This window comes from Schistocerca gregaria, chromosome 3 (assembly GCF_023897955.1).
Source record: "Schistocerca gregaria isolate iqSchGreg1 chromosome 3, iqSchGreg1.2, whole genome shotgun sequence".
In the NCBI taxonomy this organism is placed as follows: domain Eukaryota; kingdom Metazoa; phylum Arthropoda; class Insecta; order Orthoptera; family Acrididae; genus Schistocerca; species Schistocerca gregaria.
Window position 1 is genome coordinate 917,347,411 of NC_064922.1, and position 67,121 is coordinate 917,414,531.

A 67,121-nucleotide genomic window follows, 5' to 3' on the forward strand; every position below is an offset into this window, starting at 1 on the left:
TAGCACAATTCCGACATTTCTTCAAAATCGTTTTGCATTTTTTTTCTTTTGACGACTTTATTAGTCGATAATCGACAGCGTTATCTGCGAACAACAGGAGACGCCTGCTCAGATTTTCTCCCAAATCGTTTATATAGATAATAAACAGAAAAGGGCCTATAACGCTACGTTGGGGAACGCCAGGAATCATATTCGTTTTACTCGATGACTATCCGTCAATTACTACGAGCCGTGACCTCTCTGAGAGGAAATCACAAATCCAGTCATATAACTGAGACGATAGTCCATAAGCAAGCAATTTCACTACGAACCCAGCGACCAAACCCAGTTCCCCCTGAGCAGCCATAGCGTACGGATCTCCGTGCTGGCGCGTTCACAGGAGCTCAGTCCGTCAGTTCACCTGATGATGGCGAAATGTTTGATCGCCGAAATATTGTGCCCGTTGGACACTATAGACCGGCAATACACCAGTGGATATTTTGATTAGAAACTGAAGTATTTACATAAATTCTGGTGGGAAACCTGTTATAACCATTGTCAAAACGCAAAGAGACAGAGTTAATGCTATCTTACATGCATGTTGTTCACTGATTTTCGCCATCAGTAACTTCTGGTGCTGATGATCTGTGGATGTAGTGACGCTAGCGTTGATACTGTGTGTGTTGTATGTGTGTGTGTGTGTGTGTGTGTGTGTGTGTGTGTGTGTGTGTGTGTTATCTTTCCGGATCTGCTCTGCGAACTGAAGTTTTAAGTTCACTAGCGTAGCCCTTACGTATTGCAGATTTTCTCCTGAAAATGGCAGGATGGTCACCTGTCCAAATATCGGGAGTTGCCGATGATGTTACCCAGCTGCATTTCCATAAGTTATTTGAGCAGAGGAGCGATCGAATAATCATGGCGTCCCAAGAGCTCAGCAGCTGGATATGCATCATTTCAGAAACAGCTTTCTGAACTAGATCCCATTGCCATCAATAACACCCCACATAAATTATTGCTGCAAACAATGGTATTTCTGTACTGATATCTAGCAAAATGACATGGGACTCTTTTTGCACTGATTAAAAGTCGTTGAAAGGATAGTGTATTCAGTTTATCCAATATCGTTTTGGTAATTGAAGGTTTCCAGAAAAGTGAACACAAAAGTAAATTTGTAGATTTAATTATAAATATATATGTACACGAATCTCTGTAGCCTGTGTGTGGTGCTCTAACATAAAGCTCTAAGACATATTCATTTGTGCTCAGTCGACATAGAAGTTGTTGTGGAGCAGTTCAGCCCAGCAGGGCAGCCTTGGCCTGCAAGTGGGCGGCGGCAGCCAAGGCTCCAGGGGCTCCAGCCACCGCTGGACCCAGGGCTGCGATCGAGGGGGCGAGGCCGCCGATCAGCGCGGGGGCACCGACGGCGTAGGCGGGGGCGGCGGCGATGGCGGCTGGGGCGGCGATGGCGGCGGGGGCGGCGATGGCGGCGGGGGCGGCGAGGATGGCGGCAGAGTTGATGATGGCGTCGCGGGCCCGCGTCTGAGCTACGGTGGCCAGGTGTGCACCGCGGGCTGCCGCCACTTCAGGGGTGTCCAGGGGCACGCCGCCGGGTCCGATGATGATGTTGGCGGGGGGCTGCGGGATCGCTGGCACGGCGATGGGGGCGGCTGCGATGGCTGGGGTTGCCAGACCAGCACCCAGCAGTCCTGCTCCTAGGTAGCCAGGCTTCGCCAATGCCGCGGTGAGCACCACGCTCAGGACGATCTGTGGGACAGGAACATCATATTGATTATTGTGTTTCAACCTTCTGATTTTCGGTTCAGTTCAAAATATAAGCTTGGTCGAAAACTCATTAAGCATATGAATTCATAACTATCTAAGACAGAGAGCAATTTGATCTAAAAGCATTTGTTCATACTGTTGCAGTAATCCTCTGTCCTACTCTCTACAGTGTAAATCTCTTGATCTCTGTATAACTACTGCAACTTACACACATCTGAATCTGCTTGCTATGGAAGAGTCTTCGGATCCCTCTAGAAATTTTTGCCCCATACTCTTCTCTGTAGTCCACAGCTTGTGGCTAACATTGCTGCCTCTGGATCACGGTGTCCTGGGTTCGATTCCCGGCCAGGTTGGTGATTTTCTGTGCCTGGGGACTGGGTGTTTGTGTTGTCTTAATCATTTAATTATCATCATCATCATAATCATCAATAACATCTTGATCATCATTCGTGACAGTGGCTATATTGGACTGGGCCAAAAATTGGACTGTGTAAAAATTGGGACAATGTAGGAGTGCTGATGACTGCACAGTTGAGTCCCCCACAAACCAAATATTATCAGCATCATCCATCATCTCAACTGTAATCAATCTTGATACCTCATCATGTGTCTCATCAACTGATCCTTTTGTCCGCAGCTCGTGGTCGTGCGGTAGCGTTCTCGCTTCCCACACCCGGGTTCCGGGTTCTGTTCCCAGCGGGGTCATGGATTTTCTCTGCCTCGTGATGACTTAGTCTTGTGTGCTGTCCTTAGGTTAGTTAGGTTTAAGTAGTTCTAAGCTCTAGGGGACTGATGACCATAGATGTTAAGTACCATAGTGCACAGAGCCATTTTTTGAACTGATCCTTTCTAGCCGTGTGGGATTAGCCAAGCGGTCTAGGCCACTGCAGTCATGGACTGTGCAGCTGGTCCCAGCTGAGGTTCAAGTCCTCCTCTGGCATGGGTGTGTGTGTTCGTTCTTAGGATAATTTATGTTAAGTAGTGTGTAAGCGTATGGTCTGATGGCCTTAGCAGTTAAGTACCATCAGATTTCACACACATTTGAACATTCAAATATCTTCAGAAAACAGAAACTTGTTCGTAATTTTTATTTCATGTTATAAAACATATACTTTTCCATTACTTGTCTTTTACTGGTGCTGCGTTATATACCTCCTCTACTTGATACGGCAGTTACTTTTCTGTCCAAATAGCAAAAAAAAATCACATATTCCCTTCAGAGTCTCACTTCCTAATCTAACTACCCCAACACTGCCTCAATAAGCCACATCCTCTAATTATTTTCTATCACTTTTTTCAGAGTTCCTCTTACTTATGAAATGTATATCCTGAAACTGAAGCAAAATTTGTTATACCTGAATGAGTCGATGTGATTTCAAGTTAGATTACGTTCGATTTCTCTTGGACGTTGGTCGCTTCTGAAAGCAACCCTATGCTAAACTTGCTGAATGTACAGTAGAGCGATGTCAGAAATGATCATTCTATGATGCTGCTATTTCAGTCTTATCGATTTCATGTTAGTCGATACTGATAGCACCTTTAGGAATAATTTGACTGCATTTGTGTTTTTGTGTGTTAGGCCCTTATGGGCAAAGTGCACAATTGCATGACATGTGCTGAACGTGTATCATACGGATGTCTTATTCTAAACAGTCTTAGAAGTAGATGATTCATGACCATCTTGTCGAAGGGAAAACACTCCGAAATACTAGTGATTTCATGTTTCTTAGAACCAATAGAACGGTTCTTTGTGTGATGTAGGTAGTCCACAGATAATGCAAATCATGGTGAGAAGAAATCTGGTTAGAAGGCACTCGAGCTGTATCGAACCACCTTAGTCAGCTTTTACTAAGAAACTGTCCTCCCACATGCGAAGTATGGAACAGTATGGAAACCACAGATACAAATTGTGTGTTCGATACTACGTAACTATGTGTGGCAAGCCACATCATAGTGATCAGACGTTTCCGAGACCATCCGCGAACGCTAGATGACGTTCTTGCACTCACCAGTGTCTTCATTGTTGGCTCTTGGGTTTGTCGGCTGTTGCAGCTGCTGAACTGTGACTGGACTCCGGGTACCACGCTATTTATACCTTTGTCCGGCGGTGCCTTGACGTGAAAGTACCGGCTGCTGTCCTTCCCTCCATGTACTCCTTGGACGAGAACCGTGCATCGAGGCTGATGCAACACAAAGTGCATATGACACTCGCAAGGCACCGATATAGCCTATATGGCACTGAGGTGAATCGACTAATTCGTTGTCGAGTGATTGGGATGGCAAATTCTACGAACATATTTCGCTAGAACGCCAAGTATTCAAATAACAATGATACCAATCCAAACAGTTTGATAGTACAGTTGGCAATCTTAGCTTTTTTAGAGGTTTGCAACAATTGTAAAGGTAACTACTGCTTTTATGTATTTAAGAAACATGTTCCAGGGGCACGCGTTTTGTTTCAGAAGGTCGTAAATCTTATCGATAAAATTTAAGCAGAGATCTTGCGAAAATCATCCTGTCCTATTCGACTGCATAAACGTCAGCACCTCGATGGGTCCCATGACTTCTTGATTTCTGGAAGGCACTGGAGCTCTACAACATCGTTCAATGAGCGAAAGGTCAGCTTACCGAGTATCGGACCAGAATTTTAGTAGAATAAGGGTTCCTTGGGGACAGAACTCAACATTCGTCTCTTAACGGAGTAAAACCAAAAAATGGAAGGAAAGCTCCAAGGATGCCAAAAGAGGGAGCGGCAGGACAGTTAATGTTTGCAGTGTATGTACGTGATCCAGTGTATAACATTGTAAACACCATAAGTCTGTCGACAAATGACGTAGCTGTATATAAGAAGATCTACAGAGGGATTGGTAGTTGACCTTGAACTTAAATAAGTATAAGATATGTCACATAAATAGGCGAAGAAATTCATTAGTCTTTAATTTTACAAGTGGAGAAAAACAACTGGGATCAGTAAACAGTGTAAAATACCAAGGAGTAACCAAGCGCAGTGACGTAAAGTGCAATGAACACATAAAACAAACTGTCCGGAAAGCAGGTGTCAGACTGATATCCATTGGAAGTAACTAAAGAAAGTGTAATTCATCCACAGAAGGTGTGGCTTACAAAACGTTTATTCATCCGATTCTTCTTTTTTACTCCTCAGAGTGGGGTCGTTACCAAGTTAGGTTAATATATGAGATAGAGAAGATCTGACAAAGAGTGGCACGTTTCATCGCAGGATCGTTTTTTCGGGGAGAGTGTGTTACGATGCTCAACAAGCTTATGTGGGAGCTTCTACAGTAGAGCCGTTGAGCAACACACAGATGTTCACTGTTGAAATTTCGAAAGTGCTTTTTCCGAGAAAGGACAGATTATGTCATTTCGCATACGTCTCGCGAAACAATCTGAGAAATTAGAGCTAATACAGAGGTTTTCCGGCAGTTATTTTACCTACTAGCCGTCCGCGAGTGGAACGGTGAATGGAAGTGAAGTTTATGGTGCCAGAAGTACCCTCTGCCACGTATCGTGGATTTCGGAGTAGTAGTAGTAGTAGTAGTAGTAGCAGCAGCAGCAGCTTTATTCATCCGTAGATCTCCCTCTACAAGGATATAAGATGTGTCAAAGTGTTTACAAGTTAAGATCAATTTACGGGAAGGTAATTCGTGTACACGTATATGTAAAGACTTGTAGTTAGGGAGAATCATTATAGTTACTCAAGGTATACAATACTTCTTTTACAAATAAGGTATTAAATAATGTAATGCCACACTGTTCACTCAAATCTCACTATCAGTTACTGCACATACTATACACACATTGTTTCATAACACTTAACTCACTACACACATAAAGACACACACACACATACACACACACAAACAATCACACACACACACACACACACACACACACACACACACACACACACACACACACACACACTGGTGATCTCTGGGCCATTTTCTGTACCGCAACTTCCCATCTGCTCTCCTGAAAAACTGAATCAGCATCTATCCATAATAAGTGACATATTGCGCTCAGACAGAGGAAGAGGTGTTAGTATTATATGAATAGCCTGGGGGTAAGTATTACCACAAAGGAAAAAGAAGAAAAACCAAAGTGAAGTTGTTATGTGGAATGTTGGATGTTTTATGCTAACAATTATTGTTATTTATTTGTGAAAGATTTTTTTATGAAACCCCTTCTCTGTTTTATCTAATTAATCATTCAATGTATAAAATGTGTTGGATAACAGGTACTTCTTAGCTGCCTTTTTAAATAACTGTATTTTTGCAATTTATTTAATCTCTTTTGGTAATTTATTGTACAGTTGTATTCCTTGGTAGAAAATGATGTTTTGAGTATAATGTTTATTTTTTCTTGATAAATGTAAGCTGAGGCGTTCTCTTGTTGCATGGTCATGGACAGAGCCGTTTGAGCAGTAATTACCAATGTCGGTTTAGATAATTCATCATTCTAATAACTATTTGATGCATTGTATTTTAAAGTGAATAAATACATAATGATAGGAAAACATCAACCACTGACGGTAACAAAGTCACAACACCAAGAAGGAAATGCACGACATAAACCAAAGTTCGTAGGTCTGTTTCTACACCTGAAATATCATATCTATTTAGATTTGGCGCAAGTCGCGTAACAGGAGCGCTACCAGTGCCACTATGAGAGAGCAAATCATGTTTGCTTTAAATACACACTGTAACAGGTAACAGTAGTGAGCGCTAGTTACCTTTGACATTGGACATGGTGAGTTGATGTTAGTCAAGAATGCCTTTACGGTGACAAAGACGCCATTATCATCAACACCTTCCTGAGTTTGAAAGAGATCGTGTAAGAGGACTACTATGATCTGGAAGTACCTTCTGCGATATTCCAGAAAAACTTGACGGCGCTAAAGCCATTGTACATGACTGCTGACAGCAGTGGTCACCAGAGTGTATGGTCACTCCAGATAGCCATTGGACTGTCGAGACTGAAGAGCGTCACCTTCCATGTATGGCTGTAGTGCATCGCACTGTATCTGCAGCAGTAATTCTAGCAGAAGCTGGCAGCAGAGCAGCACAACAAACTGTTACAAATCAGTTACGTCAAGAACAGCTCCATGCCAGACATGTTGTAGTGTGCATTCCATTGACCTCAAACCACCGCCATTTACGACTTCAGTGGACTCAAGCGAGCGTTCATATGAGGGCATGGTGGAAGCCTGTCACGTTTCCTATCAAACGCGGTTCTACCTTGGTGCCAGCCATGGCTGTGGATTGGTTAGAAGGGCGCTACATGAAGACCTGCAAACTACCTGTCTGCTTGCTATCATATCGGACCTATACCTGGAGTTATGGTCAGGGGTGTGTTTTCGTACGACAACAATAGCACTGTCGTGATTATTCCACTAACCCTAACTACAAAACTGTACATCACTCTAGTAATTCGACCTGTAATGCTGCCAATCATGAACAATATTTCAGTTGCTGCTTTCCAACAGGATAATGCTTGCCCGCATATCGCTATTGTAACCCAAAATGCTCGATCACCAGGTCTATCTCCAGTCGAGCACGTATGGGCATCGTGGATCTACTGCCTCAGCGTAATCAATATCCAGTATTAACCGCCCCTGTACTGACCGACCATGTGCAACAAGCATGAAACTTCATCTCACAAACTGACGCACGCCACATGTACAACACAATGCACGCACGTTTGCATTCTTGCGTTCAACATTCTGTCGGCTAGAACGCACATTATTGTACCAGCATTTCACAGTTGTAATCCCTCTTCTTGAATTTGCATTGGTCTGTGATCTTGCAGTGTTAATCACTTAAATATATTGCCTAGAAAAATGTATCCCCATATTTCATTACTCTACATTAATTATTTTTTCGTGTTGCAATTTCTTGACTTAAGTGTATTTTGAAACTGACAAGAGCTACTTATAAAGTAACTGTTTATACACCACCGGTTTCGATTATACCATCTTCTTCAGGTATCATTTACCTGATATCTGAAGGTGACCAAAGGACTGAAGCCAGTAGTGAGAAATGTGTTGTATTCGTAAAGAAACCATTACTTTCTCAACATGTCTTGACTGTTTTCAACTCATTATTCAATTACCTACGAGATGTGAGTAATACACCCCTGGAAATGGAAAAAAGAACACATTGACACCGGTGTGTCAGACCCACCATACTTGCTCCAGGCACTGCGAGAGGGCTGTACAAGCAATGATCACACGCACGGCACAGCGGACACACCAGGAACCGCGGTGTAGGCCGTCGAATGGCGCTAGCTGTGCAGCATTTGTGCACCGCCGCCGTCAGTGTCAGCCAGTTTGCCGTGGCATACGGAGCTCCATCACAGTCTTTAACACTGGTAGCATGCCGCGACAGCGTGGACGTGAACCGTATGTGCAGTTGACGGACTTTGAGCGAGGGCGTATAGTGGGCATGCGGGAGGCCGGGTGGACGTACTGCCGAATTGCTCAACACGTGGGGCGTGAGGACTCCACAGTACATCGATGTCGTCGCCAGTGTCGGCGGAAGGTGTACGTGCCCGTCGCCCTGGGACCGGACCGCAGCGACGCACGGATGCACGCCAAGACCGTAGGATCCTACGCAGTGCCGTAGGGGACCGCACCGCCACTTCCCAGCAAATTAGAGACACTGTTGCTCCTGGGGTATCGGCGAGGACCATTCGCAACCGTCTCCATGAAGCTGGGCTACGGTCCCGCACACCGTTAGGCCGTCTTCCGCTCACGCCCCAACATCGTGCAGCCCGCCTCCAGTGGTGTCGCGACAGGCGTGAATGGAGGGACGAATGGAGACGTGTCGTCTTCAGCGATGAGAGTCGCTTCTGCCTTGGTGCCAATGATGGTCGTATGCGTGTCTGGCGCCGTGCAGGTGAGCGCCACAATCAGGACTGCATACGACCGAGGCACACAGGGCCAACACCCGGCATCATGGTGTGGGAGCGATCTCCTACACTGGCCGTACAACTCTGGTGATCGTCGAGGTTACACTGAATAGTGCACGGTACATCCAAACCGTCATCGAACCCATCGTTCTACCATTCCTAGACCGGCAAGGGAACTTGCTGTTCCAACAGGACAATGCACGTCCGCATGTATCCCGTGCCACCCAACGTGCTCTAGAAGGTGTAAGTCAACTACCCTGGCCAGCAAGATCTCCGGATCTGTCCCCCATTGAGCATGTTTGGGACTGGATGAAGCGTCGTCTCACGCGGTCTGCACGTCCAGCACGAACGCTGGTCCAACTGAGGCGCCAGGTGGAAATGGCATGGCAAGCCGTTCCACAGGACTACATCCAGCATCTCTACGATCGTCTCCATGGGAGAATAGCAGCCTGCATTGCTGCGAAAGGTGGATATACACTGTACTAGTGCCGACATTGTGCATGCTCTGTTGCCTGTGTCTATGTGCCTGTGGTTCTGTCAGTGTGATCATGTGATGTATCTGACCCCAGGAATGTGTCAATAAAGTTTCCCCTTCCTGGGACAATGAATTCACGGTGTTCTTATTTCAATTTCCAGGAGTGTACCTTCACCGTATACTATTCGACTATCACGCGAATAAGGACGGCAGTTATTGTTTACTGTAATATGGGCCATATCTGTAAGTTTGGTCTCCCCTCCTACTGGTCTAGACGTAACAAACAACAACGAAAACGACTGCACAGATTTTTCTCGTCTATCTTGAGCCCTTACGCTACATGTACAATTATATCACAAGTAAAGGAATTATTATATGACTGCTGTGTGTCGTAAATGTCTGTTCTGCCTTAAAGACTAACAAAAACAGCCGCACAGCAGATAGATTTGTAGATCACTTTCTTTATGTAGATCTTTTTGGACAAACATTATCACCACTTGCTTGATACGAGTCTCGGAGGCCTTAGCAGACGTCAATGATAATGAAATACACTGAATTAATAAGCTTGAATTTTCTCACCAACCCCAGAAAAAGGTCCAAGCAAGTATATTAGTCCGTCCAAATTCAGTGACTGCCTTTTTTTAGAGATGTCTATTCTTCTTTAACCAAATGCCTTCTCTAGTTTTCAAGTCCTTGTATCTACAGCCTCAGAGAAGATCGAATGCACCTCATCATTCCTCTGTACTTCAGTATCCCACTCCTTTCCACTTTGTTTCTTCCAGACGAGACCTTTAAATTTCTATCGACTCTTCATTTTTCTTTTTACGTGAGACATCAGCCTTTTGACTGGTTTGATTCGGCCCACCGTGAATCCCTCCCCTGTGCCAAGCTTTGCATCTCAGAGTAGCACTTCCAACATACGTCCTCAATTAGTTGCTGGATGTATTGCAATCTCTGTCTTCCTTCACTATTCTATGTAGAACCGCCCCGCCCCCCCTCTCCTTTCAACACGCTTCCCACATCTTACCTTCTCAGTTCTACTACTTTTCAACTTTATTCTGTAGTACCACATTGAAAATGTTTTGATAGTATTCTGTTCCGTTTTTCGTAGATTTTATATATCGGTACAATAAACGTACATACATAATCAGAAATTTTTTCATCATTACATTATGAAATTAAAGTTCCCGCCGTTTTTTCCGTTTGCTTTTAAGGTCTGATCTCAGGAATTACTGTAGGGATTTTCATGCTGTTCGCACTAACAAACTGATTCATGAGGAATGTTCCTGTGTAAAATTTATAGTTATAGTTTATAATTATAGTAATGATGAGTGTTTAACATATGTATTGTTATCTGTTTGACATTCAACTGGCATTGAAGTGAAATTTTGTGTTAATGAGAGGAGATATATGACAGACATGAGAGAGAATGAGACTGTAAAAGCACTAAAGTAGACAGCCGCCGAATCTCCAGAGCGTAGCGAAGCTTGAACATGATTTATACAACTAGTCAGTCCAAAAAGTTTTGAAACTGGATTAATAAGAATGTTTCCTCTCTTTAGTAAAACGTCCCGCACTTTCATACAACCAGGTGAAAGTGTCAGAAAGGTCTCTGTGATGTCGTTCGACTGTCGCGTCACATTTCCTCGTCCTTCGGTGTTGGCAAACGTCCATCGACAAATTCTGAACTATGTCGTTTAGTAGAGGGTTTGTATTGATAACATCAAGTCGCGTCACTATAGATGATTTTTTTTCGTTTCAGTTAAGTTGCACTAGTTATCTTCCCGTCGTTGTTTTTAGTTCAGGAGTCAAGATGTGCGATACAAACTTGGATCACATTTTTCTTTTTCTTAACACTCAACAGAATATCTTCAGCACTTTCCTGCATTGCAATTTGTGACATAACAACGTTGACACACTAGGGTGACATTTCCATTGGTTAACACTGCCTGCTCACAACTGACTTGTCGAATGCACATCTGTTGTTTACAGTTCTTTGTCCAAACTGCCTCCATAGTTACTGCTCTGACTTAACTTACTGTCAAGGAATAGAATCAGTCTCTGACCGTTCTGGACGGACGATATAAAGTACCTATCCGCCTTTTTCTATCCGTATGTAGAGATTAATCTCAAGAATAACTGTAGGGATTATAATACGATTTTCATTAACAGACAGATTGGTATACGAGGAAGGTTTGTGTACATAATTTATTATATAGGTAGTCCGACTGTAGATACTTAGTGCTACCAGCACCATGATCCTGACTTGATATAACCCGACTGGAGTACTCCCCAGTCTCCAGGCTTTTTCCAAGTGTACCTCTTCCTCTTGTGATTTTTGAACAGCGTATTCCCAACTAATGGCGGAGTCTCACTATCACCAAAATTTCTCCCTTAATACCATCTTCAGTGCCTTACAATACCACAATATTACAGTCCTCTACAATTACATTTTTATCATCTCCCTGTACATAATAAATTACCTGTTCTATGCCTTCATATATTCTCCCAATCTCTTCGTCTTCTGAATGTGACATCGGTAGATATATCTGAATTGTTATTGCTGGGGGTGGTTTGCAAGCGATTCTCGTGAAAATAAACTTATTAATTAATTGTTCAAAGTAACTCACTCTCTGATCTACCTTCCCATAAGTGAAGATTCCTAATAGCGTTATACTCGTTTCTGCTGCTGTTGATATCATCATACCTATATACTACAAGACAGGAATGCTTACCTCCTTTCTATTTACTTTACTGATCCCCACTGCACCTGCACAGTGCCTTTGAATTTCACTTTTCAAATTTTCTAGCTTCCCTACCCTCCAACTTGTAGAACGTAACCCTGTGTTCAGTTATTCAATCTTTTTCTCGTTGTTACCTCCCCATTGGCAGGCTATCGCCGGATCCGAATCGGCGACTGATTGGGAATCTTTCGCCAATGGATATATCATCACGACGCTTTCTCCATTGTGGGCACATGATATGAGCAAACACATTAAGCACCTATAATGAAAGCAAATGGATCAATTGGCCACAGTGTGTACCGAAAATCAACACACTCTGATTTATGTCTGCAGGCCAGCAGCTGTCACCACCCTGCAGAGAAGAATGGGGTTCTGAAGACTTTGGTAGACAGAGCATGTGCCCTGTCAGACCAAGAGAATCTGCCTATAGAGATAGAACGTCTCAAAACAGTTTTCTCCAAGAAAGGATAAACGGACAAACAAATTGAGAGGGCACTCCAACCAGCCACTATACCACATCCTAGAGAAGACCAAGATGAAGCAAAGAAGGTGGAATATCTGCCCTATGCTGGCTCTATTTCTGCCAGAATCAGTAGGATCCTCCGTAAACACAATATCAAGTGTGTTTTCTGTCCATCCAATAAGATCGGGGGACTGCTGGGGAGTGTCAAAGACGACCTGGGGTTACGAAAACCAGGAATTTACAATATACCTTGTCAATGTGGCATGTCCTACATTGGCCAGACGACAAGAACTGTGGAGATCAGATGCAAAGAACATCAGAGGCACACTAGATTAAGGCAGGTGACTAAGTCAGCCATAGCTGAACACTGTCTAGAACTAGATCATGCCATGAAGTATGAGGATACCAAGATTCTAGCACAAACACCCAGATTTTGGGACAGTGTTATAAGAGAATCGATAGAAATAAAAATGGCTGACGACCTTATGAACCGTGACACAGGGTACCAGCTAAGCAGAGCCTGGGATCCGGCTCTGGAATTGTTAAAGGAGCAACAGGGCCAGCTGAAACACTACACAAACAGAAGAACCAGAGACATGGAGATGGAAAACGAGCCGCTATCGGACTGCCAGGCGCACCAGGCCGAAGATGGAACACCCAGAAATGGGACTGGTGGGCGCGGACCGCAGAGGGAACATCCAGAGCCGCAGCGGACGAAAAACGGAGCGGCAACGCTCCAACAGGTCGTGGTGAGCGGACGTGGACCGCAGGCGGAAAGCTTGGTACCCCAAACCGTAGATGAAACCCCCAGGAGCGGGTCTGATGGGCGCGGACCTCAGAGGGAACACCTAGAACCGCAGCGGCCGGAAAACGGAGCAGCAACGCTCCAGCAGGTCGCAGGGAATGGGCGCGGACCACAGAGGAAGCGACTGCAGCCATTGGTGGAGGGGGAAGGCCATAGGCATAAATACTGGACCAGGTCCACTCGAGGAGCAGTCTCAGGTCACACCTGATGAAGGTTACGAGCTAAGTGACCGAAATATCGTGCAAATACGACGCTGATATCCGGCAGAACACTCGACAACCCAAGATGTCATTAGATCGCCGGGAAAGCCTGAAGAATTACAATAATATTAATGGTATTACTCACAGCTTCTAACACAGAAACATAATTATCTGCTGTTATATTCTGCATATTACGAAAATCAACACCTATATCATCTTACACAGGAACAATTGCCTGATGACAAAGATCATACTTATCTGTAGGTATATTTTTCATATGGCAAAAGTCACCATCACCACCATTTGGTACAGGCACTCTACTTGGCCACTATCAAAATAATCCACATCAGTGGAGCAGGTGCTTCCTTGAAGATACCCGCTTGAAACAACCCTAGATTCAGGCTTTATTGCCCCATACACAGTTAATATTTACGTCCTCCTTAGTAATTTCCATTTCTCCTAATTCAGTAATATATCTGTTGCGAACTAGACTCTCATTGTCAACACCACAATACTCATTAATCTGCTCAGGAACCACAGCTGAATCTGATACATTATTTAGCAGCAACACAACCATCAACTTCATTAAATAGACCCCATTATAAATTCCTCCCCCATGTTTCTAATTTCTCTTCAAAGACTTCTCTTATGAGGATTCCTTACATCATCTTAGTCAGACAAACCTCCAAAAATATTATTACTGCCTATGGCTGCCTCCATGCCATATATCCTCTTTTCTTTTACTTCCTTGCTGTTATTATTACGAAATCTATTGCTATTGTGCCCACAATCACTATTCCATCTCTTGTTCCTATATCCTACATTTTGTCTTGAGCCAAATGGGACACTAGTTGGTCCGTAATTCAGTTTTCTGAATCCTATGGCTGTTTTTCGGGGGACGTTTCCATCAGAGCGAAGGCTGGATACGACTGGAAGTTGGCCATCCCCAGGAGCCACAGCTTCTAGTTCCTGAGAACGTCCCACGCTCCTGATTCCCTCGCTGTTGTCGTGCTCCCTAAACGACGACGGTCCTTCGCTTTGGGGGGGGGGGGGGGGGGGGAGGGGAGGAGGATTGTTACTGTGTACAGTCAAGCACTAGCACACCAGTCGGAAACGATAGAGCAAAGAGGGCCATGGACAGACATCAGCCAATCCCACGAGGAACGACCCCTCTCCAGGACGGTAACGCAACAGCAGCGGCCTCTATGCGAAGAGGACATAAGCACCGCGCCTGACTGGTCGCAGCCCAGTTCTATAGTTCAAGACTAGCGACTTGTATAGAAGTGTCAGCACTAGTTACTTTGCTTGTACATTCTATGTAGCTCAAACCTGGTATTGTTATGCTGAAGAGATTCCTTATTTTGTCGGTTGCCCTTTGTTTGCAATACATTTGTGTAACACAAAGTTAAGTACAATATTTCTTCATTTTCCAATAAAATTCGCCTGCCGCTGTGGACGAGCTGTTCTAAGCACCTCAATCCTTAACCACGCTGCTCCTACGGTCGCAGGTTCGAATCCTGCCTTGGGCATGGATGTGTGTGATGTCCTTAGGTTAGTTAGGTTTAATTAGTTCTACGTTCTAGGGGAATAATGACCTCAGATGTTAAGTCCAACAGTATTCAGCGCCATTTGAAACATTTTGTGATAAAATTCATTAACACCATTTGTTTGTATGTTGTCTAGCCTTCCGAGAAAGCAGGTTCCCTATACACCCCATATGTGACGACTAGCCTAGATTTAACACAGCGTGTATTGAAAGCCGACACACATGGACCGATGCCTGCAGAAACATTCAGATCACCACCCGAGCCAGAAAAGAAGCATGATTAATACGATCGTATCAAAATGGCACAACTGACACTGAGCACTATGGGAGTTAACAGCTGAGGTCTTCAGTCCCCTATAACTTAGAACTACTTAAACCTAACTAACCTAAGTACATCACACACATCCATGCCCGAGAAAGAAGAAAGCCTCAAGGTAAAGGATCCTGGCTTCCCGTGGTGCAGCCGTCGACTGTCGCAGGTAACAAGAGAACCGCAGCGGAAATGACCACTGAGAAGCCCTTGGACGTTGGCGTGCCACGTACATACAGTTTGCGGCCGTCAACTCATCTCCTGTCCACCACCAGCAATGGAGGGTGAAACTTTGACAATCGTGCTGGCGGAACGTCAGAAAAATCATCAGACTAGGTCGGCTGAAGAACACGACACAGAAGGCAACAAGCAGGTGGTCAACAAGTGGCCACGAATACCTTAACAATCTTATGTTACAGAGACGCTCACCGAACTCTAGAGGCAGACGCGACAAGAGAGGCGTTAACCATCAGGGAGAGGATTATTACTGGCATTTCGAGAGCGCACTTTCCAGGAAGAATCGGAGGACACATACCTCCTACATACACTACTGGCCATTAAAAATGCTACACCACGAACATGACGTGCTACAGACGCCAAATTTAACCGACAGGAAGAAAATGCTGTGATATGCAAATGATTAGCTTTTCAGAGCATTCACACAAGGTTGGCGCCGGTGAGATACATACAGCGTGCTGACATGAGGAAATTTTCCAACCGATTTCTCATACACAAACTGCAGTTGACAGGCGTTGCCCGGTGAAACGTTGTTGTGATGCCTCATATAAGGAGCGGAAATGCGTTTCATCAAGTTTCCGACTTTGATAAAGGTCTCATTGTAGCCTATCACGATTGCGGTTTACCGTATCGCGACATTGCTGCTCGCGATGGTCCAGTTCCTATGACTGTTACACAATATGGGATCGGTGGGTTCAGGAGGGAAATACGGAACGCCGTGCTCGATACCAACGGCCTCCTATCACTAGCAGTCGATATGACAGGCATCTTATGCGGATGGCTGTAGCGGATCGTGCAGCCACGTCTCCCTGGGTCAACAGTTGGCGGCTTTGCAAGAGAACAACTACCTGCACGAACGGTTCTATGACGTTTGCAGCACGGACTATCAGCATGGACTATCAGCTCGGAGACGATGGCTCAGGTTACCCTTGACGCTGCATCACAGACAGGAGCGCCTGCGATGGTGCACTCAACGACGAACCGGGGTGCACGAATGGCAAAATGTCGGATGAAGTCAGGTTCTGTTTACGGCATCGTGATGGTCGCATCCGTGTTTGGCGACAGCGCGGTGAAAGCACATTGTAAGCGTTAATTCGTCATCGCCATAGTGGCGTATCACAGGGCGTGATGGTATGGGGTGCCATTGGTTACACGTCTCGGTCATCTCTTGTTCACATTGAAGGCGCTTTGAACAGTGGACGTTACATTTGAGATTTGTTGCGATCCTTGGCTCTACCCTTCATTCGATCCCTGCGAAAATCTACATTTCAGCAGGGTAATGCACGACCGCATGTTGCAGGTCCTGTAGGGGCCTTTCTGTATACAGGAAATGTTTGACTGCTGCCCTGGCCAGAACCTTCTCCAGATCTCTCACCAACTGAAAACGTGTGGTCAATGGTGGCTAACAACTGGCTCGTCATAATACGCCAGACACTACTCTTGAACTTTGGTATCTTGTTGAAGCTGCATGGGCAGCTGTATCTGTACACGCCGTCCAAGCTCTGTTTGACTCAATGCCCTGGCGTATCAAGGCCGTTATTACGGCTAGATGTCGTTGTTCTTGGTACTGATTTCTCAGGACCTATGCACCAAAATTGCGTGAAAATGTAATCATATTTCAGTTGTAGTATAATATATTTCTCCAATGAATACCCATTTATCATCTGCATTTCTTCTTGGTGTAGAAGTTTTAATGACCAGTAGTGTACATTTTGCGAAAAGTCGTAGGATAGAGATTTACCGACAATTATTCTTCCGACGCGCTATTCTAGAGTGGAACAGGGTAGGGGGAATCAGTTAGCGGTTGCAGAAGTACCGCTCAGTCGCGCCGTTAGGTGAAATTCTTTGTTAAGTAGGGCTGTTTTATAACATATGTTCCTTACGCTGAAAGGCCGTAGAAATGGCATGTGTTCTCCAAACAGTTTCATGCGGTAGTATCAAGTGAGGTGTAGCAATGGTTAGGACCGGTATTATAGAGATTTGGGGATCACTTTTTCATCAATTCATCCAGGCATAAATTTCCCATGGCTTTCGTAGATTACATGAGATGATAACCGAAGTGGTTGTTTCGAATATGCTTTGCCCGATTTATTTCTGCATCCTTGTCGATCTCTACCTGTGGCCCATTTCAGACACGGAACTGTAGGCTAGTTATCTCCCTGAACCAGGTCGTGGAACTTTCTTTCCTTCAAATACAAGCTAATCAACTGTCGAGACAAGTATCGTTACAAGCATTTCTATATACATTCTCGATTTTTTACCTTACGCACTACAGCTAGAATTTCTTTAATATCACACGTTTGTGCTTTACTCACGGTCGTCTCAGAATAGTGTACCATTTGTTCAACCTTGGGTCGTTGAGATTCCTCCTTAGGTCAACTTGAAACAACCATGCGGGGAGGTGACTTTCACTATGATGTATCAAAATCAGCTTTCCTCATTGCTGTCATGGGTTTCCATGATTAACTCGACTTGTATTTCCAAACTATGGAACACCATTTGGTACACACAAGTCTCTCAGCCTTTTCACAGTCAGCCCATCTTGAGGACACTTTTCATCAGAATGGATATACTGAAAGGCAGATCAGACGTACGTTGCCCTAACGCCAAACCGAGCACCAGGTGAGTTATGATACTACCGAATTGCTGAGAAGGTCTACGGCCTTATGCAGAGATCGTCTCCAACAATATTGGTCGCAATTCGAGGATGTATGATGGAGTGTAGCCATGAATGGAAGTTAAACATGGACGATAAATAGTTTGAACAAGAAGAGAATGTTGTTGTTGTTGTTGTCTTCAGTCCTGAGACTGGTTTGATGCAGCTCTCCATGCTACTCTATCCTGTGCAAGCTGCTTCATCTCCCAGTACCTACTGCAACCTACATCCTTCTGAATCTGCTTGGTGTACTCATCTCTCGGTCTCCCTCTACGATTTTTACCCTCCACGCTGCCCTCCAATGCTAAATTTGTGATCCCTTGATGCCTCAAAACATGTCCTACCAACCGATCCCTTCTTCTAGTCAAGTTGTGCCACAAACTTCTCTTCTCCCCAATCCTATTCAATACCTCCTCATTAGTTACGTGATCTATCCACCTTATCTTCAGTATTCTTCTGTAGCACCACATTTCGAAAGCTTCTATTCTCTTCTTGTCCAAACTAGTTATCGTCCATGTTTCACTTCCATACATGGCTACACTCCAAACAAATACTTTCAGAAAGGACTTCCTGATACATAAATCTATATTCGATGTTAACAAATTTCTCTTCTTCAGAAACGCTTTCCTTGCCATTGCCAGTCTACATTTTATATCCTCTCTACTTCGACCATCATCAGTTATTTTACTTCCTAAATAGCAAAACTCCTTTACTACTTTAAGTGCCTCATTTCCTAATCTAATTCCCTCAGCATCACCCGATTTAATTTGACTACATTCCATTATCCTCGTTTTGCTTTTGTTAATGTTCATCTTATATCCTCCTTTCAAGACACTGTCCATTCCGTTCAACTGCTCTTCCAAGTCCTTTGCCGTCTCTGACAGAATTACAATGTCATCGGCGAACCTCAAAGTTTTTACTTCGTCTCCATGAATTTTAATACCTACTCCAAATTTTTCTTTTGTTTCCTTTACTGCTTGCTCAATATACAGATTGAATAACATCGGGGAGAGGCTACAACCCTGTCTCACTCCTTTCCCAACCACTGCTTCCCTTTCATGCCCCTCGACTCTTATTACTGCCATCTGGTTTCTGTACAAATTATAAATAGCCTTTCGCTCCCTGTATTTTACCCCTGCCACCTTTAGAATTTGAAAAAGAGTATTCCAGTCAACATTGTCAAAAGCTTTCTCTAAGTCTACAAATGCTAGAAACGTAGGTTTGCCTTTTCTTAATCTTTCTTCTAAGATAAGTCGTAAGGTCAGTATTGCCTCACGTGTTCCAACATTTCTACGGAATCCAAACTGATCTTCCCCGAGGTCTGCATCTATCAGTTTTTCCATTCGTCTGTAAAGAATTCGCGTTAGTATTTTGCAGCCGTGGCTTATTAAACTGATAGTTCGGTAATTTTCACATCTGTCAGCACCTGCTTTCTTTGGGATTGGAATTATTATATTCTTCTTGAAGTCTGAGGGTATTTCGCCTGTCTCATACATCTTGCTCACCAGCTGGTAGAGTTTTGTCATGACTGGCTCTCCCAAGGCCGTCAGTAGTTCTAATGGAATGTTGTCTACTCCGGGGGCCTTGTTTCGACTCAGGTCTTTCAGTGCTCTGTCAAACTCTTCACGCAGTATCGTATCTCCCATTTCGTCTTCATCTACATCCTCTTCTATTTCCATAATATTGTCCTCAAGTACATCGCTCTTGTATAAACCTTCTATATACTCCTTCCACCTTTTTGCCTTCCCTTCTTTGCTTAGAACTGGGCTGCCATCTGAGCTCTTGATATTCATACACGTGGTTCTCTTCTCTCCAAAGGTCTCTTTAATTTTCCTGTAGGCAATATCTATCTTACCCCTAGTGAGATAAGCTTCTACATCCTTACATTTGTCCTCTAGCCATCCCTGTTTAGCCATTTTGCACTTCCTGTCGATCTCATTTTTGAGACGTTTGTATTCCTTTTTGCCTGCTTCATTTACTGCATTTTTATATTTTCTCCTTTCATCAATTAAATTCAATATTTCTTCTGTTACCCAAGGATTTCTAGCAGCCCTCGTCTTTGTACCTACTTTATCCTCTGCTGCCTTCACTACTACATCCCTCAGAGCTACCCATTCTTCTTCTACTGTATTTCTTTCCCCTATTCCTGTCAATTGTTCCCTTATGCTCTCTCTGAAACTCTGTACAACCTCTGGTTCTTTCAGTTTATCCAGGTCCCATCTCCTTAATTTCCCACATTTTTGCAGTTTCTTCAGTTTTAATCTACAGGTCATAACCAATAGATTGTGGTCAGAGTCCACATCTGCCCCTGGAAATGTCTTACAACTTAAAACCTGGTTCCTAAATCTCTGTCTTACCATTATATAATCTATCTGATACCTTTTAGTATCTCCAGGGTTCTTCCACGTATACAACCTTCTTTCGTGATTCTTAAACCAAGTGTTACCTATGATTAAGTTGTGCTCTGTGCAAAATTCTACTAGGCGGCTTCCTCTTTCATTTCTTAGCCCCAATCCATATTCACCTACTATGTTTCCTTCTCTCCCTTTTCCTACACTCGAATTCCAGTCACCCATTACTATTAAATTTTCGTCTCCCTTCACTATCTGAATAATTTCTTTTATTTCATCGTACATTTCTTCAATTTCTTCATCATCTGCAGAGCTAGTTGGCATATAAACTTGTACTACTGTAGTAGGTGTGGGCTTCGTATCTATCTTGGCCACAATAATGCGTTCACTATGCTGTTTGTAGTAGCTTACCCGCATTCCTATTTTCCTATTCATTATTAAACCTACTCCTGCATTACCCCTATTTGATTTTGTGTTTATAACCCTGTAGTCACCTGACCAGAAGTCTTGTTCCTCCTGCCACCGAACTTCACTAATTCCCACTATATCTAACTTTAACCTATCCATTTCCCTTTTTAAATTTTCTAACCTACCTGCCCGATTAAGGGATCTGACATTCCACGCTCCGATCCGTAGAACGCCAGTTTTCTTTCTCCTGATAACGACATCCTCCTGAGTAGTCCCCGCCCGGAGATCCGAATGGGGGACTATTTTACCTCCGGAATATTTTACCCAAGAGGATGCCATCATCATTTAATCATACAGTAAAGCTGCATGTCCTCGGGAAAAATTACGGCTGTAGTTTCCCCTTGCTTTCAGCCGTTCGCAGTACCAGCACAGCAAAGCCGTTTTGGTTAATGTTGCAAGGCCAGATCAGTCAATCATCCAGACTGTTGCCCCTGCAACTACTGAAAAGGCTGCTGCCCCTCTTCAGGAACCACACGTTTGTCTGGCCTCTCAACAGATACCCCTCCGTTGTGGTTGCACCTACGGTACGGCCATCTGTATCGCTGAGGCACGCAAGCCTCCCCACCAACGGCAAGGTCCATGGTTCATGGGGGGAGGAAGAAGAGAATAGAGCTTTAGAAATGTGGTGCTATAGAAGAATGCTGAAGATTAGACGGGTAGAACATATAACTAATGAGGAGGTGTTGAACAGAATTGTGGAGAAAAAGAGTCTGTGGCACAACTTGACTAGAAGAAGGGGATAGGTTGGTAGGACATGTTCTGAGGCATCAAGGGATCACCATTTTAGTATTTGAGGCCAGCGTGGAGGGTAAGAAATGTAGAGGGAAACCAAGAGATGAACACACTAAGGAGATTCAGAAGGAAGTAGGTTGCAGTAAGTACTGGGAGTTGAAGAAGCTTGCACAGGATAGAGTAGCATGGAGAGCTGCATCAAACCAGTCTCAGGACTGAGGACCACAACAACAACAACATGATTTCAGTTTTTTTACCTAGATCCTATATTAGCGTCTTTTAGGTTCCCTTGAAGATGATGTTGGGTGTATATCGTATTCCCTGCAGATGCGGCATATTTTACAATGGTCAAACTGGCCCGTGGAGGACCCGTGTAATGAACATAAGCGTCACTTTCACTTACATACAGCCGAGACAATCGGCTGTAGCAGAAAATTGTTTAGGCACAGGTCATCCTAAGGATTATAACAACCCAGAGATTCAGGCATACACTTTCATCTATTAAGATAGTGTTATCAAGGAAGCATTTGAGATGAAATTAGCAAGTAACTCTGCAAGTAGAGACTGAAGTTTTACCTTAAATTGTGGTTAGAAACCTGCTCTCTCACTAGTCAAAAAGAGAGGGGAAGATTTAATGCCAATTTGCGCTTTGTTTAGTAATCTTCATAATCTGTAATTTCTGGTGAGGGTCATCTTTGGATGATGTGGTGTTAGCGTTGACAATGTGTGTGTGTGTCTTTGTGTGTGTGTGTGTGTGTGTGTGTGTGTGTGTGTGTGTGTGTGTGTGTGTGTGTGTGTGCGTGTGAGTGTGTGGTGTGTGTGTGTGTGTGTATGTGTGTGTTTGTGTGTGTGTGTGTGTGTGGGTGGGTGGGTGGGTAGGTGGGTGGGTGGGTGGGTGTATGGGTGTGTGGGTGGGTAAGTGGGTGTTATCTTTCCGGAATTGCTCTGCAAACTGAGGCTTTAAGCTGACTAGCGTAGCACATACGTGCTGCAGTTTCACGTTGAAGATGACAGGGTAGTCATCTGACGAAACTTCTACAGTTACCGATGATATAAAACAATGGTTCAAATGGCTCTGAGCACTAAGAGACTTAACATCTGAGGTCATCAGTCCCCTAGATATTAGAACTACTTAAACCCAACTGACCTAACGACATCACATACATCCTTGAGTGAGGCAGGATTCGAACCTGCAACCGTAGCGGTCGCGCGGTTTCCGACTGAAGCGCCTAGCACAGCTCGGCCACAACGGCCGGCCACCGATGAGACGTCGTTGTTAGCAGTGATTAGAGATGGCGTCCGAAGAGCTCAGTAGCTGGAAATGTATCATTTCAGAGAAAACGTGTTGAACTAGATCCCATTGACATCAATGACAGCCACATAAATGCTTCCTTTAAACAAAAGTATGTCTGTACTGACATCTTGTAAAAAGAAATGGGACCTTTGTGGACTGATTAGCAGTGGTTACTACGATTGCGTATTGAGTCCCGCCAGGGTCGTTGAGATAATTGAAACATTTACACTGTACTACTATGGATTAAATAAGTAGGTTCCAGAGAGGTGAACAAAAAAGTAAATTTGTAGATTTAATTATAAATATATATGTACATGATTCTCTGTAGCCTCTGTGTGGTGCTCTAATATAAAGCTCTACGACATATTCATTTGTGCTGAGTCGACATAGAAGTTGTAGAGTGCAGTTCAGCCCAGCAGCGCAGCCTTCGCTTGCAGGTGGGCGGCGGCAGCCAGGGCTCCAGGGGCTCCAGCCACCGCTGGACCCAGGGCGGCGATCGAGGGGGCGAGGCCGCCGATCAGAGCGGGGGGACCGACGGCGTAGGCGGGGGCAGCGGCAATGGCGGCGGGGGCGGCGATGGCGGCGGGGGCGGCGATGGCGGCGGGGGCAGCGAGGATGGCGGCCGAGTTGATGATGGCGTCGCGGGCCCGCGTCTGAGCTACGGTCGCCAGGTGGGCGCCGCGGGCTGCCGCCACTTCAGGGGTGTCCAGGGGCACACCGCCGGGTCCGATGATGATGTTGGCCGGGGGCTGCGGGATCGCTGGCACGGCGATGGGGGCGGCTGCGATGGCCGGGGCTGCCAGACCAGCTCCCAGCAGTCCAGCGCCCAGGTAGCCGGGCTTCGCCACTGCCGCAGCCAGCACCGCACTCAGGACGATCTGTGGGACAGGAACATCATATTGATTACTGTGTTTCAACCTTCTGTTTACAGTTCAGTTCAAAATATAAGCTTGGTCGAAAACTCATTATGCATATGAATTCGTAACTATCTAAGACAGAGAGCAATTTGATCTAAAACCATTTGTTCATACTGTTGCAGTAGTCCTCTGTCCTACTCTCTACAGGGTATATGTCTTGATCTCTGCATAACTACTGCAACTAGCACTCATCTGAACCTGTCTGCCGTAGGAGAGTCTTGGCATCCCTCTAAAATTTTTTGTGCCATACTCTCCTCTGTAGTCCACAGCTTGTCGTCTAGTGGCTAACGTTGCTGTCTCCGGACCACAGGGTCCCAGGTTCGATTCCCACTGGGGTTGGAGATTTTCTCTTCCTGGTGACTGGGTGCTTGTGTTTTCCTAATCATTTCGTCATCATCATCATCATCGTCGTCGTCGTCGTCGTTCGTGACAATGGCTATATTGGACTGCGACAAGACTTGGACAGTGTAAAAATTGGGACTTTGTAGGGGCGCTGATGACTGCACAGTTGAGTGCCCCACAAACCAAATATTAACATCATGACCTATCATCTCATCTGTAATCAAGCATGATACCTCATCATGTGTCACATAAACTGATCTTTTCTATATCATACACTTTTTCATAATTACTTTCAGTTCCTTCTCATTAGGGTTTTGCAGCTTCTCTTCTTTATTTTACACGTTTTACACGTGTAAAAGATTACAGTCCTGATAAATACCTTCAGAAAAAATACACTTGTTTGTAAATTTTTATTCCATGTTAAAAAACATATATTTGTCCATAAACAGTCTTTTACTAGTACCAGTCTGCGTCATATATCCCCTCTACTTCTGATACGTCAGATACCTTTCTGCCCAAATAGCAAATAGTCATATACTGCCTTCAGAGTCTCACTTCCTAATCTAACTACACTGGCACAGCCTAAATAAGCCACATCCTCTAATTATTTTCACCCTCTATCATTTCTATCAGTGTTCCTCTTAATTATGAAATTTATATCCTGAAAGTACAGCAGAATTTGTTATACCTGAATGATGGTTCAAATGGCTCTCAGCACTATGGGACTTAACATCTATAGTCATCAGTCCCCTAGAACTACTTACACCTAACTAACCTAAGGACATCACACAACACCCAGTCATCATGAAGCTACCTGAAATAGTCGATGATGATTTAATGCCAGATTACATTGGATTTATGTTGGACGTTGGTCGTTTCTGAAAGTAACCCAATGCTAAACTTGCTGAAAGCTTTGTAGAGCGATGTCAAAAATGATCATTCCATGATGCTGCTATTTTATGCTTATCGATGTTATTAATTAGTCGATAGTAATAGTACCGTTAGGAATAACTTAACTGCATTTCCTGTTTTTGTGTGTTAGGCCATTATGGGCAAAGTCCACAACTGCATGACATATACTGAACGTGTATCATACGGATATCTAATTCTAAACAGTCCTAGTAGACTGATTCATGACCGTCTTGTCGAAGGGAAAATACTCCAAACTACAAGTGATTTCATGTTCCTTGCAACTAGTAGAATTGTGTAGTATACGCACTCCAGAGATAATGCAAATCGTAGTGAGAACAAATCTAGTTAGAATGCACGAAACCTATAATGTACAACCAAAGTCAGCTTTGCTAAGAAACTGTTCTCCCAAATGGAACAAAATGGACACCACAAATACAAATTGTGGGTTCGATACTACATACGTATGTGTGGCAAGCCACGTCATAGTGGTAAGACGTTCCCCAGACCAGCTGTGAACACTAGATGACCCTCTTGCACTCACCAGGGTCTTCATTGTTGGCTCGTGGGGCTGTTGCAGCTGCTGAACTGTGACCAGGCTCTGGGTACCACGCTATTTATACCGTAGTCCGGCGGTGCCTTGACGTGAAAGTACTGGCCGCTGACCTTCCCTCCATGTACTCCTTGGACGCTAATTGTGCGTCGAGGCTGATGCAACACTTAGTGCATACGACACTCGTAAGGAAGCGATATTGCCTATATGGTACTGCGGTGAATCGACAAATTCGTTGTTGAGTGCTTGGGATGACAAATTCTACGAATCTATTTCGCTAGAACGCCAGGTATTCATATAACAATGATTTCAACCCAAATATTTTGATAGTACAGTTGGCAATCTTAGCTCTTTGTGGAGGTTTGCACAAATCGGAACTGTATATATGATCGTACTGCATTTATAGGCCGGGATATCCCCTTCTTTGTTCGTCCGCCATACCCTAAGTCTTTTTAGTTGACCCCACTTCGGTGACTTGCTTGTCATAATGCTGAAACACTCAGTCTCCTGCCGGGAATCTAACCCGGGTCCCGTTGCATGATAGGCGGTAACACTACAGCTGCGTTACGGAGGCGCACGTCGTAAAGGTAAATACTGCTTTTACGCATTTAAGAAACGTGGTCAAGGAGCACCCGTTATGTTTCAGGAGGACGTAAATCTTACAGATAAAAATTCAAGTAGAAATCTTGCGAAAAACAGCTCACTCTATTAGTCTGTGAGAACCACTGCTGTGTGAATGCCGGAACCTAGATGGATCCCGAGACTTCTTGATTTTAGGAAGGCACTGGAACTCCGTAACCTCGTTTAATGAGCGAAACATCAGCTTACCGAGTATTGGACCAGAAATTTGGTAGACTAAGGGTTCCTTCCGGACAGAACTCAACATTACTCTCTTAACGGAATAAAATAGAAACATGTAAGGAAAGCTCCAGGAATGCCTGAGACGCCCGCTAAACCCGTTGGGCAGAAAATGTGATTAGGATTGAGGAAAGGGCCAAATAAGTTTGGGGTCGGTTTCACCTTAAAATTATAATTTATTGTAATTTAATAACACATTTACAACCAAGGCGGCACATAGCCCAACTTTTACAGCTACGAGTTTCAGAGTTCAAATCTTTCACTTTCACAGCTGAAGGCCTCCAAACGAGAAATCTTCAAAATCAACAAGCTAAAAATTCAGTTAAAATAGCAAATAAAATGATATATATATATTGACCCCACTTCGGTGACTTGCATGTCATAATACTGAAACACTCAGTCTCCTGCCGGGAATCTAACCCGGGTCCCGTTGCATGATAGGCGGTAACACTATATATATGCCTAACATATATATATATATATATATATATATATATATATATATATATATATATATATATATAACACAGCTAGGTTGAAAGCCTCAAGGCAAGGGTGGATAGACAAATATAATCAAGATGTAATACAAACAGCTGAGGGCCTACAATAAGACTTTCAAGATTTTAAAATAAATTACCATAACCTTTCCAAGGCAGAAGACTGCAATGTTTAAGCTTGAAAGATAATTTTATGAATAAGGTTCCAAGGCTGAAGGCCCACAATTAATTTTCTAAAATTAGAAAAGAAATATATAACCATAAGCCTTAAGTTACAAGTAGCTGAAACCAGACTAAAGAAAAGACAATACAACGGCAATAACCTTACAGCAAATATTCAATTGCCGGCATTCAGAGTTACTTACACAAAACACAGTTAAACCGATAATTTTTTTAAATCATTGGCTATTATCGATTATAAACGGTCAATTAAACACCGGTGAGAAAGACAGTAAAGACAACAGCACTCAGAAGCCTCCAGGGGGTCGGTCTGCCCTCGTTCACTTAGGTGACACAGCTGGTGAGCCCTGTTACACTTGATCCTTAGAAACCCATCCAAGGGAAAGCCACGGACAGATCAACAAACGACTTGCTTGCCACCAATCCGTACATGAGAATTCAAACACAAAATGTTGCGTACGTGATTATCCACAATCATATATATATATATATATATATATATATATATATATATATATATATATATATATATATTAAGCTGCCAAAACTACACACCGTGTTAGACAGCGACAACAGGAGAGGAAAGAACACTGGCTGAAATTAGGTTAGTAGCCAGGGCAGGTAACCGAACACTAACGGCCTCAAGACAGAAAATTCCTCTGGTGCATTTGAATTGTAATCAAACAATATAGTTAATTCCACCGCATATCGGCTAAATTTCAGCAATACAAACACTCGGTGTTGCTCACAGGAAAACAGCGAACCACCAAATCGAACCACACATCATGAATGGACGTGGCTTTGGTACTTGAAACCATTACTCAGCTTTGACGTCCTGGGTCGGTGAACCACGAAGCTCGTAACGACTGGACAGCTCCTCACACGCTCCGACACTGCGCAGGGACCGGCAGCGGACCCAGCCGTCTGCACCGCGCGGAGATAACTTCTCTGGTCCGCAGGAACCGAACGACTCCCTCAGAATGCCGACATCATCTAGAATAGTCGTCAGTGGACATAACGCCAGGAAAAGCACCAACTCAGTGACAGTAGTAACTTAAATTAACGTAGTGAGGTGGAAGTACGTTAAAAACAAAGTGTAAAATACATGATGTCGGAAACACGAGCTACGCACAGCTTAATGCCAAAAGAGGGTGCGGCAGGACAGTTACTGTTTGCAGTATGTGTAAATGACTCCGTGTATATCATTGCAAGAGCCATATGTTTGTTGGCACATGAGGTAGATGTATATAAGAAGACTGTAGCAAATTGCAGAAAGACCTACAGAGGAACTAGAAGTTGACCCTGAACTTAAATCAATGTAGTACATGGCTCATAAATAGGCGAAGAAATTCATTATTTTGGTGTTTCACAAGTGGCGATAAACCACTGTAGACAGTAAACAACGTAAAATACCTAGGAACAACCACGCGCAGCGACCTAAAGTGGAATTAACACATAAAACACACTGTATGAAAAGTACGTACCAGACTGAGATCAATTAGAAGAAACTAAAGAAAGTGTAATTTATCCACAAATCGTGTGGCTTAGAAAACGTTTATTCATCCGATTCTTCTGATTTACTCCTCAGAGTGGGGTCGTCATAAAGTTAGGTTGATAGGTGAGACAGAGAAGATCCGACATAGAACGGCACGTTTCATCACAGGATCGCTTATTAGGGCCTAGAGTGTTACGATGCTCCACAGACTTACGTGGGAGCTTCTACATTAGAGCCGTTGGGCTACACAGAGATGTTTAATGTTCACATTTCTGCTCTTTCCGGGAATGGACAGATCACATATTACGTCATTTCGCATACGTCTCGAGAAATGACCATCACGAAAAAGTCTGAGAAATTAGAGGTAAGACAGAGGTTTACTGGCAGTTACATTACTTACGAGCCGTCCGCGAATGGAACGGTGAATGAAAGTAAAGTTAAAGGTGCCAGAAGTACCCTGTGTCACGTATCGTGGGGTGCACTGTACTGTTAAGTGAATGGCTACATAATGGAAGATAAACATCAACCACTGACGGTAACAAAGTCGCAACGCCAAGAAGGAAATGTACGACATAAACGAAAGTTCTTATGTCTGTTTCTACACCTGACAAATCACATCTAATCAGATTTCGCGCCAGTCGCGTTACAGGGGCTCTAGTAACGCAACTACCAGAGAGAAAATCTGGTTTACTTTAAGTACACACTGTAACGGTGGTGAGTTGATGTTAGTCAAGAATGCGTTTACGATAACAAAGACGCCATTATCAACAACGCCTTACGGAGTTTGAAAGAGATCGTGTAAGAGGGCCACAAGGACCTGCAAGTTCCTTCTGCGGTATTCCAGAAGAACTTGACGCGAATGAAGTCATTGTACATGACTGCTGACAGCAGTGGTCACCAGAGTGTATTGTGGCTCCAGATAGCCACTGGACTGTCGAGACTGAAGAGCGTCACCTTCCGTGTACGGCTGTAGTGCATCGCTCTGTATCTGCAGCAGTAATTCTAGCAGCAGCTGGCAGCACAGCGGCACAACAAACTGTTACAAGTCAGTTACGTCAAGAACAGCTCCATGCCAGACATGTTGTAGCGTGCATTTCATTGACCCCAAAACACCGCCATTTATGACTTAGTGGAGTCAAGCGAGAGTTCATTTGGGTTGGAAGCCTATCACGTTTCTATTCAAACGCGGTTCTACCTCGGTGCCAGCGATGGCTGTAGATTGGTGAGAAGGACGCCAGTGGAAGACCTATAAACTAACTGTCTGCATGCTAGACATACCGGACCAAGACCTCGAGTTATGGTCAGGGGTGTGTTTTCGTGCGACAGCAGGAGCTCTTTCGTGATTATCCCACTCACTCTAACTGCAAAATCGTATATCATCCTAGAAATTCGACTCGTTATGCTGCCATTCATGAACAATATTTCAGTTGCTGCTTTCCAACAGGATAACACTTGCTCAGACCGCTATTGTAACCCAAGATACTCTACAGAATGTCGAATGCTTGTCGTACTCCATCAACAGGTCTATCTTCAGTCGAGCATGTATGGACATCATCGAACTACGACCTCTGCGTAATCAATATCCGGCATTAACCGCCCCTCTATTGACCGACAAAGTGCAACAGGCATGAAACTCCATCCAACAAACTGACGTCTGCCACATGTATAACACAATGCAAGCACGTTTGCATTCTTGCGTTCAACATTCTGGCGGTTACAACTCTTATCATTGTGCCAACGTTTCACAGTTGCGATATCTTTTCTTGAGCTTACATTGGCCTGTGAACTTGCAATGTTAATCACTTAAATATGTTGCCTAGAAAAATGTATTCCCCATATTTCATTACTCTACATTAATTACTTTTTGGTGTTGCATTTTTTTACTTTAGTGTATTAGGAAACTGGCAAGAGCTACGTATAAAATAACTGTTTGTATACTACCGGTTTCGATTATACCATCCTCTTCAGGTACATTTATCTGATATCAGAAGGTGACCAAAGGACTGAAATCAGCAGTGAGAAAAGTATTGTACTCGTGAAAAAAAATTTCCCGACATTGTCTTGACTGTTTTCAACTCATTATTCAATTACCTACGAGCTGTGAGTAACACCTGCACCGTATACTATCCGACAATCACACGAATAAAGACTGCAGTTATTGTTTGCAGTAATACGGACCATATTTGTAAGTTTTCAATTCTCAGAGAGAGGGAGAGAGAAAGAGAGGAAGCAGAGAGCACCTATCAACCACAGTCGCTCTAGTTTTGGTCTCCTCACCTATTGGTACAGACGTAACAATCAACAACGAAAACGACTGCACAGATTTTTGTGGTCTATCTTGAGCCCTTATGAAACATGTACAATTACATCACAAGTAAAGAAATTTTTATATGACTGCTGTGTGTCATAGATCTCTGTTCTGCCTTAAAGACTAACAAAAACGGCCGCAGAGCAGACAGACTTGTAGATAAGTTTATTTATATACATTTTCATGGACAAACAATACCAGCACTGGCTTGATACGAGTCTCATAGTCGGTAGCACGCGTAAATGATAATTGAAATACACTTAATTAATAAACTTGAATTGTCTCCACCAACCCCAACAAAGTGTTCAAGCAAGTATATTAGTCTATACAAATTTAGTGACTACCTCTTTCAGAGGTGTCTATTCTTCTTTAACCAAATGCCTTCTTTAGTTTTCAGTGTCTTGTATCTACAGAAGCAGAGAAGTTCCAATGCACTTCATCATGCCTCTGTCCTTCAGTATGCCACTCCTTTCCACTTTGTTTCTTCAAGACGAGACCTCTAAATTTCTGTCGTCTCTTCATTTTCCTTTTTACGTGAGATATCAGTCTTTTGACTGGTTTGATTCGGCCCACCAAGAATTCGTCTCCTGTACCAAGCTTTGCATTTCAGAGCAGCACTTCCAACAAACGTCCGCAATTATCTGCTGGATGTATTGCAATGTCTATCTTCCTTGACTATTCTATGTAGATTATTGTTCGTTTCAGTCAAGTTGCAGTAGTCATTTTTGGCGTCGTTGTTTTTCGTTCAAGAGTCAAGATGTGCAATACAAATTTGGATGACGCTTTTCTCTTTTTCTAAACACTCAACAGAATATCTTCAGCACTTTTCTGCATTGCAATTTGTGACGTAACAAAGTTGACACACTAGGGCGACATTTCCATTGGTTAAAACTTGCCCGCTCACAACTGACTTGCGGAAGGCGCATCTGTTGTTTACAGTTCTTAGTCCAGCTGCCACCAGAGTTACTGATCTGACATTGCTTATTTGCAAGGAACAGAATCAGTCTCTGACTGTTGTGGACGGACGGTGTAAAGTACCTGGCCCACTTTTTCTGTCTGTATGTAGAGACTAATTTCAGGAATTACTGTAGGGATTATAATACGGTTCTCACTTACAGACATACTGATTTACGAGGAAGTTTTGTGTATATAATTTATCATATAAGCAGTCCGACAGTAGATACTTAGTGCTACAGGCACAATGCTCCTGATAAAGCCTTACAGTCCAGTATCACATTTGGAGTTCTCTCTCACTTGATATAGCCCGACTGAAGTCTTCGTCTGTCGCCACCCTTTTCCTGCGAATTTTGAAACAGCGTATACCCAACTACTGGTGGAGGTCTCAGTCTTTCCGTAATTTCTCCCGTAACACCGTCTTCATTTTCTTACAATACCACAATATTCCAGTCCTCAACTATTAAATGGTTATCATCGCCCTTTACATAATAAATTACCTGTCCTATGCCTTCATATATTCTCACGCTTTCGTTGTTTATTTAATCTTTTTGTCGTTCAGTTTACCTTCCATTTCGAAGGCTGTTGCTCGCAGTGACTGTTATATCGACTTTTAAATAATAGATTTCAGCTAAAAGTCGTCCTTTTGAAATTTTATTGGCAGATCTAGATTTCAGCTAGAATCTATACATTCTCAATGCACTATCATTTTTGATCAATGCATCTATCAAAAATTATAGTTCATTGAGAATGGCTAGTTTCTAGCTGAAATCTAGATCTGCCAATAAAACTTTTTCTCTTTGTTACCTCCCCCTCGGCAGGCTACTCAGAGCTCCAAGGAAGCTAGGGAGCTTTTTTGATGGACAACTAGCAGTTGGTACATAATTTGAATTCCAACTAAAGAAAAAATTTCAGAATAATAATATAAAATTTTAAATCGGACCCTTGTCCTCTTAAGAAAATGTACAACTGGCTTTCACAAATGGGAGAAACTTCTGCTTAAAATTCTAAGTTGTTTACACCCGTTAAGCTAATGAATTTAACAAATGTAAAAGCAAACAAATTCAGAATCTTAAAAACTTTGATTTAAATCAGTTGTTAGCTGCATCAACAAATGAAAAGGTCAGGTATAAAAAGAACGACTGGATGAAGTTGCCATGTAAACATATTCATGAGAAAGATCAACAACACCAACTGAAATACAGCGATAATAGAATGTTTAAGCTAATTGCTTGGTTGGTAAAGGCTCCGCATGGACCCACAGTGGGGTTGCCGTCATGTAGGACGCCAACACAATTACCAGGGAAGGAACGGCCGGGTCCGCACGGCAAGGCAAACTGACAACAGACCAGACCAGAAAGAGCGTTTCCGTCATCTATAAAAAACTAAAACTAAAGTCAGAATAGAGAATGCCAGACGAAATACACACAAAGGAATACTACATAAGTACAGGACCCATAGAGGGCGTGAGAGTAAGACAGGCAGGCTCAAGCGACAATGTCCTACAAAGGCCTTTTAAGACTTATCAGTGGTCACAATGAAATTGACTGATCGAAAGCTCTGCCCCTCATATCCAAGAAAGTCTAAAACCAAAAGTGGGCGAAGAGCACACTAATTAACATACTACATTAAATTAACATTGCAAGAAATCTTGAAAACAAGCAGTAAAACTCTAGTTAAACTGCGCTCCTCGGAAACAACACTTCCAAACCGTAGACTTCGTAAGTTCCGTATAACACTCTCTTACTCAGAACCATCCTTAACGGATCTGCGGTAGATACAACATGTCACCATAAGTCCTACAAATCTTCACAGGTTAACAGTAGAATACGAATCATACGTAACTTAATACTTCCAGTTACGCGATGAGAAGATGTCCAGCATGAGATGACGGACCCGCCACCGCTTCGCACGCAAACGCGCTGACTAATCAGCTCCATCTACCCGGCGCACAGCAAAACGGCGAGGACGGCGAAGACGGCGAGGCCCAGGCACAGCGGATAGAGACGAGGGCCCGCCTTCATAACACGTTGTCTCGTTGAACGCCGACCAGAGAGAGCATTCAGCCACACGCTAAACCGGAAAACCAAAGGCGGAACAGTCAGAGATACAAGACCAGAGGAGTGTCGATATCAGCGACGCAAGTGGAACATAACGAGTACCAGTCGCTACGGCTGAAAAATTTAAGCAGTTGCTCCAGTCGAGATCGGAACCCGAGAACTTTGATACTGTCCATAGGCACGTGATTATTAAATGAATCTGCAACGAAAAGCGCTGTACTACTCTGGATCTTCTCCATTCACGCTCTCAGTCCCATCTGGTATGGATCCCAGATAGATGAGCAATATTCAAGTATTGGTGGGCAATATTCAAGTATTGGTTGAGTCAGTGTTTTGTAAGCCACTCCTTTTTGGGTGGCTTACACTTCCTGAGTATTTTTCCCATGAATCTGGGATCTAAATTATCCGGGAATAGTTTTATGAAATTGTTCCACTTTAAATCACTCCATACCTATACTCCCAGACATTGTACGAATGTGACTGCTCCATTGATTGTTCTGAGATTGTTTAATTATACACTAAAGGATTTTTGTGCTTTTTATCCGCCATTCCCTAAGTTTGTTTACATCGAAGGTGAACTGCTAATCACTCACCAGGTGTTCCTGCGATTTGCTACAGTTTTCTTGCGTTGTGAGTTCTTACATAACACCATTATCCGCGAAAAAGTCTCATAGGACTTCCATTGATATCCACTAGGCATTTATACATGTTGTGAGAAAGTAGTAGTTGAGTAACACAATCTTGGGGCATGCCTCGATCTTGAAGCTCATATCGTAATGATAAGTTATCAGTAATACAGGGCTCTATTAATTATGGGTGTCTAGGAGGCCCAGAGAGGCTAGGTTCGCTTTCATATTCTTGCCCAATGAAATCTAAAGAAGTAATCAATCACTCTAACTGTAACGTCTCTCTTATTAAAATGTAGTGAAAAGGATCTCTTCAATAAACACTAAATAAAAACCTCTGCCCTTATTAGCTCCTCAACACAGTAACATGATGCGAATCCATGTTCTTACCATCGCCAATCATCAACGCTCTGATGTGAAAGTATTCCACGTCCACCATCGTCCAAAATGTTTTAACCGTCAAAGCAGCGAGCAAAATATCCACATCTCCGGGAACTTGCATAATTCTAATTCGACAACTGTCAGTCCAAGGAAAATCGCAATATTTGTAAGTAACGAGAACTATCAACTGTCAAATTTCGCCAGTGCCTGCCAAATATAGAAAATTCACCATCATCCAAATATTCTGTTTCATGACCTAGTAAACTATGACGTATTTTCCAAGGCCACATGAAACTGTCTCACTGCTCATCTCATGACACTCGACCAACATGACCGTTTGTAGCAGTACCCAGCAAAGTACTTGAATACATATTTCTCTCCCCTCCTAATATCTGAAGAGACCGCTTCTCAGTGCCACTCAGTTCACATGATGCTTCGCCATTAAATATTATATGAACCTGTTCACAGAGTTGATGCTGACTACAGTTATAAGAATAAGTGCATCAACTAACACAGCTTTTATAGATTGACGACATAATTTATATTAAGATAGGACAACAGTGTCTAAGTCATGGTTTTATCATCTGACGTTAATGATGTTATATTAAACGTAACGTGATTCTATGAATACTTTTATGAATCTGGCGATGGTTAGTCTTCCGAAACTGTTGTTTCAGCATCTCAAGTAGGTACCATGATTTTTTCCAAACTTTCGTTCAAGTTACATAATTGTTGCACAAATCAACTTAGTTGTATTTCCATCGCACAACTCGTAATGCGTTTATAAACCTCTTAATTACATGTATCTGAATACCAAGGGCAGGTTGGATGGAAACCCACCCCTTCTGATATCCAGACTTTACAAAACAGAAAACCAAATCTTAAAGTGAAACCTGACACGACCATACACATTGTAGTTTTCGCTATGAATGATTGCCAAATCCAGATTTTCCATTTATGAAGCAATAACTCGTTCCTTTCGAAGCTAGAATAGCCCAAGCCATTGTAAAGATTCTCCATCTAACGTGAACTTAAATTGTATTGTACACAATAACAGTCATAATGTTAAACAGATGACTGGTGTCATGGTAAATCGTCAATAAACAAACTAATTCTTAGTTTAACCAAACCAAAATTTGATCGCTGGTCTTAATAGCTTAATTGAATGTGAAAAAAAAAACATATTAAACTGTGCAGCACACAATACTGTATTTGAACATAATTAAACCACAAAGAACAGACAACCCCACAAGTCAAAATAATATGTTTCGCAAAAACCAAATTGACTCAAGCATCGTACACAACAACTTCATATTGCTGTTATGTCATTTACATAATAATCAGCAGACCTTTCTCAATTACCAGCTGGACTCCCATGCACCAAAAGAAGTATTGTGAATGTCCAAATCAAAATTAATAATGTAACTAAACTATGCAATAATTCTCATTTTACTTCAACGTCTTTGTATTTTCAACTTAACATTTTCAGTTATCATTCAATAATTACAGCTTTTAGAGCTTATTGAACTACACTTCTTTCACTCTTTGGTTTGTAGCTCATATTTACAACTCCCACACTCAAATAAAAATGCATGTAGTTAACCCAGCCATAATTCTTACGTCTAACAATTTCCAAGACATGTACCCCAAAAATATACCCACAAAACAGACATATCACCACAAAAAATACATCTCCTAAAATCTTAAACTAAACATATTATATACAATATATTTGTCCCCAAAACATACACCCAAGGGAATAAGATCCCCATAATTTTAACCTGAACACAAGAAAATATTCCACCTCAAACATCCATCATCTTAATTTAATACCACTGTGGCTGTTAGCATCTGCTCCTTGCATAGTGTGGCCTTACTCTCGCGGCTTCACCTTACCTTACACAGTTCATATTTACGACCACCATAGTAAATCCCATCTCTCCTAATTCAATAATATTTCTGTTGCGAATTAAACTCTCATTATCAACATCACAATAATAATTTATTTGCTCAGGATGCACAGCTGAATCTGATTCATTATTTAGAAGTGATACAAATTAATACTATTTTCCTTTGCAACACAACCATCTCCTTCATTAAATAGACCCCAAAATAAATTCCTTACCACTGGTTTCTAGCCTCTGTTGAAAAACTTCTCTTATGAGAATTCTTTATATCATCTTACCTCCAAAAAAGTTAGTATTTCCTATGTATGTAGGCAGTAACAAGTATGAAATTCTACAAGAGTTTCATATTGACATCCACAGGGCGCCAGAATAAAGATTGCAATAAAACGTATTGGGGCCCGAGAATTTCTTAAAATTGCTTTACTCATAGACTACTGCCTCCATCGAGATTAGAACCGAAAACAAACCAGACCTCCCTTGCAGTAGCAAACACCTTTCACTACGCTAGCAGACAACCCAGGCAAACAGCCCTCTTTTATTAATCCAGGCATGAAGAACAAGGCAATTTCGCAATGAAAATGGCAAAATTATCTGCAGTTTCTGTTGCACAGAGCTTCCCTGACCCAAAAACATGAATTTTCTACCTTGATTTCACCGCTTGCTTTGCATACTTTCATGGTGGGTCAGTAACGGTAATCCAGTATGGCTGGTCTGAGTGTTGACACAGACAGTTTCGTGGCCGAAGGCACATAATGTTCTGCTAATTCGTAACGATATGGGGTACTTTGTCTTACTAAAAGTGTTATGTTGTCTCGATAAGCTGACATTCATTTTTATTAATACAGTTTATACTCATTAGTGTTTCTTCTTTAATTTATATCTCATATTTACGTGTTGTGTTTAACGCACTAATCAGCATTAATGTAGTCTTACACATGATTGAAAACAGTTTGACAAAGTTCGGGTATTTTTCAATTTCACTCCTGTGGGTAGTATGTTGGTAGCACATCGTCGCCTTGCCTGTTATGTTGTGTAGCAGACTTTAAAGCTGTGCGGATCAGCATAACGAAAGGGCGAGGGGTCTCGCTCGTTTTGTCCACGACTGTATGTGGCGCACCAACGTCCGAGGGCATCTCAGCGGTCATTTCCGCTGCGGTTCTCATGTTACCTGCGACAGTCATTCGCGGCAGCACCAGAACCAGGATCGTTTACCTTGAGCCTTTTTTCTTTCCTGTTGAAGCTAATTATTTTTATAGCTTTTCTGAACAAGCGAGTGTGATAGTTCTTCTCTACAGCCAGAACTTCAGTGTCGGCGAATTTTACTACGTGGTTCGTCTCACACAGCCCGTGCTCTGCCACAGCCGATTTCTCCACCGGCCCCAGCCTGCAATGTCGCTTATGTTCTATGATTCTGGTGTTGATTGATCTTCCAGTCATTCCAACTTAGCCGGACGATGTGGCCGAGCGGTTCTAGGCGCTTCAGTCCGGAACCGCGCTGCTGCTACGGTCGCCAGTTCTAATACCTGCCTCGGGCAGGTTAGTTAGGTTTCCGTAGTTCTAGGGGACTGATCACCTCAGATGTTAAGTCCCATTGTGCTCAGAGCCATTTGAACCATTCCAACATAAACTTTGCCACATGTGCATGGTATCCGGTATACTCCTGACAATGCAAGGATGTCCCTTTTCTCCTTTGCTGATATGAGACACCCTTTGATCATCTTTGTCGGTTCGTGAATAGTCTTTTCGCCTTATTTGCGCAATATAGGCCAATTCTGTCCGTCACTTTGGGAATGTATGTCGGAAGGGCCGTATCCGACATTTTTTTCCGATTTGTCACTTCGCCTAATGTTTGGCTCTGTTATACTTGTAATATAACTTGTGGAGTACCCACTGCTCCTCAGAACACTTTCTAAGTGTTTTACGTCGCGTCTGATGTGCTGCTGCTCAGACATTCGCGTTGCTCGCGTTACGATCTATTAAAAATGCCTCTTTTCTGGCTCGGGTGGTGGTTTTAATGTTTGTGCAGGTATGGGTCCCTGTATGTCGGTTTTCGGTACACGCTGTGTTAAATCCAGCCTAATCGTCACATATAGGGTGTCTGGGGGTGCTGCTTTCTCGCGGCCGGTCGGAATGGCTGAGCGGTTCTAGGCGCTACAGTCTGGAACCGCGCGACCGCTATGGTCGCAGGTTCGAATACTGCCTCGGGCATGGATGTGTGTGATGTCCTTAGGTTAGTTCGGTTTAAGTAGTTCTAAGTTCTAGGGGACTGATGACCTCAGAAGTTATGTCCCATAGTGCTCACAGCCATTTGAACCATTTTTTTGCTTTCTCGGATCGCTAGACAACATACAAACAAATCGTGTTAAAGAATTTTATTACACACTGACGAATTACCAGTCGGGCGCGGCACGTATGTCCTCTTCGCATTGGAGCCGCTGCTGTCGCCTTGTCATCCTGGAGAGGGGTCGTTCCGTGCGAGATTGGCTGACGTTTTCCCACATGTATGCTTCTGTCAATAATTGAACTGACTTAAGTATGGTACTGAATGATTTTTAACTGAATTTCGTTATGAATCTTCATGCATTGCTAAATTTGCGTACTTTCATGGTGGGTCAGAAACGATAATCCAGTATGGCTGTTTCGTGGCCGAAGGCTCATAATATTTGGCTAATTCGTAACGATCTGTGGTACTTTGTCTTACTAAGACTGTTATGTTATCTCGATAAGCTAAAATTCATTTTTATTAGTACAGTTCATACTCATCAGGGTTTCTTCTTTAATTTGTATCATATATTTACGTGTTGTGTTTAACGCACTAATCAGCATTAATATAGTCTTACAGATGATTGAAAACAGTCTGACAAAGTTCGAATAGTTTTTCAATTTCATGCGTAGTATGTTGGTAGCACTTCGTCGCCTTGCCTGTTATGTTGTGTAGCAGACTTTAAAGCTGTGCGGATCAGCATAACAAAAAGACGAGGGAACTCGCTCGTTTTGTCCACGACTGTACCTACAGTTTGCGGCCGCGAACTCAACTCCTGTCCACCACCAGCATGGAGGGTGAAACTTTGACAATCGTGCTTGCGAAACGTCAGAAAAATCATCAGACTAGCGTCGGCTGAAGCACACGACACAGAAGGCAACAAGCAGGTGGTCAACAAGTGGCCACGAATACCTTAACAATCTTATGTTACAGAGACGCTCACAGAACTCCAGAGGCAGACGCGACAAGAGAGGCGTTAATCATCTAGAGGTTTATTATTGGCATTTCGAGATCGCACTTTCCAGGAAGAGTCGGAGGACACATACCTACTAAATACAATACTGGCCATAAAAAATGCTACACCACGAACATAACGTGCTTCGCGATTGCGGCTTACCGTATAGCGACATTGCTGCTAGCATTGGTCCAGACCCAATGACTGTTAGCAGAATATGGAATCAGTGGGTTCAGGAGGGTAATATGGAACGCCGTACTCGATTCCAACGGCCTCGTATGACTAGCAAAAGACATGACAGGCATCTTATACGCATGGCTGTAACGGATCGTGCAGGCACGTCTCCCTGAGGCAACAGATGGGTATGTTTGCAAGAGAACAACCAACTGCACGAACAGTTTGATGACGTTTGCAGCAGCATAGACTATCAGCTCGGAGACGATGGCTGAGGTTACCCTTGACGCTGCATCACAGACAGGAACGCTTGCGATGGTGTACTCAACGACGAAGCGGGGTGCACGTATGGCAAAACGTCATTTTTTCGGATGAATCCAGGTTATGTTTACAGCATCGTGATGGTCGCATCCGTGTTTGGCGAAATCGTGGTGAATGCACATTGGAAGCAGGTACTCCTAGTCGCCATACTGGCGTATCGCCCGGCGTGATTGTATGAGGTGCCATTGGTTACATGTTCGGTCACCTCTTGTTCGCATTGACGTCACTTTGAACAGTGGACGTTACATTTGAGATGTGTTAAGGTCCTTGGCTGTATCCTTCATTCGATCCCTGCGAAACCCTACATTTCAGCAGGATAATGCACTACCGCATGTTGCAGGTCCTGTACGGGCCTTTCTCGATACATGAAATGTCCGACTGCTGCCCTGGCCAGTACCTTCTCCAGATCTCTCACTAACCGAAAACGTGTGGTCAACGGTGGCTAACAACTGGCTCGTCACAATACGCCAGTCACTACTCTTGCTGAACTGTGGTATCTTGTTGAAATTGCATGGGCAGCTGTCCCTGTACACGCCATCCAAGCTCTGCCACACTCAGTGCCCAGGCGTATCAAGGCCTTTATTACGGCTAACGGTGGTTACTGTTTGTACTGATTTCTCAGGACCTATGCACCCAAATTGCGTGAAAATGTAATCACATGTCAGTTCTAGTATAATATATTTGTCCAAGATATCCCCTTTTACCATCTGCATTTCTTCTTGCTGTTGCAGTTTTAATACCCAGTAGTGTACATTTTGTGAAAAGACGTAGGATAGAGATTTACCGACAATTATTGTTCCGACACGCCACTCGGGAGTGGAACAGGGGAGGGGGAATCAGTTAGTGGTAGCAGAAGTACCCATCCGCAGCGCCGTTAGGTGGCTTGCGGAGTATGATGTACATGTAGATCTGTTTCTTACATCTTCCTTGATTTAGCGATCTTCCATATTCCAGCTGTCAGGATTTAAAAATTCAGTGCCTTTTCACTGTGTACTAATCTTTTCTGATTAACTATCAACTTTTAGCATTATTTTGTACTTTCATAATCGTTTTGTGTATCTCTAATGTAAATTCTTTATTATGTGGGGCTATTTGATAACACGTGTTCCTTACACTGAAAGGGTATGCCAGATCGAGCCGTCGAAATGGGATGTCTTTTCCAAACAGTTTCATTCGGTAGTATCAAGTGAAGCGTAGCAATGGTTAGGACCGGTGTTCTAGATATGTGGGGTTCACTTTATGCTCCACCCACCCAGGTTTAAATTTCAAATGACTTTCGTAGATTACTTGAGATGATTACGCCAGCCGGGATGGCAGAGCGGTTCTAGGCGCTACAGTCTGGAACCGTGAGACCGCTACGGTCGCAGGTTCGAATCCTGCCTCGGGCATGGGTGTGTGTGATGTCCTTAGGTTAGTTAGGTTTAAGTATTTCTACGTTCTAGGGGACTGCTGACCTCAGAAGTTAAGTCCCATAGTGCTCAGATCCACCTGAACCATATGAACCCTCTTTAGGACACTTTTCATCAGAATGGATATACTGAAAGGCAGATGAGACGTATGTTGCCCTAGTGACCAACGGAGAACCAGGTGAGTGATGATAATACCTAATTGCTGCCAAGGTCTACAGCCTTTCTGCCTTATGAAGACATCATCTCCAATAACACTGTTCGCATTTCGAGGACCTCCATCCTAGATTAGCGTCTTTTAGGTTCCCTGGAATATGATCTTGGGTGTCTATCAAATTCCCTGCAGATGCGGCATGTTTTACATTGGTCAATCACGACCGTGGAAGACACGTGTATTGATCATAAGCGACACATAGGCTTACAACCACCGAGACAATCGGCTATTGCAGAAAATCCTAAGGATTACAACAACCCAGGCATTCGGGCATACACAATCATCTATTGGGATAGTGTTGTTAAGGAAGTAGTTGAGATTAAAACTGCAGGTAACTTTGCAAGTAGAGACGGAAGTTTTTCCTTAAATTCTGCTTCGAAACCTGCTCTCTTCCTCATAAAAAAGCAGGCGGAAGAGTTAATGCCACCTTAACCTTTGTTTAGTAATTTTCTGGTGAGGATGATTATTGGATGATGTGTTGGCGTTGACAATGTGCGTGCGTGTGTGTGTGTGTGTGTGAGAGAGAGAGAGAGAGAGAGAGAGAGAGAGAGAGAGAGAGAGAGAGAGGGAGGGAGAGAGAGAGAGAGAGAGAGAGAGAGAGAGAGTGGGAGACAAAGTGCTTGTGTGTTATCCTTTTGGAAAAGCTCAGCAAATCTAGGGTTTAAGGTAACTAGCATAACACTTATGCACTGCAGTTTTACCTTGAAGATCACATAGTGGTGACCTGTCGAAACATCGGCCGTTACCGATGATGTCACTCAGCTGCATACCGATAAATTATTTGACTAGAGAATCGTTGTTAGCAGCTTGAAGTATATCATATCAGGAAAACTAGTTGAACCAGACCCATTGTCACTAACGACATTCACGTAAATGAATGCTGTAAGCACAGGTATACCTGTATTGACTCAGTCCGTCCAGTATCGTTTAGGTAATTAACCGTTTTGCACTGTACTACTATGGATTAAATAAGTAGGTTCCAAAGAGAAGAACACGAAAGTAAATTTGTAGATTTAATTATAAATATCTATGTACATGAATCTTTGTAGCCTCTGTGTAGTGCTCCAATATAAATCTCTAAGACATATTCGTTTGTGCACAGTCGACATAGAAGTTGTTGTAGAGCGCAGTTCAGCCCAGCAGGGCAGCCTTCGCTTGCAGGTGGGCGGCGGCAGCCAGGGCTCCAGGGGCTCCAGCCACCGCTGGACCCAGGGCGGCGATCGAGGGGGCGAGGCCGCCGATCAGCGCGGGGGGACCGACGGCGTAGGCGGGGGCGGCGGCGATGGCGGCGGGGGCGGCGATGGCGGCGGGGGCAGCGAGGATGGCGGCCGAGTTGATGATGGCGTCGCGGGCCCGCGTCTGAGCTACGGTGGCCAGGTGGGCGCCGCGGGCTGCCGCCACTTCAGGGGTGTCCAGGGGCACACCGCCGGGTCCGATGATGATGTTGGCCGGGGGCTGCGGGATCGCTGGCACGGCGATGGGGGCGGCTGCGATGGCCGGGGCTGCCAGACCAGCACCCAGCAGTCCAGCGCCCAGGTAGCCGGGCTTCGCCACTGCCACAGCGAGCACCACGCTCAGGACGATCTATGGGATAGAAAAACCATATTAATTATTGAGTTTTAACCTTCCGATTTTTAGTTCAGTGCAATATATAAACATCGAGGGAGACTCATTATGTATAAGAATTCAGAACTATCATAGGCAGAAAGCATTTTCAGCTAAGACCATTTATTCATACTGTGGCAGTCTTCCTCCATCCGAGGACCAGCTTGCTACAGTTCTTCACACTAGTCTCTCCTGTGCAAATCTCTTGATCTCTGCATAACTTCTGTAACCTACACTCATCTGAACCTGCTTACTGCTGGCGAGTCTTGGTATCCCTCTCAAAGTTTTGCCACATGCTATCCTCTGTAGTCAAACTGGTGATACCTTGATTCCTCAGGATAAGCCTCATCTACCAATCCATTCTATGTCATACTTTTTTTCGTAATTCCTTTCACTTCGTCCTCATCCGGGTTTTCCTCATTTCACAAGCTTCTGTTCTCTTCTTGTATGGATTTACTTTATTCGTTTTTCACGTGTAAAAGATACACAGTCCTGACAAATATCTTCATAAACGATACAGTTGTATGTAAATTTGTATTTAATGTTAACACACATCTTTTTCCAAAACCCATTTTTTTCTAGTGCCAGTGTCATATGTCAGTTATCTGGCTGTCCAAACAGCAAAAACTCATATGCCACCTTCAGTGTCTCACTGCCTAATCCAACTATCCCAGTACTGCATTATTTTTACCCTCTACAACTTGTATCAGAGTTTCTCTTACGTACGAAATTTACATCCTGCAAGTGCAGCACAATTTGTTATATCTGAATGAGTCAATAATGGTTTCATGCTAAATTACGTCGGATATCTGTTGAACATTGGCCGTTTCTGAAAGTAACGCATTGCTAAATTTGCTGAAAGTAGAATTCAGCGATGTCAGAAATGATCATTCCATGATGTTGATATTTTATTCTTGTGGGTGTTACAAATTAGTGGATAATGGGAACACCTTTAGGAGAAACTCAGCTGCATTACCTGTTTTTGTGTACGGCTCAAATGGCTCTGAGCACTATGGGACTTAACATCTGTGGTCATCAGTCCCCTAGAACTTAGAACTACTTAAACCTAACTAAACTAAGGACATCACACATCCATGCCCGAGGCAGGATTCGAACCTGCGACCGTAGCAGTCGCGCGGTTCCGGACCGAGCGCCTAGAACCACTAAACCACCGCGGCCGGCTGTTTTTGTGTATTTGGCCATTATGGGTAAAGTGCACAAGTACATAACATGCACTTAACGTATCTCATATGGATATCTTATTCTAAGCAGTCCTAGTAGAATATATCACAACCATCTTTTCGAAGACAAAACTACAAAATACTAGTGATGTCACTTTCCTTCAAACCATTACAAAAGTTCGTTGTATAGCTTAGGTAATCGATTGATAGTATAAACCATGGTGAGAAGTAATATGGTTAAAACACTCAAGCTGTTATGTATTGCCTCAGTGAGCTTTTTCTAAGAAACTGTCCTCCCACATCCCCAGCATGGAACAGTATGGAAACCACAAAAACAAATCGTGTGTTCCGTACTACATAAGTATGTGTGGCAAGCCACATCATAGTGATCACACGTTTACGAGACCAGCTGTAAACACTACATGACGCTCTTGCACTCACCAGGGTCTTCATTGTCGGCTCTTGGGGCTGTTGGCTGTTGCAGCTGCTGAACTGTGACCAGGCTCCGGGTACCACGCTATTTATACCTTTGTCCGGCGGTGCCTTGACGTGAAAGTAGCAGCGGCTGTCCTTCCCTCCATGTATTCCTTGGACGCGAATTGTGCTTCGAGGCTGATGCAACACACAGTGGATACAATGCTCTTAAGGTAGCAATATTTCCTCAATAGTACTGCGGTGGATAGGCTAATTCGTCGACGAGTCACTGTGATGATTAATTATAGGCATATATTTCGCTAGAACTCGAAGTATTTGTACGGAAGTGAAACCCACCCAGAAAGTTTGGTATTACAGTTGGCAATATTAATTTTTTGTGTAGGTGTGCACCGATCATATAAAAGTTACTATATATTTATATATATTTAAGAAACATGTTCAAGACACAAGTATTATGTTTCAGGAGAACAAAAATCTCCTCTATAAAATTCAAGTAGTCATTTCGCTAAAATCAGTACAGCCTATTCGTCCATGAGATCCAGGGCTCTATAGACGTCGGCACCCAGATGGATACCGAAATTTCTTAATTTCTGATAGGTACTTCATACAGTTCCGTACCGTGGTTTAGTGAACGAAAGGTAAGCTTACCGAGTATCGCACCAGATTTCTGACAGACTAAAGACTTCCTTGGTGACAGAACCCAGCACGGCTCTCTTAACGGAATAATGTCGGAAGATGTAATGATACCTCAGGAAGTGCCAAAAGAGAGTGTGATAGGGCAGTTAGTATTTACAATATATGTAAATGGTCCAGCGCATAAAATCGGAAGAGCCTGTTGGCAGTTGATGCGCTTGTATGCAAGGAGGTTGTAACGCCAGAAGACTGTAGGAAGTTACAGAAAGACCTACAGCGGGACTGGTGGTCGACCCGAACCTAAATAAATGTACCATGAGGCGCAGAAATAGAAACTACTGTTCAGTTACACTAGTGGCGGAAAATCACTGGAAACAGTAAACAGCGGAAGATATCTGGGGACAATCACCAGCAGCGATCTAAAGTAGAGTGAGCACATAAAACAAACTATAAAAAGCAGGTATCAGATTGAGATTCATTAGAAGAACGTAAAGGAAATGAAATTTATCAACAAAAGGTGTAGTTTACAAAATGTTTTTTCTTCCGATTCTTCTGTGTGGCTCCTCAGTGTGGGATCGTAATAAAATTGGGTTAATAGATGAAGTGGAGTAGTTCGTCAAGCGAACATTTACTCAGGGCGAGAGTGTTACGATGCTCAAAAAACTTACGTGGGAGCTTCTACAATGCAGCCGTAGGACAACACAAAGAGGTTTGCTGTTGAAATTCCGAGAGAGTTTGTTTCAGAAAGGGACAGACCACATATTACTATCTTTCACGTACGTCTCGCGAAATGAGTATAAGGAAAAAAATAAGAGAAATTAGTTCTGATACAGAGGTTTCCTGACAGTTATTTTACGGCATTCGATAACGAAACTTGAATAGAAATAAAGTTATGGTGCCAGAAGTATCCTGTGCCACACCCAGATGTAGGTCTAGATACTTCATCAAGCCAGTGACTCTTTAATGCACTGTATTCTAGAGTGAATGGATACATAATGATCGAAAAACACCAAACACTAACAGAAAGAAAATTGCAACACCAAGAAAGAACGGTGCAATATAAACAAAAGTTGGCAGGCGTGTTTCTACATCTGATAGGTTACGTCTGTTCAGATTTCACGCCAGTCGCATAAGAGTGGCGAAACTATGAGGACGGAAATCAAGGTTGCTTTTAATGCACGCTGTAACTGTCGTGAGCATTAGTTACCTTTAACATTGGACTTGGTGTGCTCATATTAGTCAAGAATGCCTCTACAGCGACAAAGATGCCATTATCAACACCTCACTGAGTTTGAACGAGGTCGTGTAAGAGGGCTGCGAGGAGCTGGAAGTCCCTTCTGCTATATTTCGGAAGAAGTTGGCAGGACTGTAGCCACTATAGATGATTTCTGGCGGCGTTGGTCACATGAATGTACGGTCGCAAGGAGACCGGACGCTGGACGACAAAGTGGCACTATCGAGAGGTAGTCGACGTGCGGCTTTGGCGCATCGTACAACGTCTGCAGTAGTAATTTTAGCAGCAGTCGGTGCCACAGTGACACAACGAACTGTTAATAATCGCTTACTTCAGGAACAGCTCTGAGACAAACATCATGTAGCGTGCATTCCATTGACCCCAAACCACTGCTATTTACGATTTAAATAGCGTCAAGCGAGAGCTCATTAGAGGGCAGGATGGAGGTCTGTTGTGCTTGCTGATGAAAACTGGTTCTGCCTCGGCGCCAGTGATGGACGTGTGTTGGTTAGAACGAGGCCAGTTGGGGGCCTATAGAGAACCTATCTGCGTGATAGACACACTGGACCGACACCTGGAGTTATGGTCTGCGGTGTGATTTCGCATGACAGCAGGGGCACTCGTGATTATTCCACTCGACCAGACTACAAAATTGTGCATCAGTCTAGTGATTCAGCCTGCTGCCATTCGTGAACCGCATTTCAAGGACTGTTTCCCAAAAGGGTAGCGCAGGCCCACACATCGCTATTATAGCCCAACACACTCTACAAAACGTCGACATGTTACCTTGGCATGCTCGATCACCAGATCTATCTCTAAGCGAGGACATTGTTCATCATCGGACGAGAGCCTCAGTACCATTCACATCCAGCACTAACCGCCCCTGTACTGACAAACTAAGTACAACAGACATGAAACTCCATCCCACAAACTGACGTCCGGCACAGGCACAACACAATTCATGCACGTTTGCATGCTTGCATTCAACATTCTGGCGTTTACACCACTTATCAACGTACCAGCGTTTCAAAGTTGCAATGGATTTTCTTGAGCTTACGTTAGACTGTTATCTTACAATTTATATCAGATAAATATTTTTCCTAGACAAATGTATTCCCAAAATTCCATTAATCAACAGTAATTACTTTTTGGTGATGTGATTTTTTCCGTTAGTGTATTTCGAAAGTGGCAAGAGCTATTTACGTACCGCCGGTTTCGATTATGTCATCCTCCTTAGGTATCATTTACCTGGTACCTGAAGGTGATCAGAGAACTGAGACCTGCCAGTGAACAAACAATTATAAATAATTATTTTATCAGCGTGTCTTCACTGTTTTCAACTCTTTATTTAATTTCTTACGAACTCTGTGTAACACCTGCATCGCATACCATTCAACTATCACACGAATTAAGGTTTCAGTTATGGTTTGATGCAGTAGGAGCCAGATTTGTAATGAATGAGTATTCCATCTCATAGATTGTGGGACTTAGCAGATAGCATCAATCAACAACTGCCGCTCTAATTTTGTTCTCCTCTCCTGCTGGTCCACATGCACAACGAACAACGAAAACGACTGCGCAGATTTTTCCTTTCTATCTTGATCCCTTAGGAAGCCTGTACAATTTTATCACAAGTAAAAGAATTCTTATGCACTGCTTTTTTTGGCAAATCTCTTTTCTGCCTTAAAGCCAAAAAAAAACCACTGCAGTGCAGACAGATTTGTGGATCAGTTTATTTGTACAACCTGTATCGGGCAGAAAATATCAGCACTCGATTGATACAACTGTCGTACACCTTGGCAGACATAAGTGATAACTGGAAGACAGTTTATTAATAAACTTGCACTGTCTCCACTAACCGCAGCAAATTGACCAAGCAAAACTATGTCATTTTTGGTAGAAATTTGGGCGCTTACAAGATGATTCTATAAGTATGCTTTTAACGATACATAATATGTCAGAAAATGTTGTAACTGAGTGACGCAAGTTATTTAATAACTGTCTAGTCGATTAAAGAATGTAACACTCCTTTTCAGTGAAACAACATAGAGTAAGAGAATGATAATTCCAGATAATTATTCCGAAATACTTAGTTAACTTCATCTTCACATACCCACCGTCAGACGACGAATCAATGAAAACATGTAAGGCAAGATAAACCTTTTATCTACCTCCCACGAATGACTACAGAAATATTCTTCTACTATAAGATGACAACATTGTGAGATATATTGGTATCGTTATTGCTTTTATTTTGGTAATTATCTGTCAAATTAGTAGGATTCTGATCTGTACTAGTATTTTGTAACTCTGCTTATCTCCTGTACCACACTACCAGAATACTTAGAGTCACACATCGTTACCTATGTGGCTACAGCTACCTCATCTGCTGAACGCGCCAGGTCTTGTGTCAGTGATACTGGATACTTTAGTGTGTGCCATATCGTCCAGTCCGTTTTGCTGTTAAAGGTTTTCAATACACTTCTTTACCATTACACTATATGTGTTACTCAAATTCTGTACTTCATTATACAATTAATTTTAATATAATTTGTTGCAGCACACTTCAGATACTTTCAGGTCCTTTTCCTGTTTTCATTTCTTCAGTTACAGTATTTACGTTCTTCATTTCATGACAATATTTGAGAGTATCTGAGTTTTTGTTGCTTAAGGAAATATTACTCGTGTTTGGCAGTCTGCTTCAGACATCTCCTGATTTCCAGCTGCGTAATGTTATTTTGTTGATATGGTAATTCTTTCCTCTCATTTAGTACTACGTCTCCCAATAATGAGTGTAACAAATCGCTTTTTCTATTCTACGTTATTTTTCTCTCATATCAGCTGCCACACCATTCAAAAATTCCTCAGCGTACTCTTTACATCTGATATATTTCTTTTCTTACCCAGCGTTTCTTCATCGCCACTTCCCTTGTAAGTTTATTAGTCCGTCCAAGTTGTGTGTTTTTAGAGATGTCCATTCCTCTTTCACCAAATGCCTTCTTAAGTCTTCAGAACTTTGAATGCATCTCATCATTCCTCAGTACTTGAATATCCCACTTCTTTCCACTTTCATTGTTCCAGACAATCCTATTAAATTGAAGTCGACTCCTTTTTTTTTGAGCCATTAGTCTTTCGACTTTTTTTATTCGGCCCACGACGAACATTCGTCCCCAGTTATGTGCTGGATGTATTCCAGGCTCTATCGTCCTCGACGATTCTACGTAGAAACTTACCGACCTTCCTATTTCTTACCTTACCAGTCCAGCTAATTTTCGACATTCTTTGCAGTATCACATCTCAAATGCTTTGATTCTCTTCTGTTCCGTTTTTCCTAGAGTCCATGTTTCACTACCACAAATCTACATTCTCAGAATTTTTTTTACCTGTACGTATTACAATTAACGGCCCCTGCTGTGTTTTTCCGTCTGTATGTAAGGGCTACTCTCGGGAACTACTGTGGGGATATTGGCACGGTTCCCACTAACAGCACACTGGACTCGCATTCGGGAGGACGCGTCTGGCCACCCTGATTAATGTTTTCCGTGATTTCCTTAAATCGCTTCAGGAAAATGCTGGAATGGTTCCCTTGAAAGGGCACTGCTGTCTTCCTTCCCTAATCCGATGAGACCAGCGACCTCGCAGTTTGGTCTCTTCCCCCAAATGAACCCGACCCACTAACAGACAAACTGATTCACGAGGAAAGCTTTTGTGTACATTTTATAATTATAGTAATGAAGAGTTTTACATATGGAATCTTATCTGTTCCACATTTAACTGGCATTTGGAGTGAAATCTTGTGGTTATGAAAGGAATTGTCGAACAGAGACAGAATCAGATTGGAAAGCACTAACGTAAAGAGCCGCTGCAGCTATAGAGCGCAGTGGAGCTTGACCAGAATTTGTACACCTTGTCAGTCGAAAAGGTTTCGAAACTGGATTAATGAAAACGCTTCTCCTCTTTAGTAAAACGTACAGAATTTACATACAAACATGTGAAAGTGAAAGGACTTTCTTTGAAATGTTGCACAACTCTCGCGTCACATTTGCTCCTTCTTCGGTCCTGGTGAACGTTCAGCGACAAATTCTGCACTATGTCGTTTTGTGACAGGTTCGTACTCATAACACCAAGTCTTCTGACCCTTGACGATTGTTCCAGAAACAAACTGTGTGCTTTCTTCATTTCAGACAAGTTGCACTAGTCATCAGCGCGTCATTGTTTTTAGTTCAGGAGTGAAGATGTGCAATACAAACTTGATCACACTTTTCTCTTTTTCTAAACAATCATCAGAATATCTTCGGCACTTTCCTGCATTGTGATTTGTGACACAACAACGTTGACACACTAGGGTGACATTTCCATTAGCTAACACTGCCTGCTGACCACTGGATTGCTGAAGGAACATCTGCAGTTTACAGACACTTAGTGCTACCTGCCGGCCAGTGTGGCCGAGCGGTTCTAGGCGCTTCAGTCTGGATCCCCGCGACCGCTACGGTCGCAGGTTCGAATCCTGCCTAGGGCATGGATGTGTGTGATGTCCTTAGGTTAGTTAGGTTTAAGTAGTTCTAAGTTCTATGGGACTGATGACCTCAGATGTTAAGTCCCATAGTGCTCAGAGCCATTTGAACCATTTTTAGTGCTACCTGCGCAATACTCCTGATTAAGCCTTACACCCAGTACCACATTTCACGTTCTCTTCCACTTGATGTAATCCAGCTGGAGTCTTCCCGTGTCTCCAGCCCTTTTCCAAGTTTACCTCGTCCTCTACCCCTAACAGTCCATTCCACGGATCCGAAAAGGGGATTAATTCGGAATCTTTCGCCAATGGAGAGATTATCGTAACGCTTTATGGGCCACCTGACCTGAAAATACAAATTTGGGATCTTTAATGGAGTGGATTCGACTGTATTCTGCTACACCATGCCGTTGACCTTAAACAGATTATTTCACCTTTTATGGATAGCTTATCACCCCATTGGAAACAGGTTACCCAGACCCTCCATTCTTTCCAACGCTCTCTTTCGTGTGACTGTTGTAGAACGAGGGTTCTCGCTGAAGTTGGAAGTCTTCGACCGCAGTTACTGATCATTTTTTTCCAAAAATATAAGCAATTGCAACAGTCGGGTTTGGAATCCAAGGCGATTTGATACTACCAATAGACACGTGCTCACTAAATAAATCTTTAACGAAACGCCCTGCTGTACTTTGGATCTTCTCCAAATGCACTCTCAGTCCCATCTGGTACGCATCCCAGACCGAAGAGCAATATTTAAGTGTTGGTTGGCAATATTCAGGTATTGGTGCAGTTAGTGTTTCCTAAGTTACCCCTTCTTGTGTGGTTTACACTTCCTGAGAATTCTTCCTATGAATCGGGCATCTTAATTATCCGCGATTAGTTTTATGAGATCGTTTCACTTTAAATCAGTCCATACGTACAACGCTACATATTTTATAGACGTGTCTGCTCCAGTGATTATTCTGAAATCGTGTAATTATACAATAAATGACCATTCTCATTGTTTATGCGAAATTCTTTCAATTTGTTTACATCGGAGTCAACTGCCATTCACTGAAACCAACATCGATCGGCAGCAGGTCTTTCTACGACTTGCTACAGTTTTCCTCTGTTGCGAGTTCTTTATATATAACAGCATTATCCGCGATCAGTCTCATTGCATTTCTGACTTTATTCACTGGGAATTTATACATATTATGAAAATGTAGTAGTTCTGTAACACTGTCTTGGGTTATGCCTGAGACCTTAATGCTCATCTACTAATGGAGCTTTATCAGTAATACATGGTTCTAATAATTATGGGTGTCTAGGGGGCCCAGAGAGGAGAGATCGCTTTCATATTTATGCTCAACGAAATTTGAATACGTAATCAATCACTGGAACTATGAAGGTTTTCTTAATAAAATGTAGTGACACGGATCTTTACATGAAACACTAAACTAAAACCTCTGCATTTATTAGTTCCACAACACAGCAGCATAATGCGAACTCCATCTTCCTTCCATGGCGTATGATCATTACCACCCCCCCCCCCCCATGAACCATAGACCTTGCCGTTGGTGGGGAGACTTGCGTGCCTCAACGATAGAGATAGCCGTACCGTACGTACAACCACAACGGAGGGGTATCTGTTGAGAGGCCAGACAAACGTGTGGTTCCTGAAGAGGGGCAGCAGCCTTTTCAGTAGTTACAAGGGCAACAGTCTGGATGATTGACTGATCTGGCCTTGAACAATAACCAAAACGGCCTTGCTGTGCTGGTACTGCGAACGGCTGAAAGCAAGGGGAAACTACGGCCGTAAATTTTCCCGAGGGCACGCAGCTTTACTGTATGATTAAATGATGATGGCGTCCTCTTGGGTATAATATTCCGGAGGTAAAATACTCCCCCAATCGGATCACCGGGCGGGGACTACTCAAGAGGATGTCGTTATCAGGAGGAAACAAACTGGCGTTCTACGGATCGGAGCGTGGAATGTCAGATCCCTTAATCGGGCAGGTAGGTTAGAAAATTTAAAAAGGGAAATGGATAGGTTAAAGTGAGATATAGTGGGAATTAGTGAAGTTCGGTGGCAGGAAGAACAAGACTTCTGGTCAGGTGACTACAGTGTTATAAACACAAAATCAAATAGGGGTAATGCAGGAGTAGTTTTAATAATGAATAGGAAAATAGGAATGCGGGTAAGCTACTACAAACAGTATAGTGAACGCATTATTGTGGCCAAGATAGACACGAAGCCCACACCTACTACAGTAGTACAAGTTTATATGCCAACTAGCTCTGCAGATGACAAAAAAAATTGAAGAAATATATGATGAAATAAAAGAAATTATTCAGATAGTGAAGGCAGACGAAACTTTAATAGTCATGGATGACTGGAATTCGAGTGTAGGAAAAGGGAGAGAAGGAAACGTAGTAGGTGGATATGGATTGGGCCTAAGAAATGAAAGAGGAAGGCGCCTGGTGGAATTTTGCACAGAGCACAACTTAATCATAGCTAACGCTTGGTTTAAGAATCATGAAAGAAGATTGTATACATGGAAGAACCATGGAGATACTAAAAGGTATCAGATAGACTATATAATGGTAAGACAGAGATTTAGGAACCAGGTTTTAAATTATAAGACATTTCCAGGGGAAGATGTGGACTCTGACCACAATCTATGGGTTATGACCTGTAGATTAAATCTAAAGAAACTGCAAAAAGGTGGGAATTGAAAGAGATGGGACCTGGATAACCTGACTAAACCAGAGGTTGTACAGAGTTTCACGGAGCGTATAAGGGAACAATTGACAGGAATGGGAGACAGAAATACAGTAGAAGAAGTATGGGTAACTTTGAGGGATGAAGTCGTGAAGGCAGCAGAGGATCAAGTAGGTAAAAAGCCGAGGGCTAGTAGCAATCCTTGGGCGACAGAAGAAATATTGAATTTAATTGATAAAAGGAGAAAATATAAAAATGCAATAAATGAAGCAGGCAAAAAGGAATACAAACGTCTCAAAAATGAGATCGACAGGAAGTGCAAAATGGCTAAGCAGGGATGGCTAGAGGACAAATGTATGGATGTCGAGGCTTATCTCACTATGAGTAAGATAGATACTGCCTACAGGAAAATTAAGGAGACGTTTGGAGATAAGAGAACTACTTGTATGAACACAAAGAGCTCAGATGGAAACCCAGTTCTAAGCAAAGAATGGAAAGCAGAAAGGTGGAAGGAGTATATAGAGGGTCTATACAAGGGTGATGTACTTGAGGATAATATTATTGAAATGGAAGAGGATGTAGATGAAGATGAAATGGGAGATACGTCACTGCGTGAAGAGTTTGACAGAGCACTGAAAGACCTCAGTCGAAAGAAGGCCCCCAGAGTAGACAACATTCCATTGGAACTACTGGCGGCCTTGGGACAGCCAGTCCTGACAAAACTCTACCATCTGGTGAGGAAGATGTATAAAACAGGCGAAATACCCTCAGTCTTCAAGAAGAATATAATAATTCCAACCCAAAGAAAGCCGGTGTTGACAGATGTGAAAACTACCGAACAATCAGTTTAATAAGCCACAGCTGCAAAATACTAATGCGAATTCTTTACAGACGAATGGAAAAACTAGTAGAAGCCGACCTCGGGAAAGACCAGTTTGGATTTCGTAGAAGTACTGGAACACGTGAGGCAATACTAACCTTACGACGTATTTTAGAAGAAAGATTAAGGAATGGCAAACCTACGTTTTTAGCTTTTGTAGACTTAGAGAAAGCTTTTGACAATGTTGACTGGAATACTCTCTTTCAAATTCTGAAGGTGGCAGGGGTAAAATACAGGGAGCTAAAGGCTATTTACAATTTGTACAGAAACCAGATGGCCGTCATAAAAGTCGAGGGGCATGAAAGGGAAGCAGTGGTTGGGAAGGGAGTAAGACAGGGTTGTAGCCTCTCCCCGACGTTATTCAATCTCTATATTGAGCAAGCAAAAAAGGAAACAAAAGAAAAATTCGGAGTAGGTATTAAAATCCATGGAGAAGAAATAAAAACTTTGAGGCTCACCGTTGACATTGTAATTCTGTCAGAGACAGCAAAAGACTTGGAAGAACAGTTGAATGCAATGGACAGTGTCTTGAGAAGAGTATATAAGGTGAACATCAACAAAAGCAAAACGATGATAATGGAATGTAATCGAATTAAGTCGGGTGATGCTGAGGGAATTAGATTAGAAAATGAGACACTTAAATTAGTAAAGGAGTTTTGCTACTTGGGGAGCAAAATAACTGATGATGGTCGAAGTGGAGAGGATATAAAACGTAGACTGGCAATGGCAAGGAAAGCGTTTTTGAAGAAGAGAAATTTGTTAACATCGAGTATAGATTTAAGTGTTAGGAAGCCTTTTCTGAAAGTATTTGTATGGAGTGTAGCCATGTATGGAAGTGAAACATGGACTATATATAGTTTGGACAAGAAGAGAATAGAAGCTTTCGAAATGTCGTGCTACAGAAGAATGCTGAAGATTAGATGGGTAGATCACATAACTAATGAGGAAGTATTGAATAGGATTAAGGAGAAGAGAAGTTTGTTGCACAACTTGACCAGAAGAAGGGATCGGTTGGGAGTACATGATCTGAGGCATCAAGGGATCAACAAAATAGTACTGGAGGGCAGCGTGGAGGGTAAAACTTATAGAGGGAGACTAAGAGATGGATGAATACATTAAGCAGATTCAGAAGGATGTAGGTTGCAGTAGGTACTGGCAGATGAAGAACCTTGCACAGGATAGAGTAGCATGGTGAGCTGCATCAAACCAGTCTCAGGACTGAAGACCACATCAACAACAGCAAAAACAACATGATCATTAGTCTATTTGCTGCCATATCCATGTTTCATGTGAAAGTATTCCATGTCCTAATTCACCCAGAATATTTTAAAGTAGAGAATAGCCTGAAAAAATGAACCTCTCCGGGAGCTTGCTTAACTATAATTCGACAGTTGTCAGAAATAATTCAAATAAACCACAAAACAGACACATTATCACAGAAAAATACCCCTCGAAAGCTCTTAAACTAAACACACCATATAGAATAAATAGCCCCCGAAATATTAACGTAACACATACGCCCATGACGACAAGATCGACAGAATTAAACCTAAGCACAAGAAAATTATCCACTTCATGTATCCAGTATTTTAATTCATCACAACTCTGGCTGTTAGCATCTGCCTCAATCTCACAGCTTCTCGTAACATCTCGTCTCTGAACATATATAGACTACTGGCCATTAAAAATGCTGATCCACGAAGATGGCGTGCTACAGACACGAAATTTAACCCACAGGAAGAAGATGCTGTGATATGCAAACGATTAGCTTTTCAGAGCATTCACACAAGGTTGGCGCCGGTGGCGACACCTACAACGTGCTGACATGAGGAAAGCTTACAACCAATTTCTCATACACAAACAGCAGTTGACCGCCGTTGCCTGGTGAAACGTTGTCATGCCTCGTGTAAGGAGGAGAAAGGCGTACCATCACGTTTCCGATTTCGATAAAGGTCGGATTGTATCATATCGCGATTGCGGTTTATCGTATCGCGACATTGCTGCTCGCGTTGGTCGAGATCCAATGACTGTTAGCAGCATATGGAATCGATGGCTTCAGGAGGGTAATACGGAACGCCGTGCTGGATCCCAACGGCCTCTTATCACTAGCAGTCGAGTTGACAGGCATCTTATCCGCACGGCTATAACGGATCGTGCAGCCACGTCTCGGTCCCTGCGTCAACAGATGGGGACGTTTGCAACACAACAACCATCTGCACGAACAGTTCGACGACGTTTTCAGCAGCACGGACTATCAGCTCAGAGACTATGGTTGTCGTTACCCTTGACGCTGCATCCAGACTGGAGCGCCTGCGATGGTGCACTCAACGGCGAACCTGGGTGCACGAATGGCAAAACGTCATTTTTTCGGACGAATGCAGGTTCTGTTTTCAGCTTCATGATGATCGCATCCATGTTTGGCGACATCACGTTGAACGCACATTGTAAGCGTGTATACGTCATCGCATACTGACGTATCACCCAGCATGATGGTATGGGGTGCTATTGTTTACACGTCTCGGTCACCTCTTGTTCGCATTGAAGGCACTTCCAACAGTGGACACTACATTTCAGATGTGTTACAATCCTTGGCTGTATTCATCATTCGATCCCTGCGATACCCTACATTTCAGCAAGATAATGTACGACCGCATGTTGCAAGTCCTGTACGGGCCTTTCTGGGTACAGGAAATGTTCGACTGATCCCCTGGTTAGCACATTCTCCAGATCTCTCACCAACTAAAAACGTCTGGTCAATGGTGGTCGAGCAACTGGCTCGTCACAATACGCCACTCACTACTCGTGATGAACAGTGGTATCGTGTTGAAGGTGCATGGGTACCTGTATCCGCCATCCAAGCTGTGTTTGACTCAATGCCCAGGCGTAACAAAGCCGTTATTACGGCCAGATGTGGTTGTTCTGGGTACCGATTTCTCAGGATCTATGCACCCAAATTGCGTGAAAATGAAATCACATGTCGGTTCTAGTACAACATATTTGCCCAAAGAATACCCGGCTATCATCAGCATTTCTTCTTTGTTTAGCAAGTTTAATGCCAGTAGTATACATAATAATGGTCAAGATAGAAATAAAGTTAACTCTAAACTAACACTTAATCTGCTAAGTACATTAGTGTACCTCTCTGTTTGACCTTAGCCTATTCCTTCTTTCACTGTCTCCTCTCCACTTCTCACTTACACTGATGAACCGAAACATTAACACCACCTACCTAATAACTTCCATATCCGTCTTTGGAACGAAATATATCATTCATTTTGCGTATTTTTGGTAGGTGTTTGAAGGTATGGGGAATTAGATGTCTACGCACAGGTCATGTAATTCGCATAAATGACAGGCCGCTGATTTGCGAGATCGGTGATGGTGCTCGATAGGGACCTTGATAGGTTGCACAAGATGTACAAGAGGCGAATTTGGTTACCGAGACATCAACGTGAGTTCACTGTAATGCTACTCAAAACAGTGTAGCACGCTTCTGGCTCCGAGACAAAGACAGTTATACTGCTGAAAGATGACATCGACTTCGGAGAAGACACGAAGCATGAAGAGATAGAGGTGATTCGCAGGTGTCAGCGTGTCTTTTATTACGACCACAGGTCCAATGCAAACGCAGGAAAATCTCTCTCTTAGCATAATACTGTTCATAACAACCTGAGTCCGTGGCGTGTAGAACGTTTCGAGCCACGTTCACAAAGTGAACACGTAGTGGTTGTCTTCTCCAGAGCTCAACGTTCGACGATCTATGATAAACGGTGTGCTCTAAAACATTTCTGCGTGCACAAGCAGTGTGCTGTTTCGACTTATACGCCACACATTACCATCTATCCTACATTACAGAGCAGACAATCCTCCAAATCCCACGTTCTGTGAAGTGTTGTGGATGTCCGAGCATTTACCGCCAAGTGGTATCTTCACTGTCCTCATACCTCTTCCGTAGATGATCACGACAGTAGCACGTGAACATTCGACCAGCTTCTCCGTTTTCGAGATACTCGTATACAGGCGCTGCGTAGTAATGATCTTCCCTTCGCCAAAGTCGCTTATCTCAATCGATTTTCCGATTTGCAGCCCATATCTTCGCTAGGTGATCCCCCGTCAAAGTCTGCTCCGCTTACATACTTTTGTTACTCCACCACGTGCCCGCACTGTCACCAGGTGGCATCCCACGACGCGATGGATAGTGGTCATAATGTTTTCGCTTATCAGTGTACGCACATAAGCTGGCCACCAAGTCCTGACCAGTGAAAGCAGTCTTAAACTAAAATTCCTTCCTGGCTTCTCCAGCATTTATTTTAAATACCTTTTCCTCTAAATCAACGTGTGCCCCTTGATTAACCAGTAAGTCTCTTCCCGGCAACATATTTATGTTCAGATTTGACACGCAAGAAATGCGATGTCTACAAATCATTAGGATTAACGGTATTATTCATAGCCTCTAATACAAAAACAACATTATCTGCAGCTATATTCTGCATTTTACAAAAAACAGCACCAACATCATATCATACAGGAACAACTGCCTGACCACAAGGATCTGCATCATCTGCAGATATGTTCTGCATATTACAAAAATTACCATCAACGCCAAGCAACCTGACCACCATTATAGTTACCCACATCCTTGGAGCAGGTGCCTCCTTGAACACACCCATTCAAACCAACCCTAGTTTCAGGCAATATTGCCCCCAGACAATTAAGATACACTTCCACTATAATAGATTACATTTCACCTAGTTCAATATCATTTCTGTTGCAAATTACACTCTCATTGTCGAGACCATAACACTCATTTATTTGCTCAGGATCCACAGCTGAATCTGATTCATTATTGAATAGATATGCCAAACCAACAATGTTTTCCTCTGTATTCACAATACAATCATCCTCTTCATTCAATAGAACCTAGTATTAATTCCTTCCACTTGCTTTCTAATTTCTCTGCAAAAATTTTTCTAATGAGAATTCCTTTTATTATCTTGCTTAAGCTAGTCTCCAAATAAATTTTTATTTCCTATGACTGCCCCTGTCCCGTATATCCTGTCATCACTTGCTTCCTTGCTCCCATTACTCCAAAATGTCTTGCTATTGTGTCTGTATCAGTTTTCCGTCTTGTCCCAAAGCAGACACTAATTGGAACATAATACTGATTTCTGAATTGTGCCTCTGTTGCTACCTTTATTTCGTTTATAGTTCTATTTCCATTCATTGTATTTGGTTCATTCCTGTAATTACTTACTCTGTTCCCTCTGCAGCTCTCATTAACACTTCTATTCATATTCTGTTTCTGTGGATTGTCAGTTTCTGTCATTTATATTATAATGGTAATCCTTCTGATTATTTCATTGATTGTGGCCCTCAAGGTTAGGTTTATGACGCAATGCCTGACCCATCCCCCCAAAAAATCCAAGAATATTTCAACAGAACCAGTAGGTCGTTGTATTAAGCCACACTGTAAACTATTAGGTAACGTTATCCTTAATGGGGAAATTGCAGTGAGGATCCCCAGTGGTCTTTCTAAATGCACTAACTTTGTTAATTACTCCTAACACAACTCTATCATAGTAATATGTCCCCCTTGTACAGTGGTTCACTCAAAAAATCATCCTGTAAGGTAAATTGCTTGAAACTATCTACGTCAATTATAATTACTCTCTTAAACCCAAATAGAATTTTCTGTTTTGTTTTCGCACAACTGTCTAAACTATCCATCTGGCTCATCAGTGAACTAAGCATTTCCGTTGTGGTCAGCTCCTGCATCTCTTCATGCCTTGCGGGCTACTAGGTTCACTCATCTATAGCTCAGTCAAATGGTGGTTTTCCCACCATAGAAGGTCCAGGTGAATGGCATTGAGCAACGGAAGGTCCAAAGAAAAGCGTCAGCAGCTACAGAAGTGCCAGGCTGAACAGTGAGTTGTGTCGTTCTTCAGCTGAAAAATATTGTAAGTGAATGATTAATGTTGTGCTACAGAAAAACTTTATAGCAAAGATGTGTAATGCTGCAAGATAATTGCACGAATTAAGACTTTTTGTCAGCTCATCTGCTTCAGACAGTGGTACAGAAAGGAGCTCGTCCAGGTCTTCTTCGTCTTCTATACAACAATTGATAAACATTTTCTGAGACTAAGATCGCATAGATTTCTTCTCATTTAAAATAACCAGATTTGACAGACTGCTGTCATCTTCAGGCCTTAAGAAATCTGTTTGTTACGAAACGTCTTGCTTTTGAATTAGACTTCACACCAAGATTCCGTGTGGATGAAAATCAGCACATTATATAAGGTTTGTCAAAATGTGCTGTTTTTTTTTATTCACATGACAATTTGCATTCAACTTAAAAAGAAGTAAAATAGATCATTACTTCAGTCTTTTCAAAATGATAAAATGTAATTAAAAACTGTTGTCGATATTGGAGCACGACCGTTCAGTCTGCTGGCTCAGTTCCGCCCAGAACGTTGCTGCTCGCCTATCCCCACACCGACCTTCACAATCTGTCTTGCTTTTGCAAGATGTAAGCAGAAGGAGACAGCAGAGCGGTGAGAGAGGGAAGAGGGGAGGTTCAGTGTGTAATGCGAGTCATTCCATTTTTTTGCAACTTCTGTCCTCATGGCTCTGGATCGGGATAGTTTCCCATCTGCTGCCGTACCTGATGGAACATTCTAAGCTATGTTGTGGAGTTGCAGCCCCAGTGGGAGATATGAAATCCATATTGCAAATGATTCAGATGGCTCTGAGCACTATGGGACTTAACATCTGAGGTCATCAGTCCCCTAGAACTTAGAACTACTTAAACCTAATTAACCTAAGGACACCACACACATCCAAGCCCGAGGAAGGAATCGAAACTGCGACCATAGCGGTCGCGCGGTTACAGACTGAAGCGCCTAGAACCACTCGGCCACACCGGCCGGCGAAATCCATATTTCCTGATGCTTTGTAAGACTGATGTCAAATATTGCTCATATCTCAGATTGTTGAGTGTGTGGTTGGGAGAGCATCACCATAGAGGGCAATCAGATATACTTCACCGACAGCTTTTATTTCGTTTTAATAGGCTGGAAGGTCAGTGAATTTAGTAATGTATAATTCGAGATACTGATTTTTGAAGAGGATCATGAGAAATTGAACCTTGCCTTGGTTGAATAACGTGGATTTAGTGTCTCCACCTCTCTCTGGTAGGGGAAGAGCTTGAGGTCTATGGGGAAGAGCATGTGGCTGGCAACACGCTTCTCCACTGTACTTCTCGGATAGTAGAGGATCTGAGAGTTGTAAATCAGCGTGGCGCGATGAAATAAATATTGATCGGAATTTGGAGACCCATTATGATGGCCGTAAGGTCAACATATTACTCGACAATTACGACAACCTTGGGGCCCGAAGTCAGAGATTCTAATGTCAGCACTATCTGTGTGTCTGCATCACCTGACTACTTCGAGGCGATTCCAGTTTCATTGCATTTTGTGATCAGTATAGTGATCAGTCTGTACTTTTCTTTCGTACTCGATAGAAAATTTACTTGTAAACTTTTGGTTTCATAGTGCTGCTTAAGTGAACCTCCGCATACTCATTTTTGGGAGACCGCCTCAAGTACTTCGTGGACTCGGTAATCTAACGTCAGTTTGAGTACCCGTCTAATACAGCTGTCGCACTTTGACTCTACTTACGTCGGGCATAGAGCAAATTTGTTCGACTGTTTGCCTACTCGACCATACGAATTTGTGCAACAAAACGGCACCATCTGTCACATATAATGCACTGCTGCCGAACAGTGTGGCGTCTGGAAGAGATTTAACAGCTTTGTACAAAACAGATATTGTGCCTTTTCGCATTTCACTCTGATCAAATAAAGGTAGTGTGTGTGGAGCTGATTTTTAGGTTAAGAAATCCTCTACTTCTTCGTATAGCTGGCGACAACCAATCTATGAAACAGAGTAGTTGACTTAATGACCACTGGCTAATATTTCTTCATACATCGATAGTTTGTTTTTCACTATAAAATTTATCTGTCTCTTCTATAAATATTCTGGCACTAAATGTTTTCTTTCTTTTTACAAATGTAGAACCTACTCGATGTGATTATCCGATCCTGCTCTCAAGATTCACTCATTTCATGATATATTACCGCATACAGATTTCAAATGAATCTTTTTATACAGTGTCATATACCTAAAATATGGAAATGTAATTTGTTAATCGCTTCATCCAACATTATTCCCCATTAGTGCATTCAAAACAACTTCTTTTAAATGTAATACAGCGAAAGTATAGGGTCGGAGAGAGACAGACAGGTGTAGGGTGCAGATGGCACTTTTCGTAATTTTGGTTTGTCTCCTTCCCCTTATGGTTAAATTTAATGTTAACGGCCTAGTGGTCTCTACTGATAACACGTATATTTTTCGAGTTGTAAGAGGTGAGATTCGGTGTTTGTTATGTTAGGGAGGAAGGGCCAAAAAATCGCTGCTTTTCAGAGGGCCGTAGCACCGATTCCGCTCATCAAACAGTACTATCGAAAAATGTAGGAGCTTTTTTCTACTTCAGTTTTATACAAAACCACGCTTTCCGCAATATAAGGAAAAAACTGGAAGAAGAGTAAAATTCTAGAGATTTTTTGCGTTTCTCGTTGTGAATCCGACATTCTACAAAGCAGCAAAATACAATTCGGGATTCAGCACACCAAGAAACACCGCTAAGGAAAAAAAAATTGTTATGAAGCACAAACTAAATTGACTGCTTCGCGCAGAATCATAGTCAACTTTTGGTTTCTGACTTTGGTGATCCGTTGCTTTGGCTAGCAACAGGGCTAGAAATCATTCTTCTTAGTGCTGATAACTGCTTCTGTTGCCAGCTATGGTGAACTGGCGTAGTGCAGCGCGACCTGGCGTGCTGTTTGGCAGTGACCGAGGTTGCAACTCGCCGTTGGCTCCGCGCCACTTTTCCCTGCAGCTGGCTGCTCAGCACTCCGTAATTGCAGCGCACCGGTACTGCCCGGCAATTGGCGACACGTTAGTTGCAGATCGCTGAACGGCCTTGAGACGCCTACCTGCACTGCGTACTGAGTCAGTTCACAGAGAACTAGTCCCGGACCTGCACCCATAAATCTATCAACATCTACTTCTATTTATACGACTTCTCTGAAGTTCACACTTAAACGCCTGGCAGAGTGTTCCTCGAACCACCTTCAGATAATTTCTCTACGATTCCACTCTCTAAGAGCGCGTGGGAGAATCTTTTTGTATGACCTCTGAGTTCTTTTATTTTATTCTGATGATTTCGCCTCACGTAGGTTGGCGACAATAAAATATTTTCACATTCAGAGGAGAAAAACAAATGGTTCAAATGGCTCTGAGAACTATGGGACTTAACATCTATGGTCATCAGTCCCCTAGAACTTAGAACTGCTTAAACCTAACTAACTTAAGGACAGCACACTACACGCAGTCACCACGAGGCAGAGAAAATTCCTGACCCCGCCGGGAATCGAACCTGGGAATCCGGGCGCGGGAACCGAGAACGCTACCGCAAGACCACGAGCTGCGGACTCAGAAGAGAAAGGTGGTGTTTCAAATTTCTGGCAAATACCTCGTCCCAACGAAAAAACCTGTTTGTTTTAACTACTACAATCCCACCTGGCTTATCATACCAGTGACATTCCCTCCCCTATTTCGTGATGATATACAACGATTGGCTCTTCTTTGAAATTTTTGGACATCCTCTGTCAATAGTACCTCATAACGATCCTGTTCAGCATAGCCGTACTCTAGAAGAGCACGAACAAGAGTACTGTAGCCAGTCGCTTTAGTTGACTTGTTACGTTTTCTAAGTGTTCTTGCAATAAAACGTAGTCTTTGGTTTGCTGCTCCACAACATTACCTATGTTATCGAGCCAACTAAAGTTGTTCTTAACTGTAATTCCTAGGTATTTAGTCGATTAGAGAACCCCTAGATTTGTGTGACTTATGGAATAGTCGAAATTTAATAGACGCCTTTTTGTGGATGACGTCACACTTTCCATTGCTGAGAAACAAGTGCCAGCCAGTTCTTGCACTATTCAGATGCCATTCCTAAGTCAATCTGTATTTGATTTTGATCTTCTGATGACTTTAATAGACCGGAAATGACAGCTTCTTCTGTAAACAATTTAAGAGGGCTGCTCACATTATTTTCCAAATCGTTTATGTGGATTAGGAACAGCAGAGGTTTTATAACACTTCCTTGAGAAATGATAGGAACTGCCAGGTATCAATTCTGTTTTACTCGACGATTTTCTGTCGATTGCTATGTACAGTGTTTAAATATAATGAATGTTCATTAAAAGTCCTTCTTGTTGATACCTTTTGAGTAAGTAATTGACAGAGGACAATGATAAAAGTTTTGCTATCATAATTTAACGACTTGTGAACCCCCATGTGCAACAGAACGAATTAGAAATTGCATGAAGGCAAGCAAAAACAGCGTTCGTAGGGCCTCCTAATGCGAGGTTGGATTTCAAAATTTTGGCTACGTTACTATCCAGGGCCCAACTAATGCATCCATCGCCTTAACCCCATATAAAATCGTTCATTATTGAAATAACATCTGTCTGTGGAGAGTTCAAGTAGGCTGACCAGTGTCAAGCATTTGCTTGAACTTTCGAAAATCCACGGAAAGTAGTTAAATTTGCACGTGCACAAACCTAAAGTTGAAATTCCAAGCTCACGAACTGACAATATTCTAACTGCAGATCAAACATCAAAGTTAACTGCGGACAGTATTTGTAAATTTAGACTAAGTCACCTAACCCGAAGTTATTGAAAATATTTCAAAGTCTTACTGACTGACACACCGGAAATATTACAAGCCCCAACGCAACCGCTCCACCTGAAGCTACTTCTTCTACACACGCTAAAAATGCCTCAGACTCCTCTTGGTCATCATACTTGAAATTTTTACACGTCCATTAACAAATACTTGGAAAATATTTTTGATGCACACTTACATAAGAGGCGACCTGTTGCCACTTCGTCTGACTCTTGACTGCAAACTGACACGTGTGAAAACGGCCACCTCTACTAATAGCCTCACAATTACGTTGGTTAAAACTCGTAGCCTTCCGACTTCCGAACACATACCTAAACTATAAATTTGATGTTACATATATGTATTACACACGAATTTGAACGCAAGTTTCATCAGCTTATAGGTTCTCATCGTCCTCTTTGTGTAGGTGTAATGATTTAGTGTTTTTCTTCATACGGATGCTATTTTACCTCGTAACATCATCAGTAAATACTGAACAACTAAACTAATTGCATTTATTTAGGAATACCTCGCTGATTTCACCATTTCATGTTTTATTTAGAAGAAATATCCCTCGTTCATCCACGGAATACACATTCCGGCCTGCAGCTTAAACTATGTAATATTCACGTAAGATCTACCATAACAGTTTAGAAGAAAGTACTGAGAGCTATCCATAGACACTATGGTTGTATGAATCGCTTAAAGCTTTAGTGAGTTATTAATTTTTAAAGGTAATTTTATATGTAAAACATTTAACATTAAATAACTTGAAATCTAAATCTAGTATCGAGAGCGCGCCTTTACTTGTGGACTCGTCTGATTTGTGTCTTCAAACCATGTGTTTGCCTTCTTT

The 67,121-nt window shown here is 42.8% G+C and overlaps 2 protein-coding genes across 2 annotated transcripts; both read right to left on the reverse strand.

Moving 5' to 3' along the window:
• Positions 1-1,143: 1,143 nt before the first annotated feature.
• LOC126355772 (cuticle protein 38-like) lies at positions 1,144-25,706 on the reverse strand. Its single transcript, XM_050006176.1, has 2 exons — positions 25,682-25,706; positions 1,144-1,743 (listed from the first exon to the last, which is right to left on the reverse strand). Exons 1-2 carry the CDS (start codon positions 25,691-25,693, stop codon positions 1,273-1,275), a joined length of 483 nt encoding a protein of 160 aa, XP_049862133.1. The 5' UTR covers positions 25,694-25,706; the 3' UTR covers positions 1,144-1,272.
• A 17,583-nt stretch (positions 25,707-43,289) lies between these two features.
• LOC126355774 (cuticle protein 18.7-like) lies at positions 43,290-45,570 on the reverse strand. The gene is made up of 2 exons (XM_050006177.1): positions 45,517-45,570; positions 43,290-43,873 (listed from the first exon to the last, which is right to left on the reverse strand). Exons 1-2 carry the CDS (start codon positions 45,526-45,528, stop codon positions 43,421-43,423), a joined length of 465 nt encoding a protein of 154 aa, XP_049862134.1. The 5' UTR covers positions 45,529-45,570; the 3' UTR covers positions 43,290-43,420.
• Positions 45,571-67,121: the final 21,551 nt, after the last annotated feature.